The 72,089-nt window shown below is 45.4% G+C and overlaps 1 protein-coding gene across 1 annotated transcript; it reads right to left on the bottom strand.

The window, feature by feature from the left end:
- Positions 1-24,816: 24,816 nt before the first annotated feature.
- LOC120999206 (G-protein coupled receptor family C group 6 member A-like) lies at positions 24,817-69,433 on the bottom strand. The gene is made up of 6 exons (XM_040430080.1): positions 69,300-69,433; positions 61,371-61,668; positions 32,353-33,210; positions 31,911-32,123; positions 29,327-29,444; positions 24,817-25,850 (listed from the first exon to the last, which is right to left on the bottom strand). The coding sequence occupies exons 1-6, from the start codon at positions 69,431-69,433 to the stop codon at positions 24,817-24,819; spliced, it is 2,655 nt and encodes an 884-aa protein (XP_040286014.1).
- Positions 69,434-72,089: the final 2,656 nt, after the last annotated feature.

Here is a 72,089-nt window from a genome sequence, read left to right as displayed (position 1 = left end):
GGTTTATGGGGGGCAAGCCTGGTTGCGTTATGACAAGCAATTTAGGCAACGGAAGGCAGTGCGCCCGAGTATCAGGTGGGACCATAAGGATATCACTTTATGGCTCAAGGTGATGGCACCTGTTAGGTATGGGCAGTACTTTCAGGGGGACATTGGGGGGTCAGGCCAGGCCGGGGGGTTGAGCCAGTGCAGCTTTGCTGCAGCGTCAGCAAAAGGATTTTGCTTCTTGTTTAATGAGGGGGGATGCAAGTTTGGATCTAATGGAAAGTTATTTGAACTTTCCATTGTGTGTGAATTAACACCAAGACTGCAAAGTTACGTGCTGTTTTGTGCAATTGCCTTAAAGGCAGGGGTCAAGTCCTGGGAAAAAAAGTATGGGAACTCACCCAAGATCCACTGCAAACCCGGGATCTGTGTCGCTGCGGACTGAGCCAAATGTACACATTGTGATCAAAACAAAACAAAAACTCCCCTTATATATAATTTACTTACAGTTCTGAAGACTCAGGGGTGCTGACAGGCTTGGCCGAGCAGAAGGAGTGTGGGACTGTGAGGCCTTTTTTCTCCAAGCTGCTCCGGATCAGTGCTCTAGGCAGCTGGGCTCAGGGCTGGAAGTTGGCACCGCACAATAAGAAAAAAATATTTTTCATTACACCTCAGGTCAGACCACCAATCAGACCCCCAATGTTAATAAGACCCCAATAATACCCCAATAAGACCTCAGATCAGAACCCAATATGAATGACCCCCAATCAGACCTCAGATAAGACCCCCATGCCTCATAGCAGCCCCCCAGTGCCTCTCCATCAGCCCCCCGTCAGTGCCTCTTCATCAGCCCCCCGTCAGTGCCTCTTCATCAGCCCCCCCGTCAGTGCCTCTTCATCAGCCCCCCCGTCAGTGCCTCTTCATCAGCCCCCGTCAGTGCCTCTTCATCAGCCCCCCGTCAGTGCCTCTTCATCAGCCCCCCCGTCAGTGCCTCTTCATCAGCCCCCCCGTCAGTGCCTCTTCATCAGCCCCCCCGTCAGTGCCTCTTCATCAGCCCCCCCGTCAGTGCCTCTTCATCAGCCCCCCCGTCAGTGCCTCTTCATCAGCCCCCCCGTCAGTGCCTCTTCATCAGCCCCCCGTCAGTGCCTCTTCATCAGCCCCCCCGTCAGTGCCTCTTCATCAGCCCCCCCGTCAGTGCCTCTCATCAGCCCCCCCCGTCAGTGCCTCTCATCAGCCCCCCCCGTCAGTGACTCTCATCAGCCCCCCGCCGTCAGTGCCTCTCATGGGCCCCCCCCGTCAGTGCCTCTCATCAGCTCCCCCCGTCAGTGCCTCTCATCAGCCCCCCCCCGTCAGTGCCTCTCATCAGCCCCCCCCCCGTCAGTGCCTCTCATATCAGCCCCCCCGTCAGTGCCTCTCATCAGCGCCTATAGTATAAATAAAATATGGAAAAAAAAAAACACTTACCTCTCCTGCTCCTGGACGCAGATGCTCCTCTTCTACTGCTGTAGGCTGCGCACGGAGTGACGTCACAGAGCGACTCACTCGGCTCCTGTGCGCAGCCTTCACAGCCGACAGCCGAGGACCAAGAAGGCGGTGGTGAGTACAAAGCCTTCACCGCTTCCTCCTGGTCCTTTTGCCCTGAAAGGGAACAGCTTTCCTGCCATGAAAAAAGTGCAGGAACGCCGTTCCCACGCGTTCCCCCTCGACTCGACCCCTGCTTAAAGGGGTTGTCTGGGTTCAGAGCTGAACCCGGACATCCCTCCATTTTCACCCCGTCAGCCCCCCTGACAGGAGCATCGGAGCAGTTCATGCTCCGATGCTCTCCTTTGCCCTGTGCTAAATTGCGCAGGGCAAAGGCATTTTTAGGAGTTCTGGTGACGTACCGGGGCTCTCCATGGGGCTGACAGGAACCCCGATGACGTCACCGGCACTGATGGGCAGGATTTAGCTCTGCCCTAGCCAGTAAAACGGCTAGGGCAGAGCTAAAGCCCGCCCCTCAGAGCCGGTGATGTCACCGAACACACTGTCGGGCGGAAGTTACCGCCCAGCAGTGTGTTATTGAAAACAAAAAAGCCTGTGCACTGCGCGATTTAGCACAGGGCACGGGAGCGCATCGGAGCATGAGATGCTCCGATGCTAGCCTCAGGGGGGCTGTCTGGGTGAAAATAAGGGTATGTCCGGGTTCAGCTCTGAACCCTGACAACCCCTTTAAGTGTGAATAAACACTGACATTTTGAGTTAAGAACTTGTATTTTGCCACTGAACTTCGCCCCGCTTACCCTATCTACCAGAGCGAAACCCCACAATCTTTGAAACTTTTAGTATGTTTCAGGAGTGGGTGGTGATTGACATTTCAGGTTGCCGGTCCATCATCCATTATTTGGATGATTTTTTGTGTTTGAGCCCTCCAGGTTCAGGGGTCTGTTTGTTATTGTTGCACACTCTGGAGTCAGTATTTGCAGGTTTGGCGGCAGAAAAAACGGTGGTCCCATCGTGGAACTTAGTTTTTTAGGTATTGTCATAGATACAGTTAAGATGGAGTGTCGTTTGGCGGAGGACAAGCTGTTGGGGTTGCGGCGGGAAGTAGCCAGGATGGGTCAGAAGAGGAAGATTCGGCTGCGGGAGTTGCAGTCTCTTTTGGATTATGCAGTCTCCACGGATTATGCCGATGGGTAGAATTTTTTGCAGAAGATTGGCAGCAGCTACTGCAGGTGTGGCTTCCCCCTGTCACTTTGTTTGGTTGAGTTAGGAGTTGCGGGGGGGCTTGAATGTTTGTGTGGCAGGCGCAGCACTATGACATTAGAAGAATTTTGGTATCTCTTACTTTTTAGTCTAACCAGACTGTCTATTAGTTGTAATTCCTCTAGCGCCGTTCTATGCAAACAGTAGGTTTAAAGAGCATACCCAAATGTTTGAAATAACTTCTTTATTAACTTCAACTTTTCTTCATATAACACTGCCGCCTCCGCAGCAGATAGTCCATGTACAAAACACGTGCTGCATAAAGATTCATAAAATGGCAGTATGCATGAGATGGTGGTTCAACTATTCAATCTTGTCATTCAACATAACATTATGGATATATTTCTCTCTTCTGTATCTGTACTCTCACTTTAAGTTATTTAAGCACTTTATGATCTCTCTGAGAGGTATATCTGAGGTCTAACTAATAGTTTACTTGCTGAATTTGGTCGCAATTTGCAGTATGCAGTGTAATGCAAGGCACCAATGAGGGGTTTATTAACAAAAAAAACAAAGTCCAGGTAAACTTCACTGAGCAAATATCAGGCAAACAAAAAACAAAGGAAAGACAGGAGTAGACCCGATCCGTGAATAAATCTCTGTGCAACTTGCCAGGTAAACGGATGCATCACGGAAAGTCCCGGGTCCGGGGCCCACTGGAACGGACGGAGTCCCAGCAAACTTCCGTCAGTAGCTAGCAGTACTGACCTACACCTGGATAAGGAATGATAACAGTGGGCACTTACCAACCTGGGAGGCCACCTTTTATGTGCCTGCTAACAAATCCCAGGGCGCCAAGTGTCCACTCACCATAGGTCATGATCCTGCCCTACACCTGTGTACAAGGCTTTGGTCGGTCATTAGTCAATTAGACCAATGCCGGCCCCCTAATCTGCTTTGAACTAGCGGCCAGGTGCTATTCCCTTCGCTGGTCGGCGAAGCGCATAAGAAGCAGGTATGCGCCACCGCGTATCCCCCATTTTCGAGCGTAAATGCGGATGCATGACAGGATCTGCGAAAGTGCGCAAGCGCGTCGACATGGACACCTGAATGGAATCCGCAATAGGCACCGGAGACAAGCTCGGCCCCAGCGTACTGCCACTAGCCCAGCCAAGCTGTCCCCGAAAGCCATGCGGTCTTCCCCTCCGGCACACATGCGAACGCATCCACGCGTCAGTTCGCAAAGGGGTCGGAGCTGGTGTATCAATGGAGACATGTGTAACCTGTCCCGCAGCTCCACGAGGACCCTTTTTGGTCACACCGGAGTGCGAGACAGGTGAGGATCTTACATTACCCCCCCTCGAGGAGGCGGTTCAGAAGACTCCAAGGGAGCTTTCCCCGGATTATCCTAGTGGAAGGCTGCCACCAACTCATCCGCATTCACCTGACGAGCAGATACCAAACATCTCTCCTCTGGACCAAAACCCTTCCAGTCTACCAAGTATTGGAGAGACCTCTGGACAAAACGAGAGTCCAAAATCCTGTTCATGTCGAACTCTGGCACCCCTTGGACCTCCAACGGGGGTGGAGTCTAAATGAAGGGGGCGGAGTTGGCTGGCGATTTGAGAAGTGATACATGAAAGGTGTTCACTCCTCGAATCGACGGTGGAAGAGCAACCTTGTACGTAACTCGCTTGATCTTCTGCGTCACCGGGTATGGACCAATGAATCGATGACCCAACTTGGAAAATGGCTGACGCAGCGGAATGTTCCGGGTGGAGACCCACACCTGATCTCCCACCTTAAACTTTTGCTCTACAGTGCGATGACGATCAGCAAATTTCTTTTGTTGCGCCACCGCACTGCAGAGATTCCACTGAACCAACGACCAAATGGGATGTCTATCCTCGAACCATTGATCCACCACCGGTGAATCAGTGGAGGGCCCGGCCAGAGAAGAGAGCCTTGGATCCCTGCCCCCCACGCACCTGAATGGAGACATCTTAGTGGAAGCATGCTCATACTTGTTATAAGCCACCTCCGCGAAGGGTAGATGCGCAGCCCATTCCTCCTGGCAGTCTGACACAAAGCACCAGAGATATTGCTCCAGGGTCTGGTTAGTCCTTTCCGTCTGACCGTTGGTCTCTGGGTGAAAACCGGAAGAGAAAGACAAATTTATACCCAACCGGGAGCAGAAAGAACGCCAGAACCGAGAGATGAATTGAACACCTCTATCTGAAACAATATCATCCGACGCTCCGTGTAATCGAAAGACATGATTCAAAAACATCTGCCAATTCTCTGGCCGAGGGCAATCCAGGAAGTGGGATAAAATGGGCCATTTTACTAAAATGATCCACCATTACCCAGATTACTGTATTTCCAGAAGGCCTTGGCAAATCTGTGATGAAGTCCATGGAGATGTGAGTCCATGGATCCTGAGGAATGGGCAGTGGGAGCAAAGAACCAGAAGGAGCGGACCGAGACGGTTTACATCGAGCACACACACTACATGCCTGGATGTAGGCCTTAACATCCACTGACATACTGGGCCACCAAACATGACGTTTAACAAAGGCAAGTGTTTTCTTAACACCCAGATGCCCTGCAGACTTGGAGTTATGAAGCTGTTGGATAACCTTTAACCGAAGGTTAACTGGTACAAACCATCGCCCCTTGGGCTTGTTGGGCAGACTCTCTGCCTGTGAAGGCTCGAGAAGAGAGTACAAGTCCTCCATTAACTCTGTGGTCCCTAGGGCGGCCAGAAAACATTTAGTGGGAAGAATAGTCTCTGGCTCAGAGCTCAGGATGGATGCAGCGGGACAGAGCATCTGCCTTCACATTTTTAGGACCTGGCTTATACGTGAGGCGAAGATTGAAGCGGGTGAAAAACAATGCCCACCGAGCTTGTCAGGAGTTGAGTCTCTTGGCAGTCTCTAGGTACTCAAAATTTTTGTGGTCAGTGTAAACCGTAATGGGATGTTCCGCACCCTCTAGCCAATGTCTCCACTCTTGAAAAGCCAATTTTACTCCCAGAAGCTCTATATTGCTGGTGTCATAATTACACTCGGCTGGAGAGAGCTTCCGAGAGAAGAAGGCATAGGGATGTAACCTCTCAGGGACCCCAGAATACTGTGAAAGAACTGCGCCAACACCAACCTCGGAGGCGTCGACCTCGAGGACAAAAGGTCGGGAAGTGTCTGGATGAATAAGGATTGGCGGAGTGCAAAAGGCCTGCTTTAGCGTTTCAAAGGCTCTGTCTGCCTCTCTAATCCACTTTGAAGGAAGAATTAGCTCCCTTCTTAGTGAGGTTAGTGAGAGGTACCACTATCGCAGAGAAATTCTAAATAAACTTGCGGTAGAAGTTGGCAAAGCCTAAGAAACGCTGTAGTCCCTTCAGATCCTTAGGTCGAGGCCAATCCAAGACAGCAGAAAGTTTGGATGGATCCATAGCTTGGCCCCAGCGTACTGCCACTAGCCCGGCCAAGCTGTCGCTGAAAGCCATGTGGTCTTCTCCTCCGGCGCACATGCAAATGCACCCCCGAGTCGGTTCGCAAAGGGGTCGGAGCTGGTGTTTCAATGGAGACACGCGTAACCTGTCACGCAGCTCCACGAGGACCCTTTTTGGTCACACCGGAGTGCAAGACAGGTGAGGATCTTGCATGCAGTTAGCAGTTACTATTTGCAGATTGGTTGAGTATGATCCTGTATGGTTGTATGCAATTTGGATTGTAATATGGAATTTGAATTTGGATTGTGAACTTTGTAGTTTGCAAATGTAGCTTTCAATTTGTAGCTTGCAATTTGTAGCTTGCAATTTGTAGCTAACAATTTGTATTTGCAATTGGATTTGGTGGAGCTGTAAATAAACACACATATAACTGGTTCAGTATACAGTTCTAATCACAATACTAACAATATGAACATTATATAACTGTTCTAAATACCTATTTTGGCCTCTTGTTCCTATAAAAACATAGCTCTCAGTGGAGTGAATGTCTCTTCAGCTCCTGTCTCTGGTGAATAATGATTCTAGCTGCTCCTGCTAGGGGAATTCCCAGACAGGCTGTGTGTGAGGCTGGCTGTGATTAATGAAAACTCTTGCTATGTGAGAAGCTGTCTGTGATTGGTCTAGACTTCTGCCCAGAAACAACAGATTAACACTATGCTTTCTGTTGTTTCTGCTGTGTCACTGAGCTTACCTTACATTACAAAATGAATCTTAAAGGCATATTATCTTTTTCTGCTTCTGTGAACACAAAATATAAGTTATATGACATCCAAAACATGATGTCACAGTAAATAACTCTGCTTTTGTCTTTAACACATAAACATAGGAACTGTATAAAGGTTATTAGCAGGTTTAGCTGTATACACATATAAGGCTATACTAACAACCTAGGACAGGTCTTAGCTGGCCAGCTACAGTTTGGGCTTCATTTTGGATTATGGAAGGAGTTGTGGATTCTTTTGACTTCGAGCTATATTCGGATGCGGCTGGGGGAGTGGGGTTTGGGGTGTATTGTCAGGGGTCAGTGGTGTGCCGAACGCTGGCCTGAGCAATGTTTTTTTTAGGGGTTGGGTGAGGAATTTGGCTTTATTGGAATTATTCCCAATTGTGGTGGCAGTGGCTCTTTGGGGGGATTTTTTTCAGATCAAAAAAGTGCGTTTTCACTATGACAATTTGGGTGTGGTGCAAGCGATTAATAGTTTGTTCGCTTCGTCCCCATCGGTTGTTCAATTGTTACAGCAGTTAGTGTTGGCCTGTTTGTCGTTACATGCTTGGGTGGTGGCAGTACATGTACCAAAATTGCTGATGCCCTTTCTCGTTTGCAGTGGGAGCGGTTCAGGCAACTGGCGACGGAGGCAGATGACAAGGGTTTGGCGTGCCAGAGTTTTCTTTGGGATCTTCTGGAAGAACAGTAGCTAAGTTGATTAAGTCATCTATGGCACCAGGGACGTGAGCGGCTTATGCCTCAGCTTGGCATCGCTGGGAGGTTTGGTGCGATGAGTTGGGGGTGTCAAGGGAGGATTTCGAAGTGCCATTGTTGCTGTTCTTGGGAAATTGTAAGGATGAGGGGTGGTCAGTGGCAAAGTTGAACAGGTGTGTGGTGAGTCTGGCATTCAGTTTTAAGTTGCGTGGGTTGCCAGATGTCACAAAATTGTTTTTAGTGGCAAAGGTATTAAAAGTTCGGGTGAGGACCGCCATAGACCGGTCTCGTTTCAGTTGTTGCTGGAGTTGGGGTTTTGTTTGGGCGCAGTGTGTCATTCTGAATTCGAGGTTAAGATTTTTTGCTTAGCATTTGCGTTGGCTTTTTTAGGGGCTCTTTGGCTTGGGGAATTAGTTAGTGGGAGTATTAATCGTCCGGGTGGGTTGTTTGGGGATGATGTCGACCTTTATGGGGACCGGGTGGAGTTTCGGATTAGGAGGTCAATATGAAAGGTAGAGGTTGTCGTGTGGTTCTTTTTTCTGTTCGGGGTTGTGATATGTGTCCAGTGAAGTGTCTAGCGGATTATGGGGTTATTAGGCGTCGGGTGAGTTCACCATTGTTGGTTCACGCAGACGGGACATGCTTGTCTCGTTTTCAGTTTGTGGCAGTTTTTCGTCGAGCGTTGTCGTCATTGGGGGTGGATCCTAGGGATTATTCGGGCCATTCTTTCTGGATAGGGGCGGCTACGGAGGTGGCTCATCGAGGTTTGGGAGAGTAGGTCATTCGTAAGAATTCAGGAGATTCTGTTCCTACGTCCGGTTGGGCGGGGCGTGGGCTGGGGGTTCTGTTTAGGTTATTTTATGGTGGTTTCTGCTGTTGGTGGTGCTAGTGTGTTCTTTTTATTGTTTCTTTAAGGTTCCTCATCGGTTCTCATATGGATGTTAGGCCATTCGTATGTGTTTTGGGGAGCTTTAAGGGTAGCAGTTCGCCCAGAGGGACGCCAATTGGGTTTTTCCAGGGCCGCAACGCAGCTGCGATGGCTTGGTCTGAGAGGGATGTTGACGGTTTGGTCAGACATGGTGCCTCGGAAGGTGTGTAGAGAGGCTCAGTCTGTGGAGCAAATTAACAAGGGCAGAATCAAGGTGAATCATGCGGTGGGTAGGTTTTTGGCTCGGAATGGTTCCGTGGCAGTTCGGCATCAGAAATTGGAACAAGGTGTGGGTGAGTTTTGGAGGGGTGATGGGGTGCATTTAAATGCTGTGGGTATCGACCTATGGTGTTTGGGGTTGCAAGGGGGCATTGAGACAGCCCTATCTATGTGGAAGGACACGCAGGCTTAAGGTTTCAACGCTGCGTGTTGGTGGCGGTGGGAGGTCCCCCGAGTTGCCAGGTTGCTGAGGAGGGGAGGACCCCCCGGTTGGGGGTGGACTACCTTGGTTGGTGGCGGATTTAAGGCTACTTTCACACTCTCATTTGGTGCGGATCCGTCATGGATCTGCACAGACGGATCCGTTCAGATAATATAACCATCTGCATTCGCTCAGAACGAATCCGTTTGTATTATCTTTAACATAGCCAAGACGGATCTGTCTTGATCACCATTGAAAGTCAATGGAGGACGGATCCGTTTTCTTTTGTGCCAGATTGTGTCATAGAAAACGGATCCGTCCCCATTGACTTACATTGTGTGTCAGAACGAATCCGTTTGGCTCAGTTTCGTCAGACGGACACCAAAACGCTACAAGCAGCGTTTTGGTGTCCGCCTCCAAAGCGGAATGGAGATGGAATGGAGGCAAACTGAGGCAAACTGATGCATTCTGAGCGGATCCTTTTCCATTCAGAATGCATTAGGGCAAAAGTGATCCGTTTTGGACCGCTTCTGAGTGCCCTGAACGGATCTCACAAACGGAAAGCCAAAACGCCAGTGTGAAAGTAGCCTAAGGGTCCATCGGTTGGTGCCTCTGAGTTGGTGTTTAATGGCTGGAGGCAAGGTGGAGTTCCACTTATGGGATTTAATTATTTTAGGCTTCGAGGACCTTCCTTCGTCTCTAATGTTCATAATTTGTATGGATGTAAATAATTAAATGGCTGCTGTAGCCAATTAAAATCCACCGCTGTGTCAGAGTGGTTATTGGGGAACGCCTCTCATATGGATCTTAGGCCATTCATAAGTGTTTTGGGGAGCTTTAAGGGTAGCGGTTCGCCCAGAGGGACGCCAATTGGGTTTTTCGAGGGTGGCGGCGCAGCTGCGATGGCTTGGTTGGAGAGGGATGTTGACGGTTTGGTCAGACATGGTGCCTCGGAAGGTGTGGAGAGAGGCTCGGTCTGTGGAGTGAATTAACAAGGCCAGAATCTTAGGTAAATCGTGTGGTGGGTAGGTTTTTGGCTCGGAACGGTTCCGTGGCAGTTCGGCATCGGGAATTTGAACAAGGTGTGGGTGAGTTTTGGAGGGGCGATGGGGTGCATTTAAATGCTGTGGGTATCGAACTATGGTGTTTGGGGTTGCTAGGGGGCATTGAGACTATGTGGAAGGACACGCAGGCTTAGCCTTTCACACGGACGAGTTTTCCGCGTGGGTGCAATGCGTGAGGTGAACGCATTGCACCCGCACTGAATCCGGACCCATTCATTTCTATGGGGCTGTGCACATGAGCGGTGATTTTCACGCATCACTTATGCGTTGCGTGAAAATCGCAGCATGCTCTATTTTGTGCGTTTATCACGCAACGCAGGCCCCATAGAAGTGAATGGGGCTGCGTGAAAATCGCAAGCAAGTGCGGATGCGATGCGATTTTCACGCACGGTTGCTAGGAGACGATTGGGATGGAGACCCGTTAATTATTATTTCCCTTATAACATGGCAACATTAACAAAAAACAAATATATACCCATTTCAATTATTTATTTTTACCAGTGAAACCAATATAACATCTCAACATTCACAAATATACATTTCTGACATTCAAAAACAAAACAAAAATAAATCAGTGACCAATATAGCCACCTTTCTTTGCAAGGACACTCAAAAGCCTGCCATTCATGGATTCTGTCAGTGTTTTGATCTGTTCACCATCAACATTGCGTGCAGCAGCAACCACAGCCTCCCAGACACTGTTCAGAGAGGTGTACTGTTTTCCCTCCTTGTAAATCTCACATTTGATGATGGACCACAGGTTCTCAATGGGGTTCAGATCAGGTGAACAAGGAGGCCATGTCATTAGATTTTCTTCTTTTATACCCTTTCTTGCCAGCCACGCTGTGGAGTACTTGGACGCGTGTGATGGAGCATTGTCCTGCATGAAAATCATGTTTTTCTTGAAGGATGCAGACTTCTTCCTGTACCACTGCTTGAAGAAGGTGTCTTCCAGAAACTGGCAGTAGGACTGGGAGTTGAGCTTGACTCCATCCTCAACCCGAAAAGGCCCCACAAGCTCATCTTTGATGATACCAGCCCAAACCATTACTCCACCTCCACCTTGCTGGCGTCTGAGTCGGACTGGAGCTCTCTGCCCTTTACCAATCCAGCCACGGGCCCATCCATCTGGCCCATCAAGACTCACTCTCATTTCATCAGTCCATAAAACCTTAGAAAAATCAGTCTTGAGATATTTCTTGGCCCAGTCTTGACGTTTCAGCTTGTGTGTCTTGTTCAGTGGTGATCCTTTCTTACCTTGGCCATGTCTCTGAGTATTGCACACCTTGTGCTTTTGGGCACTCCAGTGATGTTGCAGCTCTGAAATATGGCCAAACTGGTGGCAAGTGGCATCTTGGCAGCTGCACGCTTGACTTTTCTCAGTTCATGGGCAGTTATTTTGCGCCTTGGTTTTTCAACACGCTTCTTGCGACCCTGTTGACTATTTTGAATGAAACGCTTGATTGTTCGATGATCACGCTTCAGAAGCTTTGCAATTTTAAGAGTGCTGCATCCCTCTGCAAGATATCTCACTATTTTTGACTTTTCTGAGCCTGTCAAGTCCTTCTTTTGACCCATTTTGCCAAAGGAAAGGAAGTTGCCTAATAATTATGCACACCTAATATAGGGTGTTGATGTCATTAGACCACACCCCTTCTCATTACAGAGATGCACATCACCTAATATGCTTAATTGGTAGTAGGCTTTCGAGCCTATACAGCTTGGAGTAAGACAACATGCATAAAGAGGATGATGTGGTCAAAATACTCATTTGCCTAATAATTCTGCACTCCCTGTATAGGAAACAGGACAGCCTCTTAATTGGTAGTTCATACACATTGTACATTAACCCTTTAGAAATGAAACATGGGGCATTAGAACATGAACTCATTAGCTGTGAACCACTGGGGTCACTGCATATTTTCATTTCTGTAATATTGTCTTACACAAACATATAATACACAGAACACTGATATTCAGAAGGTAAAAACAGTTGAAGACTTAGAATTATGAGATAACTGAGCTAAATATTAAAATAATCAGGCCAAAGCTGTTTTTGTATAAAGAGTATTCATACAAATGTAACAGATTGAAATGAAATGAAATGGGGTTTATGGTGCATTTACCTTAAACATAAGGTAAATGTGCAATAGCAAGGATGAGAGAATAAATTAATAATTAGTTCCACTCATCCACCAAACAAACCTGAAGCTTTTTAGGCTCGCTTTGGACAGATCCAGTAAAAAGGTGTGCAGTGCCATTTTACTACATATGTTGGTAGGCAGAACCAAAAGGGAGGAAGAAGGATGGTTACATGACCCTGGGAGAAACAGCCGCATCAGCCAATCACAGGTGGCAGCAGGCGGGAAATGCCTATCCAGAACAAGCAGAATGTCATTCTGTGTTGAGCTGTTGATGAGGGTGGATGGGTCTATGCAGTGTCTGACAGGAAACAACTTTACAGGGGCAGTTTAGGGAAAGAATAGAAAGAAATAATTGAGGGACTTTGATCAGGGAAAGCTTTGAGGGAGTGAGGGGCTGTAAACACTGATTAATACAACTGCTGCTGCAGTGCTCCATTCTAGCAGTTTTGCATTACAAAACCACCTGCATGAAAAAAACTATGGGGGTCATTTATTAAGACAGCCGTTTTAAACGCCGGTCTTAATAACCCTATAGCTGGTGGTGGATCCGCTGAAGTTATGAAGAGACTCTGGTCTCTACATAACTTGAGCATATCCAGCGCCAGTCTAAATGTAGGCCAGCTTCCTTGCTGGCTTACATTTAGACCATTTTGTATGCCTAAAACAGGAAAATGATGAATGAGCCAGCCTGCTGGCCCGTCCCCTTCCACTCCCACTTTTTTAGACCTGGTGTGAGAGGGGAAAAGTCACAGATTGCGGTGCAAAGAATCTTTGCGCCACAATCTGTGCCAGAAATACACTTAATATAGGCATATTTCTGGATAGTAAATTACCCCCTATTTTTTTAATTAAACAGAGAGACAGCTTTGTCTTTTTTTTTTTTTTAAAACCTCAAGTTTCTACAAAGGCTTATTGCCAGCACAGTACCCCAACAGAATTCTGCTACTGAGCAGTTTCAATTTTTTTTTTTCAAACACATTTTCTTTTAAACACATTGCATTACAGCAAAACCATTTTAGGGCAATAATGCCATTTTTATACCTGTGAAATTAAGCACAAACAGTAGACAGAAATATTGCCACCTTCACTGAATCATTATATTGGTGATGTGGAAGGGGGAATAATCGCATTACAAGTTTGCAATGTGTGTCTTAACTAGGGATGAGCGAACCCGAACTGTATAGTTCGGGTTCGTACCGAATTTTGGGGTGTCCGTGACACGGACCCGAACCCGAACATTTTCGTAAAAGTCCGTGTTCGGGTTCGGTGTTCGGCGCTTTCTTGGCGCTTTTTGAAAGGCTGCAAAGCAGCCAATCAACAAGCGTCATACTACTTGCCCCAAGAGGCCATCACAGCCTTGCCTACTATTGGCATGGCTGTGATTGGCCAGTGCAGCATGTGACCCAGCCTCTATATAAGCTTGGGTCACGTTGCGCTGCACGTCACTCTGCTGATTCAAGCATAGGGAGAGGTTGCAGCTGCGACGTTAGGGCGAGATTAGGCAGTGATTAACTCCTCCAAAAGACTTCATTCTGTGATCGATCTGCAGCTGTGGATCATTGAAGTGCTAGTATTGACTTGCTCACTTTTTTGAGGTTGCCCAGAGCGTTTTTAGATCACTTTTTTTCTGGGGTGATCGGCGGCCATTTTGTGACTTGTGGTGCGCCAGCACAAGCTATCACCAAGTGTATTTAACCATCAATAGTGTGGTTATTTTGTGCTATATCCTACATCAGCTGCAGGCTGAGCCTGTGTCACCGAAGTGCATTTAACCATCAACAGTCTGGTTATTTTTTGGCCATATACTACATCAGCTGCAGGCTGAGCCTGTGTCACCGAAGTGATTTAACCATCAACAGTCTGATTATTTTTTGGCCATATACTACATCTGGTGCAGGCTGAGCCTGTGTCACCCAAGTGCATTTAACCATCAACAGTGTGGTTATTTTTTGGCCATATACTACATCAGGGGCAAGTTGAGCCTGTCACCCAGCGCCTAAAAAATAGACCTGTCATTTCTATTCAAGCAAATCTGTACTGTTTTAGCTGGTCAAGTTATTTGTAGTGACCGTAAAAGCACACTTTTTTTTCTGGGTTGAAAAACTATTCCCAAATTTGCCATTCTCCAAATAACTAGTTTCTGGTATTTGAGGCCTACTTGAAATCTATCCCAAAAAGGATATCTTACATTGAAGGTACTGATAGTGTCATTCAGAAAAACCTAAGACACACGCTACCGTGCAGATAGAAGTCTGATTCTGAGATTAAACCTTAACCTGTCACACAGTGCAAAAAAAAACAGGTCTCACATTTCTATTCAAGCAAATCTGTACTGTTTTAGCTGGTCAAGTTATTTGTAGTGACCGTAAAAGCACACTTTTTTTTCTGGGTTGAAAAACTATTCCCAAATTTGCCATTCTCCAAATAACTAGTTTCTGGTATTTGAGGCCTACTTGAAATCTATCCCAAAAAGGATATCTTACATTGAAGGTACTGATAGTGTCATTCAGAAAAACCTAAGACACACGCTACCGTGCAGATAGAAGTCTGATTCTGAGATTAAACCTTAACCTGTCACACAGTGCAAAAAAAAACAGGTCTCACATTTCTATTCAATGGTCTGCCGGGTGTTCACTCCAAGGTCATGGAAGTCACGCCTGCGGCCACCCCGTTCTCCGAGGGATATGTCCTGAAATCCAGCTGAAAGCTGCAGAACATCAGTCGGAGGTCTCTCCACTACTGGCGGGCCTCTCTGGCGCCCTCTTCCCACAAGCAAAGGCTCGGCTGGTGGCTGCTGGGGTCTTTCAATGCGTCTAGGTTCTTGAGCCTCTAGCTCCTGTCCAGGCTGTCCTTGGCTGGGCTGCCCCCTGGCACATGCTCTTCCGCGCGCTCTGGCTCGTCCACTCATCTTCTATTCCTGAGAGGATATAAACCGCTAATAAGGTCAATCTGCCGCCTAGCAGCTCCGCCATGGCACAATCACCTCAGAACTCGCACACTGGTGACTTTAGGTATCTTCACTGGTCACTTTGAGCAGAATGATGACATCCGAGTCACGGCACCAAATGTAACCCTCTTTTCCTTGCACCATCTGCGACACCTCCAGCTTTCACACTCACTCGGTCACCAGCTCCTCCAGGCATAAACTCTAAGTGGACTCTAAGGGACGACACTCAGGTCTTCTGTGGTTTAAAGCTTTATTGAGGTGGAGTGCACTTGGCTGGAACCTGTAATACAACAGGGAAACACTGCCACTATGTGGTATACAGCCAGGTCACCAGCCCACCTATATCATAACAGGCAGTCATTATATTACATTCCCACATACATGTTACAGGATATAACAAAGCATACAGAAAAATGAACAAGAGAAAATCATTTACAAAGATATTGCAGCAGGGTGACCTGGAATACAGCATGTCTTGCAGCCATTTAGGAAGAACACATGGCTCTCTAACTGTACATCATCTACTCAGCCTAGCATGTGCTGCAGGGTTTAAAGGCTGCTAAAAAACATACAGTCACCTCTTTACATTCTACAGAACTATTATGGGTATATATTATAACTTTTTACAATAGATAAATGAACTTTAGCTTTAGAGAACTTAGACAGAGATCCTACCTCCTTCACAGTAAATGTCTGCACTGAGGAGACCAAACCAAGTAGCAGAATACACAGGGGGCTTTCTGGAAGAGTCCACTGTAAAGACTCTGTCTGTTAAAACTTTCCTCAGTTATCTAATAGCACATTTGAAGAGGTTTATTTAGCATGTCCTGACTCTCTGCTAACAGCTTAGGAATATATGGAACTATATTTAACAAGTGATCATTGCTGCAGCTCCTGTATATTGGTATGACCCTATTGCAAACCTGCAGACTGGATATTTGGTGAAACTTCATGTGGTTCATATCGACTGTACTACACCACTGACTTGGTGCCTGGGCCTAAATATGTGACAGTGGCCTGTTCCAGTGGTGGGTGACGTGATGCCTAATTCTCTGCTATGACATGAAGACAGATTCTGTGCTGACATAAGGCCAGATTCTCTGTTACGGGACCTCTCTCCTCTGCCTGGGTCTAAATGTGTGACAGTGGCCTGTTCCAGTGGTGGGTGACGTGATGCCTGATTCTCTGCTATGACATGAAGACAGATTCTGTGCTGACATGAAGCCAGATTCTCTTTTACGCGACCTCTCTCCTCTGCCTGGGCCTAAATATGTGACAGTGGCCTGTTCCAGTGGTGGGTGACGTGATGCCTGATTCTCTGCTATGACATGAAGACTTATTCAGTGCTGACATGAAGCCAGATTCTCTGTTACGCGACCTCTCTCCTCTGCCTGGGTGCCTGGGCCTAAATATGTGACAGTGGCCTGTTCCAGTGGTGGGTGACGTGATGCCTGATTCTCTGCTATGACATGAAGACTTATTCTGTGGTGACATGAAGCCAGATTCTCTGTTACGCGACCTCTCTCCTCTGCCTGGGTGCCTGGGCCTAAATATGTGACAGTGGCCTGTTCCAGTGGTGGGTGACGTGATGCCTGATTCTCTGCTATGACATGAAGACAGATTCTGCGCTGACATAAGGCCAGATTCTCTGTTACGGGACCGCTCTCCTCTGTCTGGGTGCCGGGGCCTAAATGTGTGACAGTGGCCTGTTCCAGTGGTGGGTGACGTGAAGCCTGATTCTCTGCTATGACATGAAGACAGATTCTGCGCTGACATAAGGCCAGATTCTCTGTTACGGGACCGCTCTCCTCTGTCTGGGTGCCGGGGCCTAAATGTGTGACAGTGGCCTGTTCGAGTGGTGGGTGACATGAAGCCAGATTCTTTGCTATGGCATGAAGAGACTGATTCTCTGCTGACGTGAAGCCAGATTCTCTGCTATGGGACCTCTGTCCAATTGATATTGGGTCATTTTTATTTTTTTAATTTTTTTTTAAATTCATTTCCCTATCACATTTGTTTGCAGGGGATTTACCTACATGTTGCTGCCTTTTGCAGCCCTCTAGCTCTTTCCTGGGCTGTTTTACAGCCTTTTTAGTGCCCAAAAGTTCGGGTCCCCATTGACTTCAATGGGGTTCGGGTTCGGGATAAAGTTCGGGTCGGGTTCGGATCCCGAACCCGAACATTTCCGGGAAGTTCGGCCGAACTTCTCGAACCCGAACATCCAGGTGTTCGCTCAACTCTAGTCTTAACAGTAAATAATTTTTTTTTTTAACCTGTGTTTTTAAATACAAATAACACTAGTAGGCAGAAATCTTACTGGCGCCAATACTGCAATATTTCCAAGTAAATTGTCCATAGCAGTGTTCAGTGTGGGGATGAGGAAGAACATTTAATTGCACCTCTGTCTTTAAATTACAGAAAACACTTGCAATTTTGCTATACCTATTTCATAATTTGTATGACTGTATACCTAACCTGTGACTTTTCATTTATGAAAATTGTGAGTTTTCATTAGGCTTCATAATAAGTGTATCTAATAAAATGTCTGAAATGGAAGGGTTCAAAACGAAAGACCCAGACCTTGTCCTCCCAGAGCCAGGGTGGTTGCAGCAGGAGCCATTCAGGCAGTAGTAGTAGTGGTAAGCCACAGTTGTCCCTGGCTTCTGAAAGGTGCAAGATTATTCAGGACACAGACGAGGAGACTGTGGACTGGATGGGTCACTCCTCTTTGTCTTCACAGCAGGATGATGCAGAGATCACCTATGAGTCTGATACCATGCTTTAGAGCCAGGGGTCACAGCATTCCTCCTGGTCGTCCTCCTTGTAACCCTAAAAAAGCCTTTCAGTATAATGTTTCATTGCTTATTCTGCAATCTTCCAACCTGCTGGAATTTCATTTTGCACATGCTAGAGCATCTGTACAAGCAGTGTAAAGCCGTTATTGATTTTGTCATGCACCAGATCACCTCAGCAGAGAGCATGTGTGTTTCGAGGTCAGACAGAGGAAGCTCATCAAAAACACGTGTAGCGTGCTGAAGCCCTTCAAAGAGGCCACACAATTTGTCAGTAGGGACAGCTGTGGCATGAACGCTGTCATCCCTTGATATTCATCTTAGAACAGACCCTCATACTCATGCAACAGGAGACGAAGGCGGAAATATAACAGCTAATGCATCTTGCCTTGTAGCTGTTGGGGTCTCAAAAGGAGAGAATCACATGATGAGGATGAGGAGCTGTCCCTGGAGGAGGAGTCAGAGGTGATGGAGCAGGAGGATGATGACAATGACACTGGCCACAACACCCAATCATCTCAATGGGGAACAGAGACAGAAAAAACTGTCTCCTCTGGCACGCTGGCCATAATGGCAATAGCATAATGACAGGAGTATCATTCACATGAAGCAGTAGGGTGATTACTGAAGTCATGCTTTTAGACACTCGCAATCACAGCAAAATGGGGGAATGTTTTCCTACTGCCAAAAAGGAAGCCAAATTACTTTATTAACAGGAAACACTGTGTATGCAACTTGAAGCAGCTTTCGTCGAGCAGATGCCTGTCGCCAACTTGTCTGAAATGAAGGCCACTCGTCGCCCCCACAGAGCCGCCTACCTACTGCTGCAACAAGCAGCAGAAGCCAACAGCCAGTTCAGTCTCATGAACAGGATGGAGCAGTTTTTTCAAGTGCCTCCAGGTTGATGCAAAACAGCAAACAGAGACATGCCACCTGAACAACCAGGTTCAGTCCTACCTGGACTCTGGCCTTTCTCCAGTGTATACCCTGGTCCCTGACCCCATGGACATCTGGGCAGACAGACTAGAAAAGTGGCCCAGTATGCTCACTGTTCTTTCATTCCCAGCCGCCAGTGTCATACTGGAGAGGGTATTCTGTGCCTCAGGGGGCATAGTGACACCTAATCGGACCAAGTTGTCCCCTGCCAGTGTCCAAAACATCACCTTTGTCAAAAGGAACCAGACATAGATTTGGGAGGATTTTCACACTCCTCTGGTTGAGGCCAATGCACAGATCTGTCTTTGCTGACAATGCCCCATCATGTCACTGCTGCTGCCATCCAGTCTGCCTGCCAACATGTACCATGTGGCTGCTGCTGCTGCCACAAATGCAGCTGCTGCTCCTCACTGCAAATCCACTACTGCTACCACTATTAAAGCTACACAGCCACCTCTACTACTTCTAACACTAAACAGAAGATCTACTGCCTTGTGTGTTCCATTCTATATTGCTACTGCTGTAGCTACTGTTGCAGCCACATGACACTGTTAGCTTACCCTTTCCACACTGTACTCCTGCTGATCCCAATCAAAAGGGAGAATTTTTGTAGGCTCGTTAAGAATGAGCCACTATTATCACTTGTGAGTGTATGAATACGGGCAATCATTCTGCCCCCATTAACGCATCATTTTTGAAAGTTTGGTCCCCCAATAAGCCACTGTTCGTATCCCCATAACACAGTGTGTGTTTAAACACCATCTGCCCCTGATAACGGACAATTTTTGGAGGCATAACATATGCAACGGTGCACTATGTTTTAACTCCTTCACTACCGGCCACTTTTCTCCTTATATGTGTCACTTTATGTGGTAATAACTTTGGAATTCATTTACTTATCCAAGCCATTCTGAGATTGTTTTCTCATGACACATTGTACTTCATGTAGTGATAAATTTGAGTCGATATATTTCACCTTTATTTATAAAATAATCCAAAATTTCCCCAAAATTTGGAAAAATTCACAATTTTCTCAATTTGAATTTCTTTACTTTTAAGACAGATAGTAATACTTCATAAAACAGTAATCAATCAACATTCACCTTATGTCTGCTTTATGTTGGCATAATTTTGTAAATGTCATATTTTTTTTTTAGGACGTTAGAAAGCTTAGAAGCTATTTTTTAAAATTTTCAACAAAATTTCCAAAACCATTTTTCAAGCACCAATTTAATTATAAAGTGATTTTGAGGGTCTTATGTAATGGAAAAATGCCCATAAATGACCCAATTTTATAAACTACACCCCTCAAATTCTTCAAAACTGATGTTACAAACTTTGTTAACCCTTGAGGTGTTCCACAAGAATTAAAGGAAAATGGAGGTGAAATGTCAAAATTTCATTTTTTTGGTAGATTTTTTATGTTAATCAATTTTTTCTTGCAACACAGCGAGGGTTAACAGCAAAATAAACCTCAATATATATTGCTCTGATTCTGCAGTTTACAGAAATACCCCATATGTGGCGGTAAACTGCTCTATGGGCACGTGGCAGTGGTCAGAAGTAAAGGATCTACATATGGATTTTGGAGGCAGATTTGGCTAAAATTGTTTTTAGGCACCATTCTGTATTTGAAGAGACCCAGACGTACCCCTACAGTGGAAACCCTCAAAAAGTGACCCCATTTTGGAAACTACACCCTTCAAAGAATATATTAAGGGGGTACTGACCACTTTGACCCCCTAAACGTTTTACGGAAGTTGGAAACACTTGGCTGTGAAAATTACAAGTTTCATTTCTTCCAATAAAGCTCCAAATTTTTTCATTTTCCCAAGGGGTAACAGGAGAAAAAGCACTCGATAATTTGTTACCCATTTTCTCCTGAATACGGCAACACCCCATATGTGGTGGTAAACTGCTGTAGGAGCACATGGCAGGATTCAGAATGGAAGAAGAGCCATATGGCTTTTGCAGCGCAGATTTTGATGGATTGGTTTGCGTCTGCCATTGGTTTTTATTTTTTAAGTGATTGTCTTAGGTAGGGTCTCAATTTTTGCAGGATGAGATGACGGTTTAATTGGTACCATTTTGGGGTACATAAGACTTTTTGATCACTTGGTATTATACTTTTTGTGAGGCAAGGTGAAAAAAATGGCTGTTTTGGCATATATATATATATTTTTTTTTACAGCATTCACCTGAGCAGGCATATAATATGATATGGTTATAGAGCAGGTTGTTACAGACACGGTGATACCAAATATGTCTATCATTTTTATTTTTGTTAAGTTTTACACAGTGAAAGCATTTTTGAACAGAATAAAATCTTGTTTTTGTGTTAGCATTTTCTGAGAGCCCTATTTGTTTTGTTTTTTGGGCGATTGTCTTAGGTGAGGGCTCATTTTTTGAGGGCTGAGATGATGATTTGATTGGTACTATTTCTATCTAAATATGCCTTTTTGATCGCTTGATATTAGACTTTTTGTGAGGCAAGGCGACCAGAAAATGGCTTTTTTGAAACAGTTTTTATTTATTTTTTTACGGCATTCATCTGACGGGGTGGATGATGTGATTTTTTTTTTATAGATCCAGTCGATACGGACGTGGCGATACCTAATATGTCTACTTTTCTTTTTTTCACAATTTTTATTTACTTTATTTTATATAGGATGCTTTTTTTATTTGAAACTTACATTTTTTTTGTAAAGCTTTATTTTTTAACTTCTTTTTTCACTTTATTTTTTGTCCCACTCTTGGATTTCAACTTTTTGGGGTCCCCTTTAAAATGTATTACAATACTTCTGTATTGTAATGCATTGGCTGTAAGTGTATTACACACTGTAATACACTTACATCTTCCTGCCTGTGAGATCCAGGCGGCTGTATCTCACAGACTCACATGGAAGGCAGCCACGATGTCTAAGGAAGGCATTGGGCTGCCTTCCCTGCCATGAGGTTCCCATCACAGGAGCGTGGGGACCCGATGGCCACCCGCACCCAGTAGGATACCGCACGTCAGCACTGACCGCGGCAGTGCAAAGGTTAATGCACTGGTATCTGTGTTTTCACCGATGCCGATGCATACAGCAGGGGTATGACTATCAGTGACTGCTGGACCCATCCAGCTACCTGCATAAAGGATCCGTCGGGTTTACGTTATGCTGAAATCCACTCCTGCATAATGTAAACCGGAAGGGTCCGTTATGCAGGCCATAGACTTCTATTATGACGGAATGAATATGCATCTGAATTATGCATTCCATCATGGAATTGCGTTGTGGTCCGTGGTAACGGAATCCATAACGCAATTCAGTAAATACCACAACACAAACCCGCACACGAACCTCAAAATATGAAATTGGCTCGCCCCTAATTGCATTCAAGAGCATAGGAAAGGAGGAGGGGAAAGAGAATATGCAAAAATTTGTAAAAGAAATATTGAAAAGAGATAACATTTTCCTAAAAATTGGGAGTCCTAAGGGACTAGAGGGAGTTATATACCAATTTTCAGGGCAGTTGGAGCAACTTTGGCTTTGGTAAAATTGATATGGGTCAAATCAAACTTTTTGAAAAATATGGTGAACCTGAAACAAACTGAATCTCAAACAATTCGGTCATCTCTACGCTATAGCCTATTATATTCCAGCAGACCCCCAGAAAGTAAATGAATGTAAACTGTAGGCAAATTATTTTATACAGTATATTTCATAAATGATACTTACAAATTATGACATACTTACAAATTATGATTTTTGTAATGCGAAGAAAGAACATACTTATGCATGTTCATAGGCATTATCATGAATTGAGAAATGGGGACAAAAACAAATTAGGATGCCATCCTCAAGCAAGTTTAATATATGACATTACTCCAACTTATTTTGGTTCACACATAACTTCACTATTGTGTGTTGTATAGTTACGGTAGTTAACCCTGTCTTAACTGTTTAATGATATTTAGTTTGGGCTACTTTCACACTGGCGTTTCTGGGTCTGCTTGTGAGATCCGTTTCAGGGCTTTCACAAGTGGCCCAAAACGGTTCAGTTCAGCCCCAATGCATTCTGAATGGATAGGATCCGTTTAGAATGCATCAATTTGGCTGTGTTTGGTCTCTGTTGCGTTTTTTAGACGGTCACTAAAACGCAGTTTGCAGCGTTTTGGTGACCGTCTGACTATGCAGAGCCAAACGGATCCGTCCTGACTTACAATGTAAGTCAATGGGGATGGATCCATTTTTCACTGACACAATATGGTGCAATTGAAAACGGATCCATCCCCCATTGACTTTCAATGTAAGTCAAGACGGATCCTTTTTAACTTAGACTTTTTTTTTAATGAATAATGAAAACGGATCCATTATTAACGGATACAAGCTTTTGCATTATTGGTGCGGATCAGTCTGTGCAGATACAAAACGGATCCGCACCAAACGAGAGTGTGAAAGTAGCCTTATTTGTGATCAAATATAGTACTAAATACAGTTATTATATACACACCAATATTTATATAATACAGAAAACAATCTCCAAGATTATTCTAAAACATTCATTTCTTATTGTGTATTAAGTTATTTTAGCTAAAAAAAATATTTTTTATTGTGCATTATAGAATTATTTTTGTCTAAAACATTATTTTTTATAGATTATTCTAGCATCAATACATCTCCAAGTATTTCAATAAGAAATTAGAGTGGATACAAAGAAAAAGTAACTGACGTGATGCATTTATATCACACTATAAGAAAGTATATTAATAACACTACCTGTGGAAGAAAGATCATTTTACTACTATTTACCCTTCCATCATGCCACCGATTCGGCAGAATATGGACTGGATCTGCTTCTGCCTGTTAAGTTGCAATGTACAAGCATCAGTGATAATGTTTCTACATTAGAAGACACAGGAGCAGATTCTGTCAGCACATCAATTGAAGAGCCCACAGCCAGAATGAAGTGGTCCTGTGACCACAACCCAGATCATGAGACCAGCAGAACAATAGAGAAGTAGGTAGTGATGAAATGATCTTCCTTCCACAGGTTGCCTGCAAGCTAGGGTTCAGTGACTGTCCCGGAGAATGCCTTTAATTCTTGCAAAATACTGTACGTACGGTTGGCATTCTGTTAAAAAGAACTGTCTTTCTTTATGCGTAGGTTCACATCTGCTGGGACAAACTACCGGAGTTTAATAGTGTACCCTTAGACATATTTACTGTGAAAACATGTTGGAACAGGATACAAAAATGATGCAGGCCTCTTCTTTTTGGCTTGTACAATAGAAGTCAATCAGGATAGGCAGCCGGTTACACGTAGTTATAAAGGTAACTTGTTTTTGATCTTCCAAAAATGCCTTTCAACAGGATGCAGAAAAGTGGAATGCATCAAGTCATATATTTATTGAAAAGTTCCATGATGTCCCGTCTACAAAGTGTCAGTGGTGGCATTCACAGTGGTTTTATCCTGGCAGCATCACTATAAAACCACTTAAAGAATTCAAATTGAACTTGAACTTGATGGACTTATGTCTTATTTTTTTTTTTAACCGTATTAACTATGTAACAATGCAAATAACTTTGCGATCTTTTGAATATGTCCCATCGTGTTACCCTTTGAAACTATGGTGATCACAGATAAGATTTCTGAATCCATAGCTGTGATCAAAGGCCAACTTTACATCTGACATCTTATTTGTCCCTACGCAGTTTGCATCAAGGAGTTTAAAAAGCCCTTTAAATGAGCGCAGATCGAATGCCAATCGACTTGTTATATTGTCCATCTCATTTGGTCCTGCATCATGCCGTGTAAAAGGACTGTTTAGACACATGCCCCATTGACAAGGGAATAGTAAAATCCAGTTTGCAGTTATAAATTTAAGGGACGATAAACATAAGCATGACACAATGTAGGATTCTCCAAAAAGATTTTCCCGAATTATTTCATGGGGCATAAAACAATTTACAAATACTGACAGATCCTCTTTAGTATGGCACTAGAAGCTGTTGCTCCTTTTTCTTGCCTCTGAAGAGGGTGACGGAGTGCATGCAATGATGTGATTAGCTGGAATTGCTTTGATTGTATGATTAGACTTCTTTTTGTGATGCGATAGTATCCTTCTCTTTGCTCTGTAAAATGCACAGATGCTTTCTACATATCTTTGTCTATTATTATTTTTCTTCCTAAACAATATAATATATCCAGCCGGTAGAAGGTGACAGGATATAATTCCATATATAGAAGCCAATATGGCAAGAGTTTGCACAGCAGAGGTATAGATTCCAGTGGAATTTATATAGATTGGAATAAAGAGGATCCACACAAATATATAGACCAGCATGCTGAAGGTGATGCATCGAGCCTCGTTGTACTTCTCAGGAAGCTTTCTGCCTCTGTAAGCTAGAAGGAAACAGATCAATGCAAGGAACCCAATGTAGCCAAGCATGATACTGAATGCTGCATATGAACCTTCATTACATTGGTACAGTAAAACCTGAGGTATTGTATACATTTCATTAAAAAAGGGGGCTTTAAAAAGAAGCCACATTGTACAAATACAAATCTGGATGCCAGTTAATACACTGATAATAACCACCGGCTGGTAGGTTAATGTTACAACTTTTTGTGCTTTTGAGGCTGACTCAAATGCCCGAAGGATTCGTATAGATTTGAACAAGATACAAGAAACCGAAATGGTGAAGCTGATACCAAAGAGAGGTTGCCTGACTTTACAGAGCGTTTCAGTAGGTTCTCCTATGAAAAACCCAATGCTCACCAGGCTGACCAGTAATGATATCATCATTAGGAACGTGTAGTGGCCCCCCGCTGCTTTAACTGCTGGGGTATCTAAGTAATGAATAAACAAAACTCCTGTGATTAGCACAAGTAGAAACCCAATGGCTGCAAGAGTCACCAGAGAAATCGCAAAAGGATCTTTCCAGTCAAAGTATTCAATTGTCCTGTTTGAACATTGATCACTTCCATTTCTTGACCATTGCCAGGAAGGACACTTTTTACATTCTGTTGCATCTGTAAGAAATTGCATAAATCAGAAATAAATAATGAAGCGCACAGTTTACAATCAGCCAGATAGATATCATCAGTTTCTTGACCGCTGCCAGGAAGGATACTTTTTACATATATATTATATTATAAAATTATAGAATTCAGAAATAACTGACAGAACACAGATAGCATAGGTAATGGCAAGTATGTTGGATAGCAGATTGCTGTCTTCATAGAGAGAGAGAGCTAGATAGAAGTATAGAGAGCAATAGATATGCACACAGCCGTGGAACACGGATGTGAGCGGTCCGTGGTATCCCGGCCTGGTATCCTGCTGACATTGGTTGCTATGACGCCATGCGCTTCAAGCCGCCGCTGCACTACGGTAATACAAGTGTATTGCTGTAGTGCAGCGGTGGCATGAAGCGCACGGCGTCATAGCAACCAATGACGCAGTGCGCTCCTGCTGTCAGCAGGATGCCAGGCCAGGATACCACGGACCGCTCACGTCCGTGTTCCACGGCTGTGTGCATTCGACCTTAGATAGATTTACATAGAGAAACAAATTACTGGTCTAGAAGTAGTTAATTTTAATTAAAAAATTGTGTTTTTTTTTACAACTGGTGTAGTGGAAAACTGGCTTAGTTGCCCATGGCAACTAGAGATGAGTGAATCGAAGTGGAATTTGATCCGAATTTCATGAAAAATTTGATTCACACCAAATCTGGATTTCCTCACGCTTTTTAAAATGGCTACTGCATGTGTTAGGACATGGAGCAAGGAACTCTGGGAACGCGGCGTCACCCACAATGCCATGCATGCAGCCAATCAGCAGCCAGACAGCCCTGTGATGTCACAGCCCTATAAATAGTCTCAGTCATCTTGGATTCAGCCATTTTCCAATGTACTTAGTGCAGGGAGAGACGTCAGCAGGCGCTAGGGAATGTGATAGGAAAGACTTTATTTTGCTGAAAAAAAGATTTACAAGTTCAGGGAAAGATTATTCAAAATGTAGGGAAAGCATAGGGAGGCATCATCCATGCTATAAAAGGAGAACAGGGTGCAATAGGAGAGTGTACAGCCTGGATAATAGGAGCGATTATATTAAACCTTGCTGCATTTATTGGGGATCCAAATTGCTATTATTCTGCCGCTTTTAGGTTTGCACTAGATGATACCTCTTTAATTCCAGCAACCTTGTTTGTTATTGGGGTGCAAGTGCTGTGTTGCCGGGTGTATTCATAGGAAATATACGTACGTCATATTAACCGTTCTGCGGTGCATTTAAATTGTTCTACAGTTTTTTTTGGAGTGTATTAGTGCAAAAAAAAGGATGCTTAAGTTATGCTTGCATCTATTATTATAGTGCATTATTTTCTGTGATTAAAAAAAAAGGATGTCTTATTTGCTGTTCTGCGGTGCAGTTACTTTGTACTAAAACCTTTTTTGGGGTGTATAAGTTTAAAAAAAGTACTTCTTATTTGCCGTCCTGCGCTGCAGTTACTTTGTACTACAGCCTTTTTTGGGCTGTTTAAGTGTAAAAAGAAAGTACGTCTTATTTGCCGTTCTGCGCTGCAGTTACTTTGTACTGCAGCCTTTTTTGGGGTGTATCAGTGTAAAAAAAGCACTTATTTGCCATTCTGCGGTGCAGTTACATTGTACTGCAACCTTTTTTGGTGTGTATTAGAGGAAAAAACAAGTATGTTTTATTTGCCGCTCTGCAGTCAAGTTACATTGTTCTATAGCTTTTTTGGGGTTTATTAATTTCCTTTTAATTTAATTATTTTTTCTAACAGTATGTCAGACAGACAAGTGACAGGCCCTTCAAATGTTTCTGTCACTTGCAGCAGAAGAAGGGAGGGTGGCAGCAGGAATCGGAGCGAGAGGCCTGAGCTCCCGGTGTCATCTAGCGGTCGTGTCTTGACCAGCAATCTAGCGGTGCTTGAATGGTTGACTCGGTCTTCGACTTCGTCGCAAGTGACATCAGACACCCCCAGCCAAGAGTCGGTGGGTTCCTCTGACACAACGCTTAGTTGGCATGGCCCGGGAGCAGGCCTTGTGCCCCCACCTGTCCTGAACCTTCCTCTGTCATTTTTAGTTCCCTCAGCGCGAGAAGTATTATATGCTGTAGGCTCAGCTCCACTTTTCAGCGAGGACGAGCTACTAGAGGACATTCAGCAGCTACTGCCCAACCAAGATGTGGAGGAGACATCCACAGAAGAGATGCAAAGATTCCATTCACATGTCATTCCTGTTTTGGATCCACTCCTGTTATTTTTTTATTTTAGCAATAATGATGGATTACTGACCAAATGCCGATTTTTGGGGGTTATTGTTCTGACGGATCAGAGGAAGGGCAAAATAATCAGTGACGTAAACACAAACTTACTGCTGACACCCTCTCTACTCTGTCAGGGGGGCTCTACTTGTATAAGCGTTTAATAGAACAGGTTCTGTATACATCTATGTGGAATCATCTGACGTCGGTGTAAAAGGAGTGCGCTTCTTCTTGACGCTAACATCTACCTGTAATGCCTCATTCACACAGTCAGTAATTTCCATCAGTGATTTTGAGCCAAAACCTGGTGCGGCTCTGAACACACTTGAACAGGTGCAGATCTTTCCCTCGTACCTTATGTCTGTGGTTTTGGCTCACAATCACTGATGGAAATCACTGACCAAACACTGACGTGTGAATGAGGCTTAAGACTGAGTTCACACTTGATTTAGTTAGTCAGTTTTGGCCCCGTAACTGCCCAAATAAGTGAAGTGTGCAGTGATTCTAAGAGCGATGCCTGTCATACTAACTCACAGTATTGTTTCACTACCACAGCAGACTCACTATGCGTGTTACTGCAAGGCACAGTGTTCTACATCCCTATACAGGCTCTCTGCAGCCAGGAAATAGCTGTTTTTTAACGCGATTTGCCATGAATAAATTTAGATCGAATCGAATCTTTTCGGAAAATTCGGCGAACCAACCGAATCGAATATTTGATAAATTCGCTCATCTTTTATGGCAACCAATCAGATTCCGCCTTTCATATATCAAAGGAGCACTGAAAAATGAAAGGTGGAATATGATTGGTTGCTATGGGCAACTGAGTTTTCTTTTGCACTCTTTTTGATAAATTACCCCCCCTTCCGTAAATTCACATCTTTAACAAAATAATCTAAAGCTGACAGGTTTTTACTGTACCTGGTACATGTCTAGTACATAGAGTTAGTATATTGTATTAGAAAGGCTGTAATGCATTTTATGCTATTGTGTACAATATAGTAGTAGCTATTAGATGTTAGTTCTACAGAAATCAATGTTAAATATATTGAGCACGATAGCATTCACCCAGTAGTCCCTCCTTTGTTGTTTTTGAGTCATAACAGTAATTTGAAAAATTACATTTGCTGCTGTATGGGATCTATATACATTTTCCGTCATATGCATGGGGAGAATTGCACCGCATGCTGCATTATTCTTGTCATCAGATACATGTACATACCAGCCATGGAGGAGTAGTAATCTTCTGCACATGGAAGACATTTATAACAACAAGTAATTAATGAATGTTCTTTATAATATCCGGGACTGCATATCGGTGTGCAATTAGAAAATGGAACCTAAGGATTTAAAAATAAAAAAATAAAAAGTGTATTCAATGAACATGATTATAATTTAGGCTTTCTAAACATTAACCCCTCTTGACCAGAGCCATAATAGAACGGGCGCTGGCCGGGTCTTTAAAGATGGCACCTGCTCCTGAGCGCGGGTGGCCACCTGCTTTTTATAGCAGACACCCGCGGCTCATGTCCGCAATCGGCAGTAATACCGATTGCGGATATTTAACCCCTCAGATGCCATGGTCAATCCTGACCACGGCATCTGAGCGCGCTGAAAACCGAAAGATCGCGCTTCCGGTGGTGCTCCGGCTCCCCCATGCGGCGATCAGAGGAACCAGAGCTTGTGTGCAGCAGCCCCTGTCTTTGTGAATTACATGAAGCTGCTGCATAGTATTTCCTATGGCACCCTTACCTGTAATAGGGCTCCATAGGAAAGAAGAAATTTTCTCATAGACTCCAATGCTGGTGCATTGGAGTCTATGAGAATAGCAATCTAATGATTGCATGTTATAGTTCCCTATGGGAACTATAAAAAAGTGTAAAAAATAAATAATTAATAAAAAAAACATAAAAATTCTAATCACCCCCTTTTACCAAAATGAAAGAATAAAAAAAAAAAAAATAATTTTAAAAATACACATCATGGGTGTTGCGATGTGCGAAAATGCCCATAGTATAAAAATGTAAAAATATATTTCCCATACGGCAAACAGCAAAACAGAAAAAAGCGTACAAATTGCCGAATTGACGTTTTTCGTCACTTCATTTTCTACAATTTTTTTTTATAAAAAGTGATCAAAAAGTCATACACATCCCAGAATGGTATCAATGAAAAGTTAAGATCGCCCCTCAAAAAATTAGCCCCCATACAGCTTTGTACACATAATTACAAAAAAGTTATAGGGGTCAAAATATGACGACAAAAAAATAAAACATTTTTTTCCCACTTTTTTATTTTTTAATCAATATCAAAACGCAAGAAAAACTAAACATATAAGGTATATCCGGATTCGTACTGACCTGTAGAATAAAAGTAATTGGTCAGTTTTATCATAAAACGAACGTCATAAATAAAAAAAAACTTAAAACTGTGGTGGAATTGCTTTTTTTTTGCAATTTCACCCCATTTGGAATTTTTTCCCCACTTCCCACTACTTCAAATGCAATATTAAATGGTGGCGTTGGAAAGTACAACTTGTCCAGCAGAAATCAAGCCCTCATATGGCTATGTGAACAGACAAATAAAAAAGTTATGGCTCTGGGAAGGCAGGGAGTACAAAAAGAAAACAAAAAAACTCCGGGGGTGAAAGGGTTAAAAAAAATTATTGAATGGTTCATTTTTACAAAAAAAAAAACTGATACTGATATTCTTTTTTTCCGTTTTTTATTTTCCAATTGTAGAATTTTTTAATTCTGTTTCTTTGTACGTTATTATGCTATCTTGACAAAGCCGCTAAAAGCATACAGAAATATGCTTTACAGCACATAGGCCGTAGGAAACTGTGGGCTACAGATAAGGGCTCATGCACAAGAACATGTGCTGCCCGTTCCGTGCATTTGGGATAGCAAGTTGCGGTTCCCAATGCACGGACACCGTCCATGTAGCTGGTGCAGTGGAATGCAGACCCATTCAACTTGAATGGGTCAGTGATCCATCTGCACCGCAAAAAAATAGAACAAGTTCAAGTGAATGAGTCTGCATCTGTGATGTGGTGCAAAAACGACCGGTGTCCGTATATTGCAGACCCACTGTTTGCGGGCCGCAATATGGGCACCGGCCAACAACGGTCGTGTGCATGAGCCCTAATTAATTGACTCCTATTGGACTCTGATTGTATACTGTAACATTATTGTGTTATTCTTTTATTTAGTAAGGACATGGTAGGGGTTCCCCTAGAACCCCCTGGTGGAAGAACCCCCCACTACCCAGCCCTGAAGCAATATTCTGGTGGAGACATTCCATCTTGAGAGAAGTTTCATTGAATAAGCCAAAACTTTACCTAGCATTGAGAATGTGGCTGAAAGATGGGTGGCTCAGAAAGCAAGAAGCATTACTGGGGATAGATCACACCCTTGCCTCAGTCTATTTAATCTTTTGCCATCAGGAAGAATGTATAAGAGTTTGCAATTTAACACAAATCAGCATATAAATAGTTTATCTGTCAGCAATTAGATTTTGAAATAATAATATGAATAGTTAGGGCTTTTATTATTTTATTTATTTCTATATGTATTGTTTTAGTGTGCTGTCTCTTGTAAGAGTTGTATGCCCGTAATTTTTTTTCCTGTGCTTCTTCTACAGTAAAATGACTCATCTCACGCATGCATGGGTGAATAAAATACATTACTTTTTACATCATTTCTGTCTCAGAGTACTGCCTTTTTTTAGCCTTTTTTCTATTATTGAGACTCTTGTTCAGTGTCAGGTATGCACTATTTTGGCTGATTTTTCATAGTAGTACATACCAAATTCTTGACAGTGTTCCATGAAAGAAGACTTCTGTTCAGCTGTAGTCTTTGATTCAAAGTATCATAATCCCCAATTATCTTAAAGTCTGTAGAATTGGCTGATGCATGCCAATTGATTAAGTTATATCCAAGCAAGACCTCACCAGAGCTTTCAAAGTGGAACCTGTCATCATTGTAGAAAAAGTCGGTTTTCTTTAGTTCACTGAGGAGCTGTAAAATCAGATAAAAATTTAATAACAATGTATAATACAGTCACTATGAAATAGGAGTGAATCGATTCTAAAATTTGTAAATTTGGTCTGAATTTTTCAGAAACTTTTTATTCTAACAATCCCAAATTTTGTGTTTTTCGAATCAGGAGAACTAAATGGAGAGAGACAGAGAGAGGCCCCTTTATAATATGCTGCCAGTGATATTCCATACGGGCATGGTACTTTACCTGACGTGGTGAGATTTGCAGATTCTTGTCACATATTCCATTTTTGCATATCATATTTTTCAGTGCCCCAACTATGGCGGCAACAGCTAGGGATGTTGAGTATAATGTACCATTTTCTATGTTTTTCGCCAGGTAGTCATCATTGACTAGAGAATTATTCTCTTTGCTGCATGCCATAGGTGACTTATATTGCACTGAAACAGGAACATTGCAGTTCATGGAAGATGAATTCTTGCATTGCAGATATTGTCTGTATTCCTCTGTACAACCGAATCTTAACTCTTTATATTCTTCAAGGAATTCATTGGTTGCTTCAGGGTTAATGGGAAAAATGTTATTTACATATTCCACAAATCCGGGAACTGAACCTCCTTTGAAAGTAAATCCCATTATTGCCCCCACATTTTTAATGTTTTCAACAGTCGAAACTAGTCCTGATACAATCCAGGCATCACTTGCAATCCATGTACGAGATATGTTATTTCTGAGAGCTTCGGCAAGAATGCTACTAACGATTTGAGGTTTGACAAACACAACAACAACGTTAGTGGTTTTACTGGTAAGGTCACTAATTATATTCCTTAAGCTATTCTGAAAACCCGGGTCCCCTGTATACGTTGGAATAGTTTGACTAAATGCAGTGCATATTCCATAGTCCAGGAAATTTCGGCTAAGAAAATCTAGAGCAGATCGTCCATAATCATCATTACTAGTAATAATTCCAACCCAATTCCACTCAAATGTCCTGATAAGCTCCACCACCGCACGTGTCTGGTGTTGGTCACTTGGAACAGTCCGTAGAAATGAAAGGTATCTCATTGGATCACTAAGAGTATCAACGGTTGAGGCAGCACTTATCTGAAAGCAACATTTCATAGAATCATTAGTAAAATGCAGTATTCTTGAAAGATTCAGTTATACTGAATAATGTACAGTTCATCCGAAATAATAAATTAATTCATAAGTGACTGTTCCTTCTCACGTTTTTCACTTGCTAAGGCTACTTTCACACTAGCGTTTTTGCTGGATCCGGCAGGGTTCAGCAAAAACGCTTCCGTCACTGATAATACAATCTGTATCTGTTATGAACGGATCCGGTTGTATTATCTTTAACATAGCCAAGACGGATCTGTCATGAACTCCATTGAAAGTCAATAGGGGACGGATCCGTTTTCTATTGTGTATGATTGTGTCAGAGAAAACGGATCCGTCCCCATTGACTTGCATTGTGGGTCATGACGGATCCGTCTTACTCTGCATCCCAGGACGGAAAGCAAACCGCAGCATGCGGTATGAGAATGGAACGGAATGCATTTTGGAGCATTCTGTTCTGTTCAGTTACGTTTTGTCCCCATTGACAATGAATGAAGACAAAACGGAAGCATTTTTTTCCAGTATTGAAACCCTATGACGGATCTCAATACCGGAAAATATTAACGCTAGTGTGAAAGTAGCCTAATAAAGCAAGTGGTCTGGAGCTAATTCTTTATCTGTAGCCAAACTTGGTTTATGGGGGGAAAAGACTCTAAAAAAAATGCCACAAGAAAAATGACAACCAAAGTGCATTCAGGGAGACTTACTAAGCTAAATATGCTAGAATTATGTGTTAAAAAGGTGTCGGATTTATTACAGTCATTATTATGGATAATACTAGAAATGAGTGAATCGAATCCCACGAAGTGGAATTTGATCCAAATTTCTGGATAAATTTGATTCGCCTAGAAGCCGAATTTCCTCGTGCTTCATGTCAGCGAATCGATTTAACCCGAAATAGTATAAAAAAAACTTAAAAAATTGAACTTACCTCCTCCATTTGCTCGCGATGGGCCGTCAGCCTCCATCTTGCTTGAAGATCTCGGCTGAAATCCCATGAGGCGCGAGATTACATCATCACGCCGGCCGGCGTCATGACGTAATCTCGCGCCGCACAGGATTTCGGCCGAGATCTTCAAATAAGATGGCGGCGGCCGGCCCATCACGAGCAGATGGAGGCGGTAAGTTTGCTGAAAATCTTTTTTATTGTTAATTTTACACTCAGATGCCACGGCATTTGAGGGGTACAATGACGGGGGCGGCACTATCGCAGCTCCCTGTCATTGCACCCGCAACTTACAAAAAAATGCGCTTCGTGACAAGTATTAAACAATGTATTGCTGCATTTGTGGGAGGGGAGGCTGATTACAAGGCTAATTATACGCACCTGTGGGCCCAGGCTGGCTGATTACTAGGCTATTTATAGGCACCTGTGGGCCCAGGCTGACGCTGATTCAGCTGATTTCACTACCTCTGGGTCAGCTCTAGGATACAGCAGCATGGTGTGGAGGCTCCTTATGGCTGGGCGACGGCAGAATGTCTCAGGAGGGCGCTGGTATTCATGGTAGGATCAGAGTTGTTTGCATGGGACCCACGCTGCGGTCCGCGACATGTAGCGCTCTGGGATGAAGCAGAGTTTGGGCGCTTATGGTCGAACGATGGTTGTTAGTATTGTTTGTCTGGCTATTCAGAGGCCTGGTGGGGCCATTGCATACAGTTATTGGGGTAGCATGTGCTTAGAGTGGGCATGGTTGTATATTTTCTGATACCTGGTTTACATGCGGGGCGCGTGTCTGCAGTTGGCTCAAGCACGCGTGCTGGGTTTAAGTGATGGTAAATGTGGATCAATGGTCGATTTAAAAAAATAAAAATAAAATAAAAACAACTTTGTATATTCTGTCCAGCTTGTGGGGGCTATTACATATGGTTATTAGTGTAAGCATGTCCCTAGAATAGGTATGGTCACATGTTTTCTGATGCCAGTTACATACGGGACGCATGTCTCCAAGCTACATACGCTGCTGTGTTTAAGTGATGGTATTTTATTCATTTAGCTTTTGGAAGGGTCATGGATCAATGGGAAAAAAAAAAAAACTCCTGCAGCATCATGTGGAGGTTCGTTTGTGCCTGGGCAATGGCAGAAGGTGCCAGGCGAGTGCTGGCATTCACGGTAGGATCGGACTTGGTTACACGGTCCGTGACTTGTGGCGCTCTGGGGCGAAGGGGGTTGGGCGCTAAGGGTCAAATGATCGTGGTTAGGATTGTTACCTTCAAAGCTACGTCCGTGTGTCTGCATTTACATTTTGTCCTATACACCATTCACTACTAAGAGCTGCGGTCATACGTCCGCTGTTGCATTACATTAATACTCTGCTCACTTTCAGATTACATTCATACGGCTGCTTTATACCATGCTCATACTCAGAGCTGTGCCCATTAGGGATGAGCGAACCCGAACTGTATAGTTCGTGTTCGGGTTCGGTGTTCGGCGCTTTCTTGGCGCTTTTTGAAAGGCTGCAAAGCAGCCAATCAACAAGCGTCATACTACTTGCCCCAAGAGGCCATCACAGCCTTGCCTACTATTGGCATGGCTGTGATTGGCCAGTGCAGCATGTGACCCAGCCTCTATATAAGCTTGGGTCACGTTGCGCTGCACGTCACTCTGCTGATTCAAGCATAGGGAGAGGTTGCAGCTGCGACGTTAGGGCGAGATTAGGCAGTGATTAACTCCTCCAAAAGACTTCATTCTGTGATCGATCTGCAGCTGTGGATCATTGAAGTGCTAGTATTGACTTGCTCACTTTTTTGAGGCTGCCCAGAGCGTTTTTAGATCACTTTTTTCTGGGGTGATCGGCGGCCATTTTGTGACTTGTGGTGCGCCAGCACAAGCTATCACCAAGTGTATTTAACCATCAATAGTGTGGTTATTTTGTGCTATATCCTACATCAGCTGCAGGCTGAGCCTGTGTCACCGAAGTGCATTTAACCATCAACAGTCTGGTTATTTTTTGGCCATATACTACATCAGCTGCAGGCTGAGCCTGTGTCACCCAAGTGCATTTAACCATCAACAGTGTGGTTATTTTTTGGCCATATACTACATCAGGGGCAAGTTGAGCCTGTCACCCAGCGCCTAAAAAATAGACCTGACATTTCTATTCAACCAAATCTGTACTGTTTTAGCTGGTCAAGTTATTTGTAGTGACCGTAAAAGCCCTTTTTTTTTTCTGGGTTGAAAAACTATTCCCAAATTTGCCATTCTCAAAATAACTAGTTTCTGGTATTTGAGGCCTACTTGAAATCTATCCCAAAAAGGATATCTTACATTGAAGGTACTGATAGTGTCATTCAGAAAAACCTAAGACACACGCTACCGTGCAGATAGAAGTCTGATTCTGTGATTAAACCTTAACCTGTCACACAGTGCAAAAAAAAACAGGTCTCACATTTCTATTCAAGCAAATCTGTACTGTTTTAGCTGGTTAAGTTATTTGTAGCGACCGTAAAAGCACACTTTTTTTTCTGGGTTGAAAAACTATTCCCAAATTTGCCATTCTCAAAATAACTAGTTTCTGGTATTTGAGGCCTACTTGAAATCTATCCCAAAAAGGATATCTTACATTGAAGGTACTGATAGTGTCATTCAGAAAAACCTAAGACACACGCTACCGTGCAGATAGAAGTCTGATTCTGTGATTAAACCTTAACCTGTCACACAGTGCAAAAAAAAACAGGTCTCACATTTCTATTCAAGCAAATCTGTACTGTTTTAGCTGGTTAAGTTATTTGTAGCGACCGTAAAAGCACACTTTTTTTCTGGGTTGAAAAACTATTCCCAAATTTGCCATTCTCAAAATAACTAGTTTCTGGTATTTGAGGCCTACTTGAAATCTATCCCAAAAAGGATATCTTACATTGAAGGTACTGATAGTGTCATTCAGAAAAACCTAAGACACACGCTACCGTGCAGATAGAAGTCTGATTCTGAGATTAAACCTTAACCTGTCACACAGTGCAAAAAAAAACAGGTCTCACATTTCTATTCAAGCAAATCTGTACTGTTTTAGCTGGTCAAGTTATTTGTAGCGACCGTAAAAGCACACTTTTTTTTCTGGGTTATAAAAACTATTCCCAAATTTGCCATTCTCAAAATAACTAGTTTCTGGTATTTGAGGCCTACTTGAAATCTATCCCAAAAAGGATATCTTACATTGAAGGTACTGATAGTATCATTCAGAAAAACCAAAGACACACGCTAACGTGCAGATAGAAGTCTGATTCTGAGATTAAACCTTAACCTGTCACACAGTGCAAAAAAAAACAGGTCTCACATTTCTATTCGAGCAAATCTGTACTGTTTTAGCTGGTCAAGTTATTTGTAGCGACCATAAAAGCACATTTTTTTTTCTGGGTTGAAAAACTATTCCCAAATTTGCCATTCTCAAAATTGTGGTGAACGGGAACAATGAGGAAAACATCTAATAAGGGACGCGGACGTGGACATGGTCGTGGTGGTGTTAGTGGACCCTCTGGTGCTGGGAGAGGACGTGGCCGTTCTGCCACAGCCACACGTCCTAGTGTACCAACTACCTCAGGTCCCAGTAGCCGCCAGAATTTACAGGGATATTTGGTGGGGCCCAATGCCGTTCTAAGGATGGTAAGGCCTGAGCAGGTACAGGCATTAGTCAATTGGGTGGCCGACAGTGCATCCAGCACGTTCACATTATCTCCCACCCAGTCTTCTGCAGAAAGCGCACAGATGGCGCATGAAAACCAAGCCCATCAGTCTGTCACATCACCCCCATGCATATCAGGGAAACTGTCTGAGCCTCAAGTTATGCAGCAGTCTCTTATGCTGTTTGAAGACTCTGCTGCCAGGGTTTCCCAAGGGCATCCACCTAGCTCTTCACCAGGGGTGGAAGAGATAGAATGCACTAACGCACAACCACTTATGTTTCCTGATGATGAGGACATGGGAATACCACCTCAGCACGTCTCTGATGATGACGAAACACAGGTGCCAACTGCTGCGTCTTTCTGCAGTGTGCAGACTGAACAGGAGGTCAGGGGTCAAGACTGGGTGGAAGACGATGCAGGGGACGATGAGGTCCTAGACCCCACATGGAATGAAGGTTGTGCCACTGACTTTCAGAGTTCGGAGGAAGAGGCAGTGGTGAGACCGAGCCAACAGCGTAGCAAAAGAGGGAGCAGTGGGCAAAATCAGAACACCCGCCGCCAAGAGACTCCGCCTGCTACTGACCGCCGCCATCTGGGACCGAGCACCCCAAAGGCAGCTTCAAGGTGTTCCCTGGCATGGCACTTCTTCAAACAATGTGCTGACGACAAGACCCGAGTGGTTTGCACGCTGTGCCATCAGAGACTGAAGCGAGGCATTAACGTTCTGAACCTTAGCACAACCTGCATGACCAGGCACCTGCATGCAAAGCATGAACTGCAGTCGAGTAAACACCTTAAAAACAATGAAGTCACTCAGGCTCCCCCTGCTGCCTCTTCTGCTGCCGCCGCCTCGGCCTCTTCTGCTGCTGCCGCCGCCTCGGCCTCTTCTGCTGCTGCCGCCGCCTCGGCCTCTTCTGCTGCTGCCGCCGCCTCGGCCTCTTCTGCTGCTGCCGCCGCCTCGGCCTCTTCTGCTGCTGCCGCCGCCGCCTCGGCCTCTTCCTCTGCCTCTGGAGGAACGTTGGCACCTGCCGCCCAGCAAACATGGGATGTACCACCAACACCACCACCTGCGTCACCAAGCATCTCAACCATGTCACACGGCAGCGTTCAGCTCTCCATCTCACAAACATTTGAGAGAAAGCGTAAATTCCCACCTAGCCACCCTCGATCCCTGGCCCTCAATGCCAGCATTTCTAAACTACTGGCCTATGAAATGCTGTCATTTAGGCTGGTGGACACACACAGCTTCAAACAGCTCATGTCACTTGCTGTCCCACAGTATGTTGTTCCCAGCCGCCACTACTTCTCCAAGAGAGCCGTGCCTTCCCTGCACAAACAAGTGTCCGATAAAATCAAGTGTGCACTGCGCAACGCCATCTGTGGCAAGGTCCACCTAACCACAGATACGTGGACCAGTAAGCACGGCCAGGGACGCTATATCTCCCTAACTGCACACTGGGTAAATGTAGTGGCGGCTGGGCCCCTGGCGGAGAGCTGTTTGGCGCCCGTCCTTCCGCCGCCAAGGATCGCAGGGCAACATTCTTTGCCTCCTGTCTCCTCCTCCTCCTACTCAGCTTCCTCCTCCTCTTCTTCCCCCTGCTCATCCAGTCAGCCACACACCTTCACCACCAACTTCAGCACAGCATGGGGTAAACGTCAGCAGGCCATTCTGAAACTCATATGTTTGGGGGACAGGCCCCACACCGCACAGGAGTTGTGGCGGGGTATAGAACAACAGACCGACGAGTGGTTGCTGCCGGTGAGCCTCAAGCCCGGCCTGGTGGTGTGCGATAATGGGCGAAATCTCGTTGCAGCTCTGGGACTAGCCGGTTTGACGCACATCCCTTGCCTGGCGCATGTGCTGAATTTGGTGGTGCAGAAGTTCATTCGCAACTACCCCGACATGTCAGAGCTGCTGCATAAAGTGCGGGCCGTCTGTTCGCGCTTCCGGCGTTCACACCCTGCCGCTGCTCGCCTGTCTGCGCTACAGCATAACTTCCGCCTTCCCGCTCACCGCCTCATATGCGACGTACCCACCAGGTGGAACTCCACCTTGCATATGCTGGACAGACTGTGCGAGCAGCAGCAGGCCATAGTGGAGTTTCAGCTGCAGCACGCACGGGTCAGTCGCACTGTGGATCAGACACACTTCACCACCAATGACTGGGCCTCCATGCGAGACCTGTGTGCCCTGTTGCGCTGTTTCGAGTACTCCACCAATATGGCCAGTGGCGATGACGCCGTTATCAGCGTTACAATACCACTTCTATGTCTCCTTGAGAAAACACTTAGGGCGATGATGGAAGAGGAGGTGGCCCAGGAGGAAGAGGAGGAAGAGGGGTCATTTTTAGCATTTTCAGGCCAGTCTCTTCGAATTGACTCAGAGGGAGGTTTTTTGCAACACCAGAGGCCAGGTACAAATGTGGCCAGACAGGGCCCACTACTGGAGGACGAGGAGGAGGTGGAGGAGGATGAGGATGAAGCATGTTCACAGCGGGGTGGCACCCAAAGCAGCTCGGGCCCATCACTGGTGCGTGGCTGGGGGGAAACACAGGACGATGACGATACGCCTCCCACAGAGGACAGCTTGTCCTTAACTCTGGGCAGCCTGGCACACATGAGCGACTACATGCTGCAGTGCCTGCGCAACGACAGCAGAGTTGCCCACATTTTAACGTGTGCGGACTACTGGGTTGCCACCCTGCTGGATCCCCGGTACAAAGACAATGTGCCCACCTTACTTCCTACACTGGAGCGTGATAGGAAGATGCGCGAGTACAAGCGCACGTTGGTAGACGCGCTACTGAGAGCATTCCCAAATGTCACAGGGGAACCAGTGGAAGCCCAAGGCGAAGGCAGAGGAGGAGCAAGAGGTCGCCAACGCAGTTGTGTCACGCCCAGCTCCTCTGAGGGCAGGGTTAGCATGGCAGAGATGTGGAAAAGTTTTGTCAACACGCCACAGCTAAGTGCACCACCACCTGATACGGAACGTGTTAGCAGGAGGCAACATTTCACTAACATGGTGGAACAGTACCTGTGCACACCCCTCCACGTACTGACTGATGGTTCGGCCCCATTCAACTTCTGGGTCTCCAAATTGTCCACGTGGCCAGAGCTAGCCTTTTATGCCTTGGAGGTGCTGGCCTGCCCGGCGGCCAGCGTTTCGTCTGAACGTGTATTCAGCACGGCAGGGGGCGTCATTACAGACAAACGCAGCCGCCTGTCTACAGCCAATGTGGACAAGCTGACGTTCATAAAAATGAACCAGGCATGGATCCCACAGGACCTGTCCATCCCTTGTGCAGATTAGATATTAACTACCTCCCCTTAACAATATATTATTCTACTCCAGGGCACTTCCTCATTCAATACTATTTTTAATTTCATTTTACCATTATATTGCGGGGCAACCCAAAGTTGAATGAACCTCTCCTCTGTCTGGGTGCCGGGGCCTAAATGTGTGACAGTGGCCTGTTCCAGTGGTGGGTGACGTGAAGCCTGATTCTCTGCTATGACATGAAGACAGATTCTGTGCTGACATAAGGCCATATTCTCTGTTACGCGACCTCTCTCCTCTGCCTGGGTGCCTGGGCCTAAATGTGTGACAGTGGCCTGTTCCAGTGGTGGGTGACGTGAAGCTTGATTCTCTGCTATGACATGAAGACAGATTCTGCGCTGACATAAGGCCAGATTCTCTGTTACGCGACCTCTCTCCTCTGTCTGGGTGCCGGGGCCTAAATGTGTGACAGTGGCCTGTTCGAGTGGTGGGTGACGTGAAGCCTGATTCTCTGCTATGACATGAAGACAGATTCTGTGCTGACATGAAGCCAGATTCTCTGCTATGGCATGAAGAGACTGATTCTGTGCTGACATGAAGCCAGATTCTTTGCTATGGCATGAAGAGACTGATTCTCTGCTGACGTGAAGCCAGATTCTCTGCTATGGGACCTCTGTCCAATTGATATTGGGTCATTTTAATTTTTTTTATTTTAATTTTAATTCATTTCCCTATCCACATTTGTTTGCAGGGGATTTACCTACATGTTGCTGCCTTTTGCAGCCCTCTAGCTCTTTCCTGGGCTGTTTTACAGCCTTTTTAGTGCCCAAAAGATTGGGTCCCCATTGACTTCAATGGGGTTCGGGTTCGGGTTCGGGACGAAGTTCGGGTCGGGTTCGGATCCCGAACCTGAACATTTCCGGGAAGTTCGGCCGAACTTCTCGAACCCGAACATCCAGGTGTTCGCTCAACTCTAGTGCCCATACCATGTTTTTGGCACCACTCACATCCAGAGCTGCATTTACCCACTTGTTCTTACATCATGTGTTATATAGACTGTGTCGGCAGATAAGAACCATTTGGCCCATCTAGTCTGCCCAATATACTAAATACTATGGATAGCCCCTGGCTTTATCTTATATGAAGGATGGCCTTATGCCTATCCCATGCATGCTTAAACTCCTCCACTGTATTTGCAGCTGCCACTTCTGCAGGAAGGCTATTCCATGCATCCACTACTCTCTCAGTAAAGTAATACTTCCTGATATTACTTTTAAACCTTTGCCCCTTTAATTTAAAACTATGTCCTCTTGTAGCAGTTTTTCTTCTTTTAAATATTATCTCCTCTTTTACCTTGTTGATTCCCTTTATGTATTTAAAAGTTTCTATCATATCCCCTCTGTCTCGTCTTTCTTCCAAGCTATACATGTTAAGGTCCTTTAATCTTTCCTGGTAAGTTTTATCCTGCACTGGTAAGTTTTATCCTGTTATACTCTGCTTCCACTTAAAGCTGCATTTCTTTTCATTGCTACATAATGGTTACTCAGTATTCTTACTAGGGCTATCAGCACACCGCTCTGATACTGCTCTTCTGATAAACATAGCTGCTTATGGTTCTTTTCTCGGTGGTTTGTTACATTCCTTAGGCCTACCTTTTTCTGCTTACGGGGGGGGGGGGGGGGGGGGGGGAATTGGTGGTGTTTAGTCCTGGTTTGCATTCACTCAGACTGATCTCTTTTACTTCTGGTTCACATTCACTCAGATTGATCTCCCGCCCCAGTTAACCAAATAGCTCCCTAGCGGTCAGTGGGCCAATAGGAGTAAGTTCCTACTATGTTTTCACAGTTGTTCATTCATTTGTCATGACAAGGGTCTTTTCTTAGCGAACAGCAATGCCTCTGGCTCTTGTTTTTCTCCCATCTGTTTCAATTTCACGGTTCGCGGTTGATTTAATGTTTCATTCATGCAAGTGGTTCGGATCACTAATGTCTCTGCATTTTCCATTAGGTCTGGCTCACGTTTTAATTACTTATCGTCACTGTAAGGTCATCCAGGTCAGTCTCTTGGCTTCGGGGGGCCTCATGGCTTCGGGGGCCCGATGACTGTTCTTCATGTTGTTCGTTAGGGGTACAATATGGTTGTAGGCTGGTTAGCATCCTAGGTTTATTGTCGGAGAGGGTCATGGTCATGCGAGTCCCCAAGTTATACTGGTTCTGCATAAGTGATTTATAAAAAATAAATAAAAATTAATTATATAAATCCGCCATTAGAGTCTCTCATGCATGGCTTCTCCCTTTTAGTCTTACATATGGCTCCGCCATTAGAGTCTCTCACGTATGGCTTCGCCCTTTTAGTGTTACATATGGCTCCGCCATTAGAGTCTCCCACGCATGGCTTAGCCATTAGAGTCTCCCACGCATGGCTTAGCCATTAGAGTCTCTCACGCATGGCTTAGCCATTAGAGTCTCTCACGCATGGCTTAGCCATTAGAGTCTCTCACGCATGGCTTAGCCATTAGAGTCTCTCACGCATGGCTTAGCCATTAGAGTCTCTCACGCATGGCTTAGCCATTAGAGTCTCTCACGCATGGCTTAGCCATTAGAGTCTCTCACGCATGGCTTAGCCATTAGAGTCTCTCACGCATGGCTTAGCCATTAGAGTCTCTCACGCATGGCTTAGCCATTAGAGTCTCTCACGCATGGCTTAGCCATTAGAGTCTCTCACGCATGGCTTTGCCATTAGAGTCTCTCACGCATGGCTTTGCCATTAGAGTCTCTCACGCATGGCTTAGCCATTAGAGTCTCTCACGCATGGCTTAGCCATTAGAGTCTCTCACGCATGGCTTAGCCATTAGAGTCTCTCACGCATGGCTTAGCCATTAGAGTCTCTCACGCATGGCTTAGCCATTAGAGTCTCTCACGCATGGCTTAGCCATTAGAGTCTCTCACGCATGGCTTAGCCATTAGAGTCTCTCACGCATGGCTTAGCCATTAGAGTCTCTCACGCATGGCTTAGCCATTAGAGTCTCTCACGCATGGCTTAGCCATTAGAGTCTCTCACGCATGGCTTCTCCCTTTTAGTGTTCCACATGTCTATGCCATTAGAGTCTTTCACGCATGGCTCCACAATTAGAGTCTCTCACGCATGGCTCCACCATTAGAGTCTCTCATGAATGGCTCCACCATTAGAGTCTCTCACGTATGGCTTCTCCGTTTATATTTTACACACAACAACGCCATTCGAGGCCGGCTGCGTGGTCCCACAACAAGTAAGTTCCATGTCTTTTTCTGCCTTCGGACCCGCTCACATGGCTCGGTCATCTGTGGCTCGCAATACAATTTTCTTGTGGTGGCTCGCATGCATGGCTTGTGCCATTAGAGTCTCACTCACGTTATTGTTTTCCCTGACTTTTATTTTCTAAGTTGTTGGGTTTTCATTGTTTTCTTTATAAGCAGTCATCCCAAGCCTGCCTTTGCGGACATAATCTTCTCCCAGGCATGCTTACTTCATCTACAAACTGGGGCCAAGGGTGTTGGTCTCCGGCCTAAGTCCTGGGTATTGGTCCATCTTCCAGTAGGATGTACAGTAATAAGGCGCAGCTTACGAAGTCTGTCATGTCTTCTGACACAACAAGTCCTATCACGACTACAGGCGCAGCATACATAGTTTATCACGACCTTAAGCTTATTTTCTGTCACAACTGCAGGTATTATGTGTACGTTCTGTCCTTATTACAGGCAACATTAGCTCGTTAATCGAAATAGCCATGTATTCCTGTGTATGGTTCCCCAGGCCTGGTGAGTTTACACATTTCACTTAATTTACTACTACAGTAAGACGGCAGACGCCATGTTCTGACTTTTTGGCCCTTAATAGAAAGTGTGGCCAGGGAATAAGTAGAGGTAAAGTATTTTGCCACCAGGAACAGTTGGTGCCCGATCAGGGCCCTTGGCGGATGGTTGGAGTTCATCTAGCCCTTCCAACAGATTCACCATTGTTTGTTTCAGTCTGCAGCTCTCAGGATTCAGACCTTCTCATTATAGGGTCATATGTTAGTCAACATAGGAGTAAATCGTTCCTGGTTACCAGCCACTCTTTCAATCTCATCAGCATTAACCATCTCCAAGAACGATGTGGCGGTAAACATGACAAAGAGGTAAGGTAGATGGAAGTCACTGATATATACGGTATATTCCACACCTTAATCGTGAAAGATCTTTTCTGTTCAAAATCTGGTGTCGTAACGGTATGTATATATTACTCTAAACTAAGGTCTGCTCTTTTTGGCCCCTTTAGGCTGCCCTACTACAGCAGTTATGGCATAACTCTACTGCTTGTTGTAGATAGGGTTAGATAGGTTAGGTTCACCTTTCTGATAGCCGATCCGACCACAAGTATTAAGCAATGTATTGCTGCATTTGTGGGAGGGGAGGCTGATTACAAGGCTAATTATACGCACCTGTGGGCCCAGGCTGGCTGATTACTAGGCTATTTATAGGCACCTGTGGGCCCAGGCTGACGCTGATTCAGCTGATTTCACCCACCCACCCACACCTTCTTACAGTCACTTCTCATTAGGGTGGCCCCCTTTAGGCTGCCCTACTACAGCAGTTATGGCATAACTCTACTGCTTGTTGTAGATAGGGTTAGATAGGTTAGGTTCACCTTTCTGATAGCCGATCCGACCACAAAGTAATTCATCACAAAGCAAATTTTTTTGTGAGATTCGGCGAATCAGCTGAATGAAACTTTTAAGAAATTTGCTCTTTTCTAGATAATACCTATCGGACCTCATTCATCAAAATTTACTTACAATAAAGCTATCCATGTTGTTCATAGCATGTAAAAAAGTTTGTAAAAATTGGCTTTTTTTTTTACAAATTTCACAAAAACTTTTCCCTAAACATTTATGAAAAAGATACAAATTATACCTAATCTTTGCCACAAAACTATGTATAAATCTGTTCAGTTTCTCCTGCTCTTTATCATGCTGCAGGGCTGGACTGGGACTAAAAAGCACCCCTGGCACACGAACCTCCCCAGGCCACATATGTTATCAAAAACAACATCAACCTCAGTGTAGCTCTCAGTTTCAGACAAAGTGCTCACTGCCGACAAGTGTCATCCCCAGAGTCTCTCAGGTGTCAGCCAAAACGCTCTATCCAAGTATCATGACCAGTGCTCCCTTCAGTTTAAGCAATACTGCCCTTGTCTTCAGTTTGTGCTCTAGTGCTCCTTCTAGCACTGCACCATAAGACACTGTCCTAGCTTCCTGGCAACCAATTGTGCTACAGGTTCTCTTCTTCACACACAACCAACTCTTGCCCAAAAAGTCTGGAAACACCCAACAACTAACACAACATGCTTGACAGGAGCAGGGATCTCTATATAGCCACTCCCCAGTCTTCTCCCAGACAAGTTTTCATTGCCAAGGAGGGAAAAACTAACCCTACAATGGTCTTCAATTATATAAATGATAAAATATATTGTGTATAAATATTATATGTGAATATATATGTATAAACCTGAAGGTGTTGGCCCTTTACAGAATAATGAGGGGGGAGTTGCAGAGAGTGATGAGGAGAAAGCAAAGCTATGAAATATTTTTTTCTCCACTGTATTTACTGAAGAAAATAAACTGTCAGATGAAATGCAGAATGTAAAAGTAAATTCCCCATTAAAAGTGCCTTGTCTGACCCAGGAAGTAGTGCAGCGGCATCTTAAAAAGATTAAAATACACAAATCGCCAGGACCGGATGGCACATACCCCCGCATCCTAAGAGAATTAAGTAATGTCTTAACCCTTATTTCTGATATTTAAGGACTCTAAGTCTCCCCCCCTCCACCCACACACCACATTTTGCTGTACTTGCCATACAGCAGCACATACCTGTCACATCCAGGGCCTCCCAGGTGACGTCTCCTCAGATGTAGATCTTCTCTGTCATCATCTTCTTCATTTGGTCCATACATCTTAGGTTCCTCACATTTCCATCATCATCCCCCAACCTGGAGTCCCCACAGTGTTATCCTGCTGCTCGCTGTGCTCCCCAATACCCCCAAATACTATCATGAAGAAATAATAGTGCCCCCCATAGTAATAGTGCTCCTCATAGTCCCTCCAATTGTAATTCCCTTCTTGTAGCTGGCCAGCTAAGACCTGTCCTAGGTTGCTAGAATAGCTTATATGTGTATACAGCTGGACCTGCCAATAGCCTTAATACAGTTCCTATGTTTATGTGTTAAAGACAAAAGCAGAGTTATTTACTGTGACAAAATGTTTTGGATGTCATAACTGTTATATTTTGTGTTCACAGAAGCAGAAAAAGATAATATGCCTTTAAGATTCATTATATTAATGTAAGGTAAGCTCAGTGACACAACAGAAACAGCAGAAAGCATAGTGTTAATCTGTTGTTGCTGGGCAGAAATCTAGACCAATCGCAGCCAGCTTCTCACACAGCAAGAGTTTTCACCAATCACAGCCAGCCAGCCTATGGGGAATTCCCCTAGCTGGAATCCTTACTCACCAGAGAGAGGAGCTGACACACAGTTCCAGTCAGAGTCCAGTTTCATGGGAACAAGAGGCCAAAATACCTCTCTACCTACAGCCCCCTCCAAAATACAGTCCCATGTAAATAACAGCACCTCCTCCCCAGCTCACACCAACATGCAATCCCATGTAAACATTACTCCCTCAAAATTCAGTAAATAACATAATTCCACCCACCAGCCACCTTTAACATACAGTCCCATGTAAATAACATCGCTCCCTCAACATTCAGTCCCATTTAAATAACATAACTCCCTCCTTCAGACCCCTGTAACATTCAGTCCCATATAAATAACATCACTCCCTCCCACAGTCGCCATCAACATACAGTCCTGTGTAAATAACATCACTCCTCCCCAGCCCCCTCCGACATACAGTCCCATGTAAATAACATCACTACCTCCCACAGCCGACTCCAACATACAGTCCCATGTAAATAACATAATCCCCTCCCACAGCCGCCTTCCACATACAGTCCCATGTAAATAACATCACCCTGCCCCAGCCCCCTCCAACATAGAGTCCCATGTAAATAACATCACTCCCTCCCACAGCCGCCTCCAACATACAGTCCCATGTAAATAACATAATCCCCTCCCACAGCCGTCTTCAACATACAGTCCCATGTAAATAACATCCCTCCCTTCAGCCCTAACATACAGTCCCAGTTAAATAACCACAACTCCCAGGATTGCTCTGCCTCTCCCTTCACTTACCTCTCCTCATATACAGACATCACCACAGCTACTTCTCGTCTTCACTGCTGTCATCTCATGCACTGGTCACATGATAGTGACATCATCGCAGGTCCTTCTCAACCACTGCCTGTTTTGCTGGTCCCATGACCTGTGATGTCACCACAAGTCCTTCAGCTCTTCCAGTGCATTAAATTCCGTTGTAATGCTGCGCCCGCCCAATCAGCAGTACGGACCTGGCAGTCACTGAAAGCCAGGTCCCTGCTACATACGCTGGCATCAGTGAAAACACTGATGCCGGCGTATTAACCCCTTGTATGCTGCGGTCAAAGCTGACCGTGGCATGCAGAGAGTTTGCGGAGGGTACGAGTGCCCTCCGCATCAACATCGGGTCCCGGCTCTGCAGTGACGGGGATCCGATGGCAGAGAAGGCAGTCTGATGCCTTCCATAGGCATCGGGGCTTGCCTTCTACAGAAGCCTGTGATACCCAGTAAAAAAAAGACATATTGAGTATTGCCGCATCAGTAACGACCGGCTCTATAAACATTTCACATGATCCACCACCTCACCTGAACGCCGTAGAAAAAAAAAAAAAAAAACTGTGCTAAAACAACCATTTTTTTGTCACCTTACTTCACAAAAAGTGTAATACCAAGCGGTCAAAAACTCATATGCATCACAAAATAATACCAATTAAACCGTCATCTTATCCCGCAAAAAAAAATGAGACCCTACATCAGACAGTCGCCCAAAAAATGAAAAAACTATGGCTTTCAGAATATGGAGACACTATAAAAAAAAATATTTTAAATGCTTTATTATGTAAAACTGAAACAAACAAAAAAAGTTGTCATATTTGGTATTGTCGCGTCCTTAAGGTGAAAAATGGCAGGGTCCTGAAGTGGTTAACATCTGTTGTGGGTAAACTGTATGAAGGTTTTCTAAGAGATGCTATCTTGGAGTACCTCAATGAAAATAAGCGAAAAATGCAGTAACAGCATTGCTTCATGAGTAGAGTTGAGCGGACACCTGTATGTTCGGGTTCGGCCGAACTTGAAAAAAAAGTTCGGGTTCGGGACCCGAACTTGACCCTGAGCCCGAACCCCATTGAAGTCAATGGGGACCCGGACTTTTGGGCACTAAAATGGCTCTAAAATAGTCCTGGGAAGGGCTAGAGCGCTGCAAAAGGCCTCAAAATGTGCTTAAGAGCATGACAACTGTTCTGCAAACAAATGTGGGTAGACTAAGGCTTCATGCACACGACCGTTGTTTTATTCCGTGTCCGTTGTTCCGTTTTTCGTGATTTTCTGCGGACCCATTGACTTTCAATGGGTCCGTTGAAAACTCGGCTAATGCACCGTTTGTCATCCGCGTCCGTGATCCGTGGTTCCAGTCCGTCCCAAAAATATAACCTGTCCTATTTTTTTCACGGAAAACAGTTCGCGGACCCATTGAAATCAATGGGACCGTGAAAAAACGCGGAGGCACACAACATTGTCATCAACGTCCGTTTTTTTCCTATCATTTGCATGGCAAACTTGACTTAGACTTTTTTTTACTTTCCTTCATGTCTGGTGATCCTCCAAAAATCAAGGAAGACACACGGAAACGGATCACGGAACAACGAAACCCCATTTTTGCGGAACGGAACACAACAACGGTCGTGTGCATGAGGCCTTAAAATAACATAAAATACAGAAAAATTTAAAATAACAATCTGGATCTAGGAGTAGGAGGTTGAGGAGGCGGACGCGGAGGTGAAGGAGGAATAGGTAGCCAACACTGATTTGTGTTATTTTTTTTTTTTAAATTGGGGTATCCCCCAAAATATTGGGACATATAACAAAATAAAACTAAGAATAAGTGCACTTGAGTACAAGAATGGATGGCTGAGGCTGGTATAAATGTCTATTCTGCACAAGGTACGGACAAGTCCTGTGGGATCCATGCCTGGTTCATTTTAATAAACGTAAGCTTGTCCAAATTGGCTGCAGCCTGTGATAATGCTCTCTGCCGTACTAAACACACGTTCACACTATACACTGGCTGCATGGCAGGTCAGCACCTCCAAGGCTGACAAAGCTTTTCCCCATTTTGGCCATGCTAACCCTGCCTTCTCAGGTGCTGGTGGTGCCCCAGCTGCGTTGGCGACCTCTTCCTCCTCCTCTGACTTCGCCTTGTGCTTACACTGTGCCCCTGCTGTCAGGTGGGAATGCTATAATCAGCGTGCGCTTGTAGTCGCGCATCTTCCGATCAGTAACAGATGTTTTCACTAAATTTAGTTCCCTGTCAGCAATGCAGAGCAGGGGTTCATTCACGGCAAAAGGGGGATCATGTCACCCAGCAATAGAACAGAGGATTTTGAGAGATTTAGGCCCCTATCAGCAATGCAGAGCAGGGGTTCATTCACGGCAAAAGGGGTTTCATGTCACCCAGCAATAGAACAGAGGATTTTGAGAGATTTAGGCCCCTATCAGCAATGCAGAGCAGGGGTTCATTCACGGCAAAAGGGGGATCATGTCACCCAGCAATACAACAGAGGATTTTGAGAGATTTAGGCCCCTGTCACCCAGGCACAGCAGGGGTTCATTCACGATTAAAGGGGGTTCATGTCACCCAGCAATACAACAGAGGATTTTGAGAGATTTAGGCCCCTGTCACCCAGGCACAGCAGGGGTTCATTCACGGCAAAAGGGGGATCATGTCACCCAGCAATACAACAGAGGATTTTGAGAGATTTAGGCCCCAGTCACCCAGGCACAGCAGGGGTTCATTCACGGCAAAAGGGGGTTCATGTCACCCAGCAATACAACAGAGGATTTTGAGAGATTTAGGTCCCTGTCACCCAGGCACAGCAGGGGTTTGTATACGCCAAAAATGGTAAAATGTCACCCGACAATTGAAAATAAGAATTTTTTCAATTTAGGGCACTAAAATTGGCACTTTTTTTTTATTAAAATGGCTCTAAAATAGTCCTCGAAAAGGCTAGAGGGATGTAAAAGGCAGTAAAATGTGCTTAAGAGCATGGCAACTGCTCTGAAAACAAATGTTGATGGGGAAATAACTTAAAATGAAATAAAATAACTAAAAATTACAAATTATTAACCTGCAACTCAGAGAAGGAGGTGGATATGGAGTCGGAGGTTGAGGAGGCGGTGAATGTGGTGTTGCATGTGGAGGCAGCAATGGAGGAGGAGGAGGTCGCCAACAATGTTTTTTTTTTTTTTTTTTATTGGGGTAGGTAGCCCCCAAAATATTGGGACAAATAAAAAAAACAAAAAACAAAGAATCATTGCACTTGACTTGAGTACAAGAATGTATGTTTGATGGTGGTATAAATGTCTATTCTGCACAAGGTACAGACAAGTCTTGTGGGATCCAAGCCTGGTTCATTTTAATGAACGTGAGCTTGTCCACGTTGGCTGTGGACAGGCGATGCGTCTGTCTATAATGACGCCTCCTGTCATGCTAAATACAGGTTCTGAGAGTACACTCTCTGCAGGGCAGGCCAGCACCTCCAAGGCATACAGGGCAAGCTCTGGCCATGTGGACAATTTGGAGACCCAGAAGTTGAATGGGGCAGAACCATCAGTCAGAACGTGTAGTCGTGTGCACAGGTAATGTTCCACCATGTTGTTCAAATGCTGCCTCCTGCTAACACGCTCCATATCAGCAGTTGGGGCCGGTTGTTGCGGCGAGGTGACAAAGCATGTCGGCCATGCTAACCCTGCCTTCTGAGGTGCTGGCGCTGACACAGCTGCGTTGGTGACCTCTTCCTCCTCCCCTGCCTTTGTCTTGTGCTTCCACCTGTCCCCCGGCGTCAGTTGCGAATGCTCTCAGGAGCGCGTCTACCAGCGTGCGACTGTAGTCGCGCATCTTCCGATCACGCTCCAGTGAGGGAATTAAGGACGACACATTGTCTGTAACGGGGATCCAGCAGGGTGGCCACCCAGAAATCAGCACACGTTAAAATGTGGGCAACTCTGCAGTCGTTGCGCAGGCACTGCAGCATGTAGTCGCTCATGTGTGCCAGGCTGCCCAGAGGTAAGGACAAGCTGTCCTCTGTGGGAGGTGTATCGTCTGTGTCCTCAGTATCCCCCCAGCCACGCACCAGTGATGGGCCCGAGCTGCGTTGGATGCCACCCCGCTGTGAACATGCTTCATCCCCATCCTCCTCCTCCTCCTCATCCTCCAATAGTGGGCCCTGGCTGGCCAAATTTGTACCTGGCCTCTGCTGTTGCAAAAATCCTCTTTCTGAGCCACTTCTAAAAGACTGGCCTGAAAGTGTTAGAGATGACCCCTCTTCCTCCTCCTCGTCCTGGGCCACATCCTCTTCCATCATCGCCCTAAGTGTTTTCTCAAGGAGACATAGAAGTGGTATTATAATGCTGATAACGTCATCGCCACTGGCCATGCATGGAGGCCCAGTCATTGGTGGTGAAGTGGTGCTGTTCCGCAGTGCGACTCACCCGTGCGTGCTGCAGCTGAAACTCCACTATGGCCTGCTGCTGCTCGAACAGTCTCTCCAGCATGTGCAAGGTGGAGTTCCACCTGGTGGGCACGTCAGATATGAGGCGGTGAGTGGGAAGGCCGAAGTTACGCTGTAGAGCAGACAGCCGAGCGGCGGCAGGATGAAAACGCCAGAAGCGCGCACAGACGGCCTGCACTTTATGCAGCAGCTCTGACATGTCGGGGTAGTTGTGAATAAATTTCTGCACCACCAAATTCAGCACATGTGCCAGGCAAGGGATGTGCGTCGAACCGGCTAGTCCCAGAGCTGCAACGAGATTTCTCCCATTATCGCACACCACCAGGCCGGGCTTGAGGCTCACTGGCAGCAACCACTCGTCGGTCTGTTGTTCTATACCCCGCCACAACTCCTGCGCGGTGTGGGGCCTGTCCCCCAAACACATCAGTTTCAGAACGGCCTGCTGACGTTTACCCCTGGCTGTGCTGAAGTTGGTGATGAAGGTCTGTCGCTGACCGGATGAGCAGGTGGTAGGAGAGGAGGAAGCCGAGTAGGAAGAAGAGGCAACAGGAGGCAAAGAATGATGCCCTGCGATCCTTGGCGGCGGAAGGACGTGCGCCAAACAGCTCTCCGTCTGGGGCCCAGCCGCCACTACATTTACCCAGTGTGCAGTTAGGGAGATATAGCGTCCCTGGCCGTGCTTACTGGTCCACGTATCTGTGGTTAGGTGGACCCTGCCACAGATGGCGTTGCGCAGTGCACACTTGATTTTATCCAATACTTGGTTGTGCAGGGAGGGCACGGCTCTCCTGGAGAAGTAGTGGCGGCTGGGAACAACGTACTGTGGGACAGCAAGCGACATGAGCTGTTTGAAGCTGTCCGTCTCAACCAGCCTGAATGACAGCATTTCAAAGGCCAGTAGTTTAGAAATGCTGGCATTCAGGGCCAGGGATCGAGGGTGGCTAGGTGGGAATTTACGCTTTCTCTCAAAGGTTTGTGAGATGGAGAGCTGAACGCTTCTGTGTGACATGGTGGAGATGCTTGGTGATGGAGGTGGTGTTATTGGTGGCACATCCTCTGTTTGCTGGGCGGCAGTTGCCAACATTCCTCCAGAGGCGGAGTAAGAGGCCGAGGCGGCAGCAGCAGAAGAGTGAGCCCTTTCTTGGTTTTGAAGGTGCTTACTCCACTGCAGCCCGTGTCTCGCATGTAGATGCCTGGTCATGCAGGTTGTGCTAAGGTTCAGAATGTTAATGCCTCGCTTCAGGCTCTGATGGCACAGCGTGCAAACCACTCGGGTCTTGTCATCAGCACATTGTGTGAAGAAGTGCCATGCCAGGGAACTCCTTGAAGCTGCCTTTGGTGTGCTCAGTCCCTGTTGACGGTGGCCAGTAGCAGGCGAACTGTTTTGGCGACGGCTGCTCTGCTTTTGCACCCTGCTCCCGCTTTTGCTACGCTGTTGGCTCGGTCTCACCACTGCCTCTTCCTCCGAACTCTGAAAGTCAGTGGCACGACCTTCATTCCATGTGGGGTCTAGGACCTCATCGTCCCCTGCATCGTCTTCCACCCAGTCTTCCTCCCTGACCTCCTTTTCGGTTTGCACACTGCAGAAAGACGCAGCAGTTGGCACCTGTGCTTCGTCATCATCAGAGACGTGCTGAGGTGGTATTCCCATGTCCTCATCAGGAAACATAAGTGGTTGTGCATCAGTGCATTCTATGTCTTCCACCCCTGGTGAAGGGCTAGGTGGATGCCCTTGGAAACCTTGCCAGCAGAGTCTTCAAACAGCATAAGAGACTGCTGCATGACTTGAGGCTCAGATAGGTTCCCCGATATGCACGGGGGTGATGTGACAGACTGATGGGCATGGGTTTCAGGCGCCACCTGTGCGCTTTCTGCAGAAGACTGGGTGGGAGATAATGTGAACGTGCTGGATCCACTGTCGGCCACCCAATTAAATAGCGCCTGTACTTGCTCAGGCCTTACCATCCTTAGAACGGCATTAGGCCCGACCAAATATCGCTGTAGATTCTGGCGGCTACTGGGACCTGAGGTCGTAGTTTCAGTAGGAAGTGTAGCTGTGGCAGAACGGCCACGTCCTCTCCCTGCACCAGAGGCTCCACCAACACCACCACCACGGCCATGACCGCGTCCCTTATTAGATGTTTGCCTCATAGCTAGCGTTCACAAAGCAAAGTAAAAAGTGGTTAAGTATGTTAAAAATAATTAACCGCCAATATAAACTCTGATGTAGGGTATTGCACTATTTTTTTATTTTAAACTCTATATGACAGCGGTATTTGTGGCCTAAATGTGACAGTCACTGATGCTTGTCTAATCCCAGATGTGCAGTATATCAGAGGGTATTTTCACCCTAACCAAAAAGCTGTATTTCTGTCCTAAATGTGACAGTGACTTATGCACGTGTAATCCCAGATGTGCAGTATATCAGAAGGTTTTTGCACCCTAACCAAAAAGCTGTATTTCTGTCCTAAATGTGACAGTCACTTATGCTTGTCTTATCCCAGATGTGCAGTATATTAGAGGGTTTTTTCACCCTATCCAAAAAGCTGTATTTCTGTCCTAAATGTGACAGTGATTTATGCACGTGTAATCCCAGATGTGCAGTATATTAAAGGTTTTTTTCACCCAACCAAAAAGCTGTATTTCTGTCCTAAATGTGACAGTGACTTATGCACGTGTAATCCCAAATGTGCAGTATATTAGAAGGTTTTTTCACCCTAACCAAAAAGCTGTATTTCTGTCCTAAATGTGACAGTCACTTATGCTTGTCTAATCCCAGATGTGCAGTATATTAGAGGGTTTTTTCACCCCAGTATGCCAAAGCTGTATTTCTGGACTTGCAGAGAGCCTATGCTGGTGCACTATCGTTGCATAAAATGGCTGCCGATCATGTATTGTTATTGACTAACTGAAGAAAAAAAAGTTCGTTTTCAGCAGTAGTTGGCTCAGGGCAGGCTTAAAAAAATTGTGCACTGCACCCACAAAACACTTTTTCTGTAGATCGCTGAGTACATAAACCAGTTCTTGATAAGATTTCTCCCTGATCTCTCCCTCACAACAGCTGCAGCCTCTCCCTACACTAATCCGAGCAGAGTGACGGGCGGCGCTACGTGACTCCAGCTTAAATAGAGGCTGGGTCACATGCTGCAGTTGGCCAATCACAGCCATGCCAATAGTAGGCATGGCTGTGATGGCCTTTTGGGGCAAGTAGTATGACGCTTGTTGATTGCCTACTTTGCAGCCTTTCAAAAAGCACCATAAAAATCGGCGAACACCGAACCCAAACTTTTACGTAAATGTTCGGGTTCGGGTCCGGGTGCCGAAAACCCTAAAGTTCGGTACGAACCCGAACTTTACAGTTTGGGTTCGCTCAACTCTATTCATGAGGGATCTGTCATGTCAAACTAATTTAAATCAGTTTCTATGAGGAGGTAAGTTCAAGACTTGACCGGAGTGAGTCAATGAATGTCATATTTCTTATCTTCTCCAAAGCATGCTGATAAAAAGTTAGCATATAAAATGAGAATGCTTGGACTGGGAGAAAATGTTTGTATGTGGGTAAGGCTACTTTCACACCAGTGTTTTTGCTGGATCTATCATGGATCAGCAAAAACGCTTCCGTCATAATAATTTAACCATCTGCATCCGTTCTGAACGGATCCGGTTGTATTATCTCTAAAATAGCCATGATGGATCAGTCTCTAAAACCATTGTAAGTTAATGGGGGTGGAATCCGTTTTCTCCTCTGCCTGAGGAGGTGGTGATGGTGAAGTCACTAAAAGGGTTCAAGAGGGGCCTGGATGTATTTTTGGAGTATAATAATATTACAGACTATAGCTACTAGCGATGTCGTTGATCCAGGGAGTTGTTCTGTTTGCCTGATTGGAGTTGGGAAGGAATTTTTTCCCCTAAAATTAGGAAAATTGTCTTCTACCTCAGAGTTTTTGTTTTTTTCCCTTCCTCTGGATCAAGTTGCAGGATAACAGGCTGAACAGGATGGACAGATGTCTTTTTTTAAGCCTTACAAACTATGTTACTATTTTACTATGTACGTCACAATAGACAGTGTACTTCTCTGGTAAAACAGAGAAGCGACTCCTTTCCCTTGGACTATTTGGGCTGTATTAACTGCTACTAGAATGTGCATAACCAAGTTTGAGCAAACAACTACATGCATCAACAACCTAACATGGCAGACAATCTTTCCCAGACCCTCACACAACCTCCCTGCATTACCCCACAGGCTCTGTTGTACTATGTCAGTATGGCATCCATATGAAATCAGAGGCATACGAAGCTACATTAGAGGCCTTGTTCTGTAGCATAGTGCTAATATGATGGCATAACTGTACATAGAGGACTGACTCCAGTTATATGAAGGTTTTTGGTAAGAGTCTCACATAGGGTGCCTTGTTTCTACTCCATCTTGGTTTTCAAGTGTAGAACATGTTTATCTGGATCACTATGGGCCCCAAGCCCACTTGGCCTGTTATTTGCACAAATTTATCTAACATCAACCTTGTGTACATGCTCATTGTGGGAGTCATGACCACAAATCAATGAACATGACATACATTTAAGGGCAGGGCTGGGACAAGGCCATTTGGTGCCCAGGGCGAAGATGGCAAACTGCGCCCCCCCCCCCCCCCCCCCGGCATACTGGTGGCAATTGATCAGGCAAACTGGCAGCACGCTGGCGGCAATTGATGGGCACAGTGGGGCAAACTGGCAACAATTGATGGGCACAGTGGCTGTGTTTGATGGGCACAGTGGCTGTGTTTGAGGGGCAGAGTGGCTGCGTTTAATGGGTACAGTGGCCGCGTTTAATGGGTACAGTGGCTGCGTTTGATGGGTACAGTGGCTGCGTTTGATGAGCAGAGTGGCTGCGTTTGATCGGCACAGTGGCTGCGTTTGATGGGCAAAGTGGCGAAAATTGACGAGTGGCACAGTGGCTGCGTGTGTTGGCACAGTGGCTGTGTGTGATGGCACAGTGGCTGCATGTGATGGCACAGGGGCTGCATGTGATGGCACAGGGGCTGCATGTGATGGCACAGTGGCGACAATTGATGGCACAGTGGCTGAGTGTGTTGGCACAGTGGCTGCATGTGATGGCACAGTGGCTGCGTTAGGTGGCACAGTGGCTGCATGATGGGCATAGTGGCGACAATTGATGGCACAGTGGCTACGGTTGGTGGGCACAGAGTGGCTGCATGTGATGGCACAGTGAAGCTGCCCACATGAAGGACATATCACTATCAGGCTAGGCCAGAGAGACTCATTCACTTCACTCACTTTAGCCTATAGGATTAAAAATAACTAAGATTGTTTAGTGTTCTCCCCTACTACTGACATTCTACCGTCATTGATTGCTGAGCTGGTCTCTCCTGGTATTTCTAGAGTGTGAACTCGTGACAAGAAGTGGAGAACAGCGGGGGACAATAGTGGAACTAGTAGTCTACTTGTGCCACTATTGTCCCCCGCTGTTCTCCACTTCTTGTCACGAGTTAACACTCTAGAAATACCAGGAGAGACCAGCTCAGCAATCAATGACGGTAGAATGTCAGTAGTAGGGGAGAACACTAAACAATCTTAGTTATTTTTAATCCTATAGGCTAAAGTGAGTGAAGTGAATGAGTCTCTCTGGCCTAGCCTGATAGTGATATGTCCTTCATGTGGGCAGCTAGAAATACCAGGAGAGACCAGTTCAGCAATCAATGACGGTTTCTAGGATTTTACTTCTTGTAGGTAGCCCATAGGAGAAACTCACTCTCACTGTGTGCCTCTGGCCTGGCTCTAAGATGGAGGCGCCGCCGCCACTATCGCACCTTACTGGCTGCTGCTGCTGCTGCTCAGTCCTCCTCTTCCTGCAAAAAGAAGGAGGAGGCAGAAGTAGCACGTGGTAGCTGGTAGGCGGCGCCCCGCTGTGCTGAGCCGCACAAGACTACGAGGAGGACGTCGGCGCCGTCACGCAGATGAGTCTGACGACAAGTGCTGGCATTTTGCCAGCAGCATTAGCAAACTTAGCGGCACGCTGTAGGCTGAGTGAGCGGGCATTATAAAATTGTGAGCGGGGCCACAATAATTGCTGCGCGGCCGCCCACCCGCGCAGCTTAGAGGGAACACTGTCAGCAAGCACAGCAAGTGGCGCTTGGCTAATGTGGAACAGTGAAGCTGTACACTGCTGGCACTTCACCTGCGCCTAGGGTTGCCACCTTTTCTTCAAGCCAAACCCGAACAGAAGGGAGGGAGGGCCCCCTTCCAGGCCCCGCCTCCAGCCACGCCCATGTCCCGTCTCCACCCCTGGTCGCTGTCGCACCGCGATCGTTACGCCCCTGATCCCACGCCTGCGCCGTCCCGTTTAGTATTCAGCGCAGGCGCGGTATTTACGGGACGAAGAGGAGAACTCGGACGTCAATCAACTGGACATGGGCGTGCCACTGCCAAAGGGTGAATAGACGGAGCCTCTAGGTGCTGCAGGAACGCCCTCATAGCACCTAGAGGCTCATTAGCATATTATAAGTCTTTATTTTAAGAGAACGGCGGCAGCGGCAGGCAGGGAGTTATAAAACACACTGTTATGTACTCCTGACATTAGCACATCGCTAGTGTCAGTCAGCTACATAACGTAAAGTTTTTTCTGATGATTGACAGATTCAGAAACACCCCACTAAACTCTTTTTTTTTTTGGCTTCTTATAATCCCTATACTGCGATATATGAATACATAATGTTATTAGTCATTTTGGTTCAGTAGATAATGAATAAAACAGACTTTTATAATATGTAAATTACCTGTCTACCAGCAAGTAGGGCGGTTACTTGCTGGTAGCAGCCGCATCCTCCTATCATAATGACGCCCCCTCCGCATGTTGATTGACAGGGCCAGCGAACGCGATCGTCCTCTGGCTGGCCCTGTCTGCTATCAAGATCTTGCGCCTGCGCCGTAGCGGTCTTCAGTCGGCACAGGCGCACTGAGAGGAGGACGCTCGCTCGGCCGCTCCATCCTCAATGCGCCTGCACCGATGACGTCACATCTACACCCGGCGCAGGCGCACTGAGGATGGAGCGGCCGAGCGAGCGTCCTCCTCTCAGTGCGCCTGCGCCGACTGAAGACCGTTACGGCGAAGGCGCGAGATCTTGATAGCAGACAGGGCCAGCCAGAGGACGATCGCGTTCGCTGGCCCTGTCAATCAACATGCGGAGGGGGCGTCTTTAGGATAGGAGGATGCGGCTGCTACCAGCAAGTAACCGCCCTGCCTGCTGGTAGACAGGTAATTTACATATTATAAAAATCTGTTTTATTCATTATCTACTGAACCAAAATGACTAATAACATAATGTATTCATATATCACAGTATAGGGATTATAAGAAGCCAAAAAAAAAAAGAGTTTAGTGGGGTGACAGAAGCCCACACTGTTACATACAATTACACAATTCAAATGTTTTATATTTCTACCTTTTTAGAAGTGAGTGACAGACTAGGACAGGTGTCAGGACTCAGAGTCAGGACTGTCTTGGTCAGGTTGTCTGCAGGCAGGGCACAGTGGGCACTGGTCTGGGCACTACATGGGCAGGCTCAGGCTGCTGGAGCTGGACTGGAGAGGAGAAGAAGAATGATTTCTCCCACGGAGCTCCCTCTGCCTCTCTCTGATGTCATCACTTCCTTATCAGAGAGAGGAAGGGAGGGACTGGGAGGCAGGGGAGGAGCGAGGGGAGGAGACTGAACAGTGAGTGAACACAGCGCTGCCTGGCACCACTGTACTGTATGTAGTGTGTAGACTGGAGGAGGGAGGGGGGAGGAGGGGAGGCTCGGGAGCGCTGCGCTCAGCTGATCACCCGGAGTGACAGCTTAAATATGCGATCGGAGTCTCGGTCGGACCACACTGCAGTTTGAATGAGTAATCCTGTGCCCGGGTCTAAGAAAGGCTTGTACCCGGGCACAGGATTACAAACCCGGACTGTCCGGGTGAATCCCGGACGGGTGGCAACCCTACCTGCGCCCCCCTCCTGTCCGCAAATGGTAGCGCCCAGGGCACCCGCTCCTTCGGCCCCTGCCTTGTACCGGCCCTGTTTAAGGGTCACTATTAATGAATTCAGGATCTCAGTTTTTTCATTTATTTTTTATTTAATGAGTCATCTCTCTGAGTTTACCCAATGTGCAACCACTGTGTGGCGTTTTTTTTTTTTTCCCCATGATCTTTGCAAGACACTGCAGTTTTGCCACACTTGCTAAAACCACAGCAAAAACACCACCACAGGCACATGTAAACCCAGCCTGATACCCAATAAAAATAAAATAAAAATACAGTTCCAACCTGTGCCAGTTCATTTTATATGTTGCATGCATCAAAACTTGAACATAAAGCAAAGCATTAGCCCAAAAGAAATATTACATAGGTATATAGTTAATGGATGGAATGAACACTAAAATAGAAGTATTAAAGTGGCTAGAGCTTATAAGATGTTACACAGTTAAACATTACAACATTGTTATGATAGAAAAAAATCTTACTTGTGGAATAAAATAAGTGCTCAAAATTCTTGAAATTACAATAGAGATTTCTGAAAACTCCTCTCCAATAACAGCTTTGACAGTAGGTATAACGTCTGTGTAATTGCACTCCGTTGAGTTTCTAATGGCAGAAAATTCTGGAATTAACTTCATTGTTGCTTGAATTGCTTTCATGCCGTCTGCACATGAATCATAAATTTCATATCCCAGCTTTATCCCCTGCAAAGCAGTGGAATTATTAATTGTTTCTATAGCATAGATCATGCCAAGGGCATCGGTCATACTTCGCAGATCCAGCCTGAAACAAAATATAGAAATATTGTAAAAGATTGAAAAACCATAAAAATATCTATTAACTTTCACAGGATTTATCTCAGTATGTGTAACACCCCGAGTGGCATTACCACACCTACTCCCTGTTTCTGTCTGGGTATGCAATCTCAATGTCATTTTATGCATTTATTCCAGGTCTCATATATTGTGCATTTCCTGTTATGCATCTGTCTATGTTCAAGTGCAATGTGCCTGGTTCACCAGCAGGTGGCAGCGAATATGGCAGAGCAGTAGATAGAATAGAGTGGAACATTCCATTCCATTCTAACCCCCCCCCCCTCCCTTTCCCCCTGTGGAGGAGTAGGCGAGCCTCATGTCCTGCTGGAAGGGTGGGACCAGTGAGTTCCAGTTAGTTGAGTGCTAGCTGACCCCTGCTAAGGGAGCAGGTCTGCAGTGCTGCATCCCTCCTGGACGTGTGCTGCCAGCCAGAACACTTCCAGTTCTGCTAGAGCAGAGAGACCACTTCTAGAAGTCTCATTAGCCAGGAAGAAGTTGCCCTGTGCCTTGCCATAGAGTCACACAGAAAGAAAGAAGTTGCAGCAGAAAGCAAAAGGAAAAGTTCCTATTTAATCCTGACAGATGTAGCAGAGCCGAATGTGCCTGCCATTTTTATGCTAAAACTTGCTGGAAACCAAGACCAAGTCTGTAAACTGTTTGAAGAAATGTTTCTGCAAAGTAAAGCTGCAGTTGAACTACACTGCTCAAAAAAATAAAGGGAACACTTAAACAACACAATGTAACTCCAGGTCAATCACACTTCTGTGAAATCAAACTGTCCACTTAGGAAGCAACACTGAGTGACAATCAATTTCACATGCTGTTGTGCAAATGGGATAGACAACAGGTGGAAATTATAGGCAATTAGCAAGACACCCCCAATAAAGGAGTGGTTCTGCAGGTGGTGACCACAGACCATTTCTCAGTTCCTATGCTTCCTGGCTGATGTTTTGGTCACTTTTGAATGCTGGCGGTGCTTTCACTCTAGTGGTAGCATGAGACGGAGTCTACAACCCACACAAGTGGCTCAGGTAGTGCAGCTTATCCAGGATGGCACATCAATGCGAGCTGTGGCAAGAAGGTTTGCTGTGTCTGTCAGCGTAGTGTCCAGAGCATGGAGGCGCTACCAGGAGACAGGCCAGTACATCAGGAGACGTGGAGGAGGCCGTAGGAGGGCAACAACCTAGCAGCAGGACCGCTACCTCTGCCTTTGTGCAAGGAGGAACAGGAGGAGCACTGCCAGAGCCCTGCAAAATTACCTCCAGCAGGCCACAAATGTGCATGTGTCTGCTCAAACGGTCAGAAACAGACTCCATGAGGGTGATATGAGGGCCCGACATCCACAGGTGGGGGTTGTGCTTACAGCCCAACACCGTGCAGGACGTTTGGCATTTGCCAGAGAACACCAAGATTGGCAAATTCGCCACTGGTACCCTGTGCTCTTCACAGATGAAAGCAGGTTCACACTGAGCACATGTGACAGACGTGACAGAGTCTGGAGACGCCGTGGAGAACGTTCTGCTACCTGCAACATCCTCCAGCATAACCGGTTTGGCATTGGGTCAGTAATGGTGTGGGGTGGCATTTCTTTGGAGGGCCGCACAGCCCTCCATGTGCTCGCCAGAGGTAGCCTGACTGCCATTAGGTACCTAGATGAGATCCTCAGACCCCTTGTGAGACCATATGCTGGTGCGGTTGGCCCTGTGTTCCTCCTAATGCAAGACAATGCTAGACCTCATGTGGCTGGAGTGTGTCAGCAGTTCCTGCAAGACGAAGGCATTGATGCTATGGACTGGCCCGCCCGTTCCCCAGACCTGAATCCAATTGAGCACATCTGGGACATCATGTCTCGCTCTATTCACCAACGTCACATTGCACCACAGACTGTCCAGGAGTTGGCAGATGCTTTAGTCCAGGTCTGGGAGGAGATCCCTCAGGAGACCGTCCGCCACCTCATCAGGAGCATGCACAGGCATTGTAGGGAGGTCATACAGGCACGTGGAGGCCACACACACTACTGAGCCTCATTTTGACTTGTTTTAAGGACATTACATCAAAGTTGGATCAGCCTGTAGTGTGTTTTTCCACTTTAATTTTGAGTGTGACTCCAAATCCAGACCTCCATGGGTTGAAAAATTTGATTTCCATTTTTTTATTTTTGTGTGATTTTGTTGTCAGCACATTCAACTATGTAAAGAACAAAGTATTTCAGAAGAATATTTAATTAATTCAGATCTAGGATGTGTTATTTTTGTGTTCCCTTTATTTTTTTGAGCAGTGTATATACGAAGCCTGGACTCAATCTCTGTCATCATCCTCTCCACCACCTATTCACCCTATTTGCTCTGCTTCGTCCAGCAACGCTTGGGGTTCTGGATATCCAGGTAGGAGCAACCCTTACACCACTCTGGCATTCCTACACCTGGGTCCCACCATCACCTTCTACATAGGGGGATCTTGTCCCTGGTTGCTGAAATGCAACTGGTGTCACGAAAAATTACATTTACTACATACTAAAAGGACCCTAGTCGCATGTATGGGCGTTGAATATGCAACTAGTAAATTTATATACATTATTTGAAAGCATCATTAATTCCATGGCACTGTACATCAAGGGGGAGTTACACATACGTAATATAAAAATACAATAAACAAGAAACTATTAACAGACTGGTACAGAGGGGAAAAGAACCTGCCTGCAACAGTTTACAATCCACAAAGGAAGGGAGAAGAACAGAGTAGGTGAGGGTAAAAGCTGCTCACCTGGCTTTGTGGTAGCACTTATTGCAGGTGGTAGGCTTTCTGAAGAGGTGGGTTTTCAGGTTACTTTTGAAGGTTTCGATGTTGGGGGAGAGTCTGATTTACTGTGGTAGTCAGTACTGGAGTAGGGGAGAGGCTTGTGAGAAATCTTGTAGTTAATTGTGTAAAGAACAAATGAGAGGAAAACAAAGAAGGAGGTCCTGTAAGGATTGGAGATTATGTGTGGGGATGTATTGGGAAGCAGGTCAGAAATGTAAGGAGGGACTGGTTGTGGACAGTAGAGATGAGCGAACTTCTGTTTTAAGTTCGGCGTCTAAAGTTCGGCGTCCGGTTAGCGGGGGATCCCGATATGGATTCCGAATTCCGTTGTGGTCCGTGGTAGCGGAATCAATAATGACCATTATTGATTCCGCTACCACGGACCACAACGGAATTCGGAATCCATATCGGGATCCTCCGCTAACCGGAAGCCGAACTTTAGATGCCGAACTTAAAACAGAAGTTCGCTCATCTCTAGTGGACAGCCTTATATGTAGTTCAAGATGTTCTTGAGTTGAAAATAGCAAGTGGCAGTGAGTGTGTGGAATTGTGGCTTAAAGGACAGAGCAGAATCAAATGTTTTCCCCAGGTAGTGGACCTGCGAGACCGGAGAAAGCGGCATGCTATTAACTGTAATGGATAGGTCAGGTAGAAGGACTGAATGACATAGGGGAAAGACGATGAATTTAGTTTTCTCCATGTTGAGTTTTAGGAAGTGGGAGGAGAAGAATGAAGATATAGTCGACCGACATGCTGAGATTCTGGATAGCAGGAAAGTGACATCAGGGCCAGAGAGGTAGATTTCAGTGTCATCAGCATAGAGGTGGTATTGTAAGCTATGGGACTGTATGAGCTAGGCCGAATATATAAATGAGGCAAAGTAGGGGACCCACCAGGACAGAGCATTGAGGGACACCAACCGAGAGGGGGTGTGATGAGGAGGTTGTGTACAAATGGGAAATGCTAACAGTTCTTTTGGTGTAGTATGAGGAGATCCAGGAAAGGCCCTGGTCTCTGTTGCCAAAGGATGAGAGAGTTTGTAACAGGAGAGAGTGTTCGACAGTATCAAAGGCAGAGGACAGGTCAAGGAGGAGGAGCACAGAGTAATGACATTTGGCTCTGGAAGCTAGCAGATCATTGGTGACTTTGGTTAGGGCAGTTTTAGTAGAGTGATTGGGTCTGAAGCCACATTGCACATCCCTTCTTGTATTTTGTTTGGGTTCTGTGTGTTTCTTTTCCCTATTGTTTGTGTTAGGCCTGAAGGAGACTCCTGTTCATCCTTCAATTTGGAGGAACAGATAGTCTCATCCCTGCCATTAGTACCAGGGTTCTATAGGGCTAGATAGGACTCTAGGTATTCCTGTGTATGAACACACCTACCTCTGGGGTCTGTTCATACTGGTAGTCAGTCAGGATCTTGGCTAGGGTTTTACTAGGAGGTGTCCTTCTTCCTTCCCTAGTTCTCAGGCCTGATTCCCTGTTTCCCCCTTCCCTCTTATGCTCGGTGTGGTGTATCCCTCCCACACCAAAGCGTGACAGGTGGGATGGGATTGGGTCAAGGGCACAGGTGGTGAAGTGTGACTTCGAGATTAAGGTGGAGATATTTTCTTCAGTGACAGTGGTAAACTGGGTTATGTAGATTTTATTTTTGAAGTATGAGGCAAAATCGACGGCTGAGATGAGAAAGTGCGGGAGGGGGTACAGGGGATGGAGCAGAGAATTAAAGGTATTAAACAGTTGTTTGGGGATGTGGGAAAGATGATATGAGAGTAGCGAAGTAGTCCTGTTTAGAAGAGGTGAATGCAGACTTGAACTGACGAACAGCTTGCAACCAGTGACAAAGTTAGAGGTAGGTGGAGCATCCTTAAAATTGATTTTAGGAATTTCGGTCACAAGCCCAGGGCAAGGACCTCAAATGTACTAGTTTCCAAAATACTACATATACCGTCAGCCACACAAGAAAGGCAGCGAGAGGGAGATTAACAAGTGGCTCAAGAACTGGTGTAGGAAGGAAGGGTTTGGGTTCCTGGAGAACTGGGCCGACTTCTATGTCATGCTCTATCGTAGGGATGAGCTGCACCTCAGAGGAGAAGATGCAGCTGTTTTGGTGGAGAAGATGGCTAGAAAGTTGGAGGAGGGTTTAAACTAGGGACTTGGGGAGGGTAATTGCATTATAGGAGGGGAATGTATTGTAGATAGAAACCTGTGGTGAGCAACCAATAGGAAAGTTGCCTACCCCTTACTATATAAGAACCTCCCAGCAGCCCTTGTATGCAGTATTTTGCAGATCTGAGAGAGACAGCAGTGTTATTGCTGTGCTCTCTGCTTTACTGTGTCATTACATTAGATAGATAGTTAGTTAGTTAATATATATAATATAGATAGTTAGTGGGAGATAGTCAGTGTAGGTTAGATAGTGATATAGTGCGGCACCTGAGGGGTTAATTGTGCGGATCACAGCCTCCTGTAAGAGATCAGGTGCTGCCAGGCAGCAGGGGGCCATTATGTCCACAGTTCTCAGTATATTCTAACTTGAATCGTCCCTATCACTATGGGAACGCCTCTGTGTTAGAATATACTGTTGGATTTGAGTTTTCACGATCTAACTCAAATCCGATGGTATATTCTAACATAGAGGTGTTCCCATGGTGATGGGGACGCTTCAAGTTAAAATATACCATCGGATTGGAGAAAACTCTGATCTGATGGTATATTAATATTACCCGAACACCGAACCCGAACTTTTACTGAAATGTTCGGGTGCCGAGCACCTTAAAGTTCGATACGAACCCGAACTTTACAGTTCGGGTTCGCTGAACCCTAGTAGAAAGGTGACACATTTTCCTGCAAGTGCCAGTTTGCAACAATTTGCAAAGATATGTAACTTTTTAGCTTTTTTCAATACACTCTCCAATTTTCCAAAACAGTGGGCACGGTGTGGGTAGGAGGAGGCACGATGCAGGTGGTACCTCAGCAGAATGACCCATTTAACAATGTGTGTTCAAGAAAACTGTTGTCTGATATTAAACCAATTCAAATACACCTGGCTGGAGTAAATTTTAGTTCACAGACAGGCCGACATACGTCACAATTATTAAGAGGCATTTGGCAAGACGCATTATGTAACCTAAAAAGAAGAAAGGCACTCAACAAAACTGGACCCAAGCAGAAGAGCTCCCAGCCTGTGTGGAGTGCAGTGGAGACAGCGGCAACGGAAATGCAACAGAGCAGTATCTACTAACTAAACCATATTTTGTTAACTGGATGGGAAAAAAAAGGCCAGATTTCTTAAAAAGCCCAGAGGACCATTTTAATAAATCTTCCCTCTAAAGACAGGAGATTCTGCTTCCTAACTCTCTCACTCAAAATCACTGAGATGCAGCATATAGGACAATATAAAGAAGTAGTCAGCAGCATACAGTAGATAAGATATAACACTTACTGTTAGCTGCTGAGTCATGGCTTTGCTTGTCTCTCTCACTGCATCTCACTCCTCCTCCTCTTCCCATAGACTCCTATGAGATGATGAAATTTGATCCTTCAGTGAGCAGGCAGCCAGTGAGAGAAAGTTAAGATCCTTTTACACGGACAGATTTTCAGTCCACTTATCAAGAACAAGCATTCATGGGAAGGCTTGTTCCTGATAACTGGCCATATAACTATGCCACCAACAGTTATGGCCAGTTCGCCATGTTCACCCGCGAACACATGCGGGCTGCCATCTTAAATCACAAGTCCGGCGAGGCACAGGTAAGTCCCTACCTGTGCCTGCGCCGCGAGCCGGTCTGAAACAAATGCGGTCACTGGGAGCAGGCAGTTCCAAGAACAGCCACCGGCGGCCTTTATCGGGCTGTTCTCGGAACTGCCTGCTCCCGGTGACCGCATTTGTTTCAGACCGGCTCGCGGCGCAGACACAGGTAAGAACTTACCTGTGCCTCGCCGGACTTGTGATTTAAGATGGCAGCCCGCATGTGTTCGCGAGCGAACTGGCCATCACAGGCCACCAATCGGCCTATAACGGAGAAAAAACATGTTTGCTGGCTGATTACATCTTTTGTCAGAATGAATCACCCAATTATCGGCAGCCATCTCCCTGTATGATCAGGGATATGTTTCTGATAATACAACTGAAAGGTGGAGGCATTATAATACATCCATTAGTTTAGGAAAGGGAGGGGGAGAAAACTAAGATTACAAAGTTTCTTATATTCATCTGTACTATTGCTTTATCTATCTATCCATCAATACTACAAATACAATACTGTAGGTGATGTGGGGTTTCGCTCTGGTAGACAGGATTAACGGACGCAGTATAGAGGCAACAACAAGTTCTTTGGATCAAACAGTTCAGTGTTTTATTCACACTTCAGGCAAGTGACAAAACAAGCAGTCATATTCAAACAAAAAGTCACCTTGCGGTGTTGATGGTAATTCACACCATGCGGCAATTCTGACTCAAAGAGTCCTTAACCATAGCAGCACCAGCCTGTTTTCACATCAAACAGGTAGCAAGCCTTCATCCAGACACAAGGCTCCCAGATCCCAACACAGAGACACAGCTTCTGAGGCCAGCTGCCTATTTAAGGACAGCCAGGGGCTGCCAAAACCCGGACGGGCACTTAAAATCATGTCCAGTATTTGACCTCACCTGGCTGTAAATCAGCCCAGCAGCACATGCTGGGAGGAAAATACCTGTTTTTCTAGACAAAACCTCTCACTGTGTCACAGTGACTATATAAAAAGAAGCTCCATATTAATATTAATACATAGTAGTTGTATTATGATTTTGCAAGTACTTACCCTATACAGTTAAACCCATCAGCATAAGGACGCTCTAATAAGTTAGTCACTCCTTCATGAATTGGAAAAATCCCTCCAATCATTATGTCCCCAGGTAATCGAGCTACTGGATGTTCTTGCTCATCACATGGCATTAATACTCCAAAGAATGAGAAGAAAATGAGTGCATGTATATTCAGACACATGGTTATAAGAAGTGTCTTTGCATGCAGAGCAAATGAGAAGAAGTGGAAACAGTCTCCAGGTTGTATGCTTTTAAAGCACTAGTAGCGGAAATGAAGAGGAAATTTTCTGTGTAGGACTTTCTTTGCTGGGTGTGTCATTGTCTTCTGATTGATATGGAATTTTGTATGTGGAAAGCACCTTCAAGCATGTGCTTTGAAAAGAAACCTGCACTGATTGTCTCTTTGCCAAAGCGTTAAGTCTTTATTCACACAGTGTTTTGGTCAGTGTTTCCATCAGTGACTCACCTCTCAACTTATCTTCACCCCCAACTTGTGCTGTCACATACAAACAATTTTAGCTATTTTGCTAGATATATTATTGATCTGCATATTCATTTATGTAATACCTATGTGCTATTCTCGCTTTTATGTAACGTTGTACCTGGTTTTATTTTTCTATACTTCAAAATAAAGAAAATTATTGTCTCTTAAAACCAGGATTGGAGCTTCCACAGACATAAGGTATATAGGAAAGATCTGCTCCTGTTCTGTGTTTAGAGCTGCACCTGGTTCTTGCTCAAAATCACTGATGGAAATCACTGACTGAACACTGAGGCTGAATGCACACGGCCGTGTATCGCGGCCGTGAACGGTCCGTGGTATGCCGGCCTGAATTCCTGCTGACAGCAGGAGTGCACGGCGTCATTGGTTGCTATGATGCCGTGTGCTTCATGCCGCCGCTGCACTACAGTAATACACTCGTATACGAGTGTATTACTGTAGTGCAGCGGCGGCATGAAGCGCACGGCGTCATAGCAACCAATGACGCCGTGTGCTCCTGCTGTCAGCAGGAATCCAGGCCAGCATACCACGGACCGTTCACGGCCGCGGAACACGGCCGTGTGCATTCGGCCTGACTGTGTGAATTACACAATAAATATAATGGGCCACATTTATCATTAAACTACACAGCCTTTGTGGCGTGAAAAAGTCGCAAGCAACACATATGATCCCAAATTTGGCATATAGGCAAATCAGGTGTCTGGGAAGTCTTTTTTATTTCCAGCCACAGTTAGGCCCCTTTCACACGGGCGACTTTTCCGCGCGGGTGCAATGTGTGAGTTGAACGCATTGCACCCGCACTGAATCCGGACCCATTCATTTCTATGGGGCTGTGCACATGAGCGGTGATTTTCACGCATCACTTGTGCGTTGCGTGAAAATCGCAGCAAGCTCTATTTTGTGCGTTTTTCACGCAACGCAGGCCCCATAGAAGTGAATGGGGCTGCGTGAAAATTGCAAGCGTCCGCAAGCAAGTGCGGATGCGGTGCGATTTTCACGCACGGTTGCTAGGAGACGATCGGGATGGGGAGCCGATCATTATTATTTTCCCTTATAACATGGTTATAAGGGAAAATAATAGCATTCTGAATACAGAATGCTAAGTAAAATAGGGCTAGAGGGGTTAAAAAAAAAAAAAAAAAAATTTTTAACTCACCTTAATCCACTTGTTCGCGCAGCCGGCATCTCTTCTGTCTACATCTATGAGGAAAAGGACCTTTGATGACTTCACTACGCTCATCACATGGTCCATCACATGATCAATCACCATGGTGATGGATCATGTGATGGACCAAGTGATGAACGCAGTGACGTCATCAAAGGTCCTATTCCTCAAAGAAGAAGACAGAAGAGATGCCGGCTGCGCGAACAAGTGGATTAAGGTGAGTTAAAAAAATATAAATAAAAATTTAACCCCTCCAGCCCTATTTTACTTAGCATTCTGTATTCAGAATGCTATTATTTTCCCTTATAACCATGTTATAAGGGAAAATAATACAATCTACACAACCTTGAACCCAAACCTGAACTTCTGTGAAGAAGTTCGGGTGTGGGTACAACAGTCAGTTTTTTTATCACAACACATTGCACCCGCGCAATAAAAACTGAACAACGGAACGCAATTGCAGTCAAAACTGACTGCAATTGGGTACCTACTCGCGCGGGTTTGCCGCAATGCATCCGGACATGCTCGTGTGAAAGAGGCTTTAGGTCTCTTGCACACGACCGTATGTATTTTGCGGTATGCAAAAAACGGATTCGCAAAAAATACGGATGACATCAGTGTGCATTCCGTATTTTGCGGAACGGAACAGCTGGTCTCTAATAGAACAGTACTATAGTTGTCCGTAATGCGGACAATAATACGACATGTTATATTTTTTTGCGGAACGGAAATACGGAAACGGAATGCACACGGAGTACCTTCCGTTTTTTTTGCGGACCCATTGAAATGAATGGTTCCATATATACGGTTCACAAAAACAAGGAATGGAAACTAAATGAAAATACGTTCGTGTGCAAGAGGCCTTACAATGTCTCCATCCCAAAAGCACTTACATGTGAGCTGACAGTTTATTCCTAATATTATTATTAATAGAGAAGTACAGAATATATATAAATAATACAGCACTCACTATCAGAGAACTGTGTGTGTGTGTGTATATATATACACTCACCTAAAGAATTATTAGGAACACCATACTAATACGGTGTTGGACCCCCTTTTGCCTTCAGAACTGCCTTAATTCTACGTGGCATTGATTCAACAAGGTGCTGATAGCAT

This window comes from Bufo bufo, chromosome 4 (genome assembly GCF_905171765.1).
Source record: "Bufo bufo chromosome 4, aBufBuf1.1, whole genome shotgun sequence".
Taxonomy (NCBI): Eukaryota; Metazoa; Chordata; class Amphibia; order Anura; family Bufonidae; genus Bufo; species Bufo bufo.
This window is presented reverse-complemented; position numbering and strand designations above follow the sequence as displayed.

Excerpts from the sequence above, each read along its gene's own strand:
- LOC120999206 (XM_040430080.1), bottom strand. The coding sequence starts at position 69,433 with ATGCCATGTGATGAGCAAGAACATCCAGTAGCTCGATTACCTGGGGAC. Across the intron at positions 32,124-32,352 it reads TGCAAATCTCACCACGTCAG|CTCCTCAGTGAACTAAAGAA; the intron begins GTAAAGTACCAT and ends CTGATTTTACAG. Across the intron at positions 29,445-31,910 it reads GGAACACTGTCAAGAATTTG|GTTCCATTTTCTAATTGCAC; the intron begins GTATGTACTACT and ends TTAAATCCTTAG.